This window comes from Cervus elaphus, chromosome 8 (genome assembly GCF_910594005.1).
Source record: "Cervus elaphus chromosome 8, mCerEla1.1, whole genome shotgun sequence".
NCBI classification, from domain to species: domain Eukaryota; kingdom Metazoa; phylum Chordata; class Mammalia; order Artiodactyla; family Cervidae; genus Cervus; species Cervus elaphus.
Window position 1 is genome coordinate 26,890,639 of NC_057822.1, and position 60,948 is coordinate 26,951,586.

At 42.3% G+C, this 60,948-nt stretch overlaps 1 long non-coding RNA gene across 1 annotated transcript; it reads right to left on the reverse strand.

The window, feature by feature from the left end:
* Positions 1-37,501: 37,501 nt before the first annotated feature.
* Positions 37,502-51,818, reverse strand: LOC122698923. Its single transcript, XR_006342456.1, has 3 exons — positions 51,731-51,818; positions 39,071-39,149; positions 37,502-37,636 (listed from the first exon to the last, which is right to left on the reverse strand). It is a non-coding gene; the product is annotated as an uncharacterized LOC122698923 (long non-coding RNA).
* Between the last annotated feature and the right edge of the window lie 9,130 nt (positions 51,819-60,948).

Below are 60,948 nucleotides of genomic sequence, written 5' to 3' on the forward strand. Positions count from 1 at the left end.
TTTTATTAGATGCAGCAGGGAGCATGGCTCAAGAAACACTTGAGTGATTCTCAGTCAGGCATGAACGAGTGTGCAGCTGAAGGTTCTGTGGTGGTGGCAGGGAGGGAGGGAGGCAGTGCTCTCTCCTTTTCACATCTGGGGGAGCACCTGGCTGCACACTCCCAAAGGCCATGCCAAAGAGAGAATCAGTGCTGATTAGGACCCCATCAGATTTAACAAAGTAACATTCATTTATGCTAATGGGCATCAAGGGTTTTTTCATCACCACTAGTGGAGCGGATTGGCTTGAGATAAGCCCAAGTCATAAAACACCCCTAAAATCTCTCTGTCTTGAAATAGGCAAGGGAAGAGAATTTATTGTTATTGTCCCTCGGTCACACAAAAAAAGAGAGAGAGTAGAAGTGAATGAAGGTCACCGTCCCCTTTACAGCTGATCGACTTACCTCTCTCTTTGCTCCTTGCCTCCACAGTAAATTGCAGTTGGAAACAAGAGGAGCATACTAGATGATTTTCTGGTGTGACTTTCATTTTCCCCAAGAGGAGAAGGGACAGTCCATTTAAAACAACTGAGCTATTATATCACAGTGCTTCTTGTTTAAAATTCAAACGTCACTGGGAACGTGCTCCAACAGAACTAAATATAACGGGATGTGAAAGCTACATTATTTCAAAAAAAAGAATCCCAAATACACATGCAGTTCAGTACTTTTCCAAAATTGATATATATAATACTTTAACATATATGCATAAATATTATATAGATGTACATAATATAAAAATAATATATAATATACTACATATATACTATATAGTATATACACTAAATATTATATACTATATATATACATATATATATAATATTATTTATGTATGTATTATACTTGAACTTCACATAAACTCTGGGAGGCATATGGATTAAACAGAGACAGTCTAAGTGACTCACCCCAGAACATATAGCTAGAAATGGCAAAGCCATTAAACTTGATTTTCTGACTTCACAACCAATGCTCTCTTCTTTATGATTCTTTCTGTTTTTAGGTACTAACTCAAGATAAACTCAGAGGTCTCAAAAAAGTATCCCATGACTCATCTAAACGAGGCATGGTACCTCAATGCATGGGTAGCCTTGTTCCTGGGTGTCACTGGACAGCCCACAACAAAATGTCTATGACAAAACCACATACAAACAAACTCCAGGCTGGTATAGATCCCACGGGAGCAGGAAGTTCAGGGTCGGTAGCTCTGGAAACACAGATATTTAAAACAACAGAGGAATTTTCCCTGTGGGAAAGTGCTTAATTAGCATCCAAGGTGGTTAGAAACATGCATGAGTGTGTAGGGCTAGAGACTCAGCCCCAGCCCAGGAGGGACCTTGGGGAGCAATCTGACTGGGGGTGAGGGAAGGTTTGTGTGGGGGGGGCGGCAAGGGGGGAAGCAGCCTTCCTTTTGAGCCGCTCACTCTTCCCAGGTATTCCCACCCTTTATTCTAGGGAAGCCATGTGACTCCAGTGATCTAGTCGCTAAGTCACGCGCAACTCTTTTGCGACCCCATGGACAGTAGCCTGCCAGGCTCCTCTGTTCATGGGATTTCCCAGGTAAGAATACTGGAGTAGGTTTGCCATTTCCTCCTCTGGAGCCTTCTCTAAAGGGAACGTCATGCCAGAGTCATCCCCATGCCATAAGTAGAGCTCTGAGCCCACATCTGTCCTCACAGCTCTGCAGCCTCCCCTCAAAACCTCCTTTGGTTACTTCAGGGAGGCTGTGGGGTGTCGCCATGCTCCCAGACAAGTCTGTGGAGTCTCTTGTTCTCCAGCCCCTCAGCAGGGCTCAGACCTCCCCCAGTGATCCAGGACCCTCAGTGAAGGCCAGCTGGGCTCAGCCACCTCCCCAGGGGCCCAGCTGGAACCCACTGGGGGACTCTCAGTACCAAAGCTATATGGAGACCTGTGAGAAGCTGAGAAAAGGAGTCATGTCCCTGGAGCTGTCTCTCTGTCACCTAGGCGCTCAATTGACCCCGTGTGTGCCCAGGGCCTCACAAAGTCCTCAGGAACCCAACTCTTTCCCCTGAAATTCAGGCTAGGTAGAGAGATAGTCAGTCCTCTTTTCTCATAGAACTCTCTCTCGATGAGAAAATTTCTCCTTCCCCTTCAGCCCAATGCCACTCCCCCACCAACCCCATCCCAGTGATGACTTCTGTCAGTGGACACTCACAAGCATCTCTGAGACACCAATTCTACAGCCAAAAGTGGGTCAAGTGAAGCTACCTCTTCCCTTCACATACACTCTGAGAAGTAAGAGAAAACCAAGATAGGGGGGTCTGGAGGACTCCTGGAGGGCTTTCTGGAAAAGGGACAACTTCCTTTTTTAATTGAAGTACAGTTGATTTACACTGGTGACTCAGACAGTAAAGAATCTGCCTGCAATGCAAGAGACTAGGTCCGACTCCGGGATTGGGAAGGTCTGGAGAAGAGAAAGGCAACCCACTTCAGTATTCCTGCTTGGAGAATTCCATGAGCTGAGAAGCTTGGCAAGCTACAGTCCATAGGGTCGTAAAGAGTTGGACTCAACTGAGAGACTAACACATAGGCATACACACACAAGTGTACAATACTGATTCAGTTTCACATCCCCTTTCATTATAGGTCATTATTAGATATTGAATATAGTTCCCTACTGTGCTACACAGTAGGTCCTTGTCATTTCTGTTTTATGTATTGTGGTGTGCATCTGTTGAGAGGTAGCACTTTCGATTCCTAAAGAAGTAACATTCAGACGAAAAGATAAAATAGAACATCTCAGGCCCCACAATCACTTGATCCCGATCACAGGAGATAAATGACACCCATATCCTAAAGCCATCTCATAGGTGAAAGGGCAGAACCAAACCATCCAACTCAGAAGAAAAACAAAACAAAATAAAACTTAACTATCGGACACTGCCCATGTTGACCAGCTGTCTATCCCCTCGCCCAGGGTATTTTTCTTTTGTAAGTACAGTTCAGTTTCTCCTCATACTTGTTGATTCTATTTTCTGGCCAGTCAAGGCCTCTCCTCTAGGAAAGCACCAAAGAAAACACTAAATCTGATGGAATACATTCTCCTCCCTCTTGTGGATCCACCCCCACCCCACCCCAACATTTTCCTGCTTTTATACCAACTTTGAATGGTAGAGTTGAAGTGGAGCCTCATCTTCAGATGGATGGATTTCTGTCCCCAAATTCCTCCCACGATTGACATGCAGTCAACTGTGTATCAGCAGTCCAGTGGGATCAGAGGTAAGGCAGAATCCTTGCATTTTAACTGCAACCTGCATCTATACTCAAGAGCCTGAGGTTTCAAAACAGGCTCTTTCTCTGGGCCTCAAACCCACATTCTTACATGTTAAAGCTTCCAATGACTTTAATGTGAGTTCCATGCATGTAAGGCCTGCAGGATTGGACCCTGTGGGAGTGTAAAGTGACAACATAATAGAGAAAAATCACTTTAGCAGGCAACAGTGACAGCTAGGCAGGCATTAGAAAAAAGGGAAAAGGCCTTGGTTTAGACAAATCACTGAATGAAATGATCACATGAAAAGCCCTTTTTACAGCTGCCACTAAGAAATCCAGAAAATATAAAACATGTGAAAAAGTAAATAAAGGAATTTCTGAACCTTTTTTTCCCCATTAAAGGTGTGGCAAATGGTTAAAATGCTTGAAAAAGATCTTCAGTGTTCTGAGTCAAGGGTCCAAATGGAAAAATGTGACTATTTGGGTTTTTCACATTACTATACAACCAATAAAACATAAACAATGAAAGGGCTCCAAAAACCCTGGAAAATTCCAAAGCCTATTTCAGAGTCTTTACGATTATACTCAGATCCTCTTTTTTCCATGACTTTTGACATCTCATTACCCTGCATTATACTTTCACAGACTCATTTTCCAGCACATATAAAAATGACTTAATGCATCCTCAAAACCATCTCAATGATCTAACTGATGAGTTCTATCAGCCACTTAAAATAAAACAGATATTTCCTTAATAAAAATCCTTGAGGTAAGGGGGGAATTGAAGGAGGCCCATGTTGGCCAAAAAAAAAAAAGAAATTAAATATAAGAGGCTGCATAATATAGCAGGGTGGGGACAACCAAGTGGGAGTGAAGCAATCCGGTTTCTGGTATTAATTCTGTCACTAATTTGCTGTGTGATTTGGGGCCAGTATTAACCCTCCTTGGGCCTTGGTTGCCAGATCTCTGAAATGAAGGCATTTGAAAGGATGCTCTCAAGACCCCTGCATGCACTGACAGACTATGATGCTGAAAGCTTCCTCAAGGGGAGACCCTTCTAGAACACTTGCTCATGACCTAATGATTTTCAAATTTAGAAACAAAAACAGTTTTAACTCCTCCCCATTTTTTGTCTATATACCCAGTTACAGAATTGAGAAGGGTTCAAATGAGGGCCACATAATATGTTGATATTTCTCCTGGCCTCCATTTAGCCCACTGGCTCAGATGGCCAAGAATCTGCCTGCAGTGCAGGAGACCCAGGTTGGGAAGATCTCCTGAAGAACAGAATGGCGAGAATCTCCAGTATTCTTGCCTGGAGAATTCCATGGACAGAGGAGCCTGGTGGGCTACAGTCCACGAGGTCACAGAGAATCAGACATGACTGGGTGACTAACACACATTCTCCTGGCAGAACCCAATTTTATAAAGTAACTCCCAGGACCATCTCAGATTAAGTCCAGAGATATTTTCAGAGAATTTCCAGGCACCCTGGTAGAGGATGTAGGGAATTCCTTAGTTCATAGGATGGAGGTGCTTGAACCCAAAGACCCTGCGATACCTGATCAGCTTCCAAGAGCCAGACAAGGGCTAGCTGAGAAATACCCCAGTCAGCTTGTGTCTAGAAGCCAGAAATATACACTTCCAGAAAAGAAGTTACAACAAGTTATTAACTTATTAACTTAGACTGTGTTATTAACTTAGACTGTGATAAAACAGATACACAGGAAATAAATTACTCAACAATGGGGGCAGCTTTTAAGTTCTTTTCAGCAGTCCCTGAGTTTGAAGAGATGGAGGAAGAAGAGAAGGAAAAAAGGATGTGGTCAGTACAGACACTTCAGCTCATTTATCTTCCTTTTCTCAAGGACCTAGCTCAGTGATGTTCAACTTGGTCTGCTCATTAGAATCACACAGGGAGCTTTACAAAAACATATATTTGTAAACTATATATATGTGTGTGTGTGTGTGTGTATACAACTATATACAAATATATACATATTTGTAACTATCAAATATTGATAATTTGTGACCCATGGACTATAGCCTGCCAGGCTCCTCTCTCCATGGAATTCTTCAGGCAAGAATACTGGAGTGGGTTGCCATTTCCTCCTCCCGGGGATCTTCCCAACCCAGGTACTGAACCTCGGACTCCTGCATTGCAGGCAGTTTCTGCACTGTCTGAGCCACCAGGGAAGCCCTCTTTTTAATAATCCCTGAGTTTGGACAGATGGAGGAGGAAGAGAAAGAGGAAAGGACGTGATCAGCACAGACACTTCAGTTTTTATCTTCCTTTTCCCAGGGACCTAGCTCAACTTGGGCTGCACACTGGAATTATAGAGGGAGCTTTAAAAATAATAACCGATACCTGGATCTTATCCTTGGAGATTTTAATCTAATTGTTATGGATTGCCACCTGGGAACTGGGAGCCCTAAAATCAACCCTTCTCAAGATATTTCAACAGTGCAGCCAACTTTGAGAATCATTGCTCTAGTCTCTCTAATGCAGTGGTTCTTAAACTTGACCATGGATCAGAGCAACCTGGAGGACTTGGGAGAACATAATTGCTGAATCTCACCCCCAGAGTTTCTAAGTAGCTATGGGGTGAGGCCTTTCCCAGGTGATGCTGATACTGACGGTTTGGGGCCCACACTTCAAGAACTACTGTTCTAATATGTCTTGTTGTTTCATAATAATATGAGCACTTTTCACACAATTCATCTTCTTTTCCACCCTTGATCTTCTCCCAGACCATTCGGCTGTGTCCAAGTCAGGCCTGTGGCTACAAGCAACTTTCAGGATTCAAGATCCAGGTGTGTCTAGGGACCAGAAGAGACTCTTTGGGTTGGGCTCTGTTGAGTGCCTTCCTCATTTTTGGGTGAGCCAAAGGAGAGAGATCTGCCTCTGGAGAATACCATACTCAATGAAGATTGCATAATGCAATAAAAAAGTAAAACAGGAAGTCCTTAGTTGGCAGAGTCAGAAGAGTTAACCCTGGTGGGCCCACTCAGTCTCTGAAAACTAAGTCAAAGACATCTGAGAAATGGTCTAGTTAACCTATATCCCAATCAAGGGTGACTAGAAAGAAAGAAAACAGTAACAACCCATAAACTCACTGGATATTCCTTAAGGAGTTAGTAAAGGAATAGAAGGACAAAGGGAATCAATATTTCCACCTGTCCTTGCCACACCCAGTGTCATTACTGAAGGTCTTCAACCTGAGCCAATGAGCAAGATGGATTCCAGAGTTCCTATATTCAAAAGTAACAGCCTATGAGTTAGGAGAAGGCATGAGAAGAAATCCTGGCACTGGAGGCATGGCTCCCGGGCAGTAGATGAGGAGACCTTGGATACTTGAGGCCTGGGAGTCCTTACTTGTGGACCCTTCACCTATTTGACCATAAAAGAGTTTTATACCTGTCTTGTCTCCACCACCAAAGATTACTAGCCCCATCTTCTACCAAGGCTGATGTTAATCTCTCCACCAATAACTAAAAGTAGCCCAATCATTGGCCCTAGGTCCACTTCCTAATTACTTGAGGTCCAGCTCACCCCATCTGTGTGATTAATCACATTCATGAGGATCCCACCTTATGACCTCATCACCCCCTAAAGGCCCCACCTCCTAATACCATTACCTGCAGGGGTAGCATTTCAATATATGAATTTCAGAAGGGATACAATCATTCAGACCACAGCAGATAATAACCTGCCACACTTCCAGATAATAAGAGTCTGAGTGCTGGGTGACCTCCTTCAGTGTCTCACGTTATCAGAGAACCAGGAGAGGAATACACAGTATAGCTGGGCACAGTCCTATTAGGCACACCTACATGGATTTGATGATGCAGAAATACAAAGTTGGCAGAGAGGATGAGAGCCCAGAGCAGGAGAGGGGCCCAATAATCATTTGCACACCTCAGTGGAAATGTAAGTCATCATGTTACTTCTCCTAAACATTTTTGCCTTTTTGTCAATTACTGAGGTGAATATATCCATCAGAAACTGGGTCCTAAATGTATTTAACAGGTAATGGAGACCTCTCAGAATCCCCAACATCAAGTTGCCCCTACTCTATCTTTGGGTGTATATTTGATGTCAGCATATCATCAAGATTCTGGAGCCAACAGGTTGAGAGGTAGAGCCCCAAGAACCACCCAATTATGGGGGGATATGACATCAGAATCTTACATGGGATGCACCATACACATGTGAACAATTGATGCCTATAAGTCAAGCCCGACTGTACCTATTGTCTTCAAGACCAATGAGAACTGAATTTGAGAGAAGCATCGCTGATCCTGAAATTGTTATTACCTACAAAAGGAAACACAATTCTCCACTTCAAATCAGAAGGAACAGTCACCCTCCTCAGGTGGATCTTGGTATTCTCTGGTGCAGACTTCAGCTCCATCCTCCACACTCTTGACTCTTCTTGGCCTTGGAGAGCCAGCAGCCACTGACTCACTCCAGAGGAGCTCTAAAGCAGCCAGGGACATGGGTCACAAGCAAAATAGTTCAAAGTACATCTTACAGAATCAATATTAAATATAGCCTCATAATCAGGACAAATTTCATCAAATCTCATATTCCATTCCTGCTGACATTTCTGCTGACTCCTATCTGCTCATATCCCATTTATCCCAGCCAACCTCATATTGGTCTCTCCAGTTACACCCTCCCCCAAATCAGCCCAGCCACAACCCGCCAATGAGTATTCCAAAGCACCTTTGGATTATGCCATTTACAAGTTCAAATAACACTTGGTATCCACTATTTCGGAGAAAGCAATAGAAATGCCTTCATTTGGCATTCCAGATCTTAACCTGACTCTCCAGACTTCTTTCCCTTAACAGCCCTACAGAAACCATATGGTTCAACCTTACAAGAGCTAAGAGACACACATATATGACTGACCACTCAGAGACCAGCCCACCCTAAGTCATCACCATGTTCCTCATCCCAGAACCAACCTCAGGTCTTTACCCCCAAAATGAATGTGAGAAATCGTTTCTATAGCCCTTACTTCCTCTCCCAGACTCTTGGCTGTAAACATTCATCTATGTAAATACTTATTGATTACCTTTGCTGTGCCAAGTTCTAGATACAAATGAACAAGAAATAGTTCCTGACCTCAAGGAGCTCAGCATCCAATGGGAGAAATATGTAAACAAATAATTACAAAGTTATATGATATTATGTTATGGAAGAGGAATAGATGTCTTCCAGGGCTGGGAAGAGAATGATCAGGGATGAGAGAACTCCTGATCTAAATCGGGAAAAAGGAGGAGGAACTTTCCAAGTAGACAAGGAGAGGGAAGACATCCAAGCAGAGGAATCAATGAGCAAAGACCTAATACAGAGAGGTGTACCTGGGGAGATCCAGAAGGGAAGCAATGAAAGATGAGCTCAAAGATAAGAAAAAGAGAGGCCACGTGAGCCTTCACCCACTGGTTAGGAGTCCGATCTCTATTCTGCAAGCAGTGGAACCACTGCTGAGTTACAGGGGAGGGCTGCAAGCAAATTTGCATTTTAGAAATCTCATCCTTGCAATATGGATGACGAACATGGGGACAGAAGAAGCAGACCAGGGAGGAAGTTATCAGGGTGATTCAGGTGAGAGACAAGAGACCAAATCAGAACAATGGCTGAGGGAACAGAGGTGGGAGAATGCCTTTGACATTGTTAGGAGTTGGTTAGATATTATAGTGCAGCTAGACAATTTGGACAACTTACCATGTATATAGGGCTTCCAAGGTGGCACAGTGGTAAAGAATTTGCCTCCCAAAGAGGCAGAATGAATGCAAGAGATTGATCCCTGGGTCAGGAAGATCCCTGGAGAAGGAAACACCAACACACTTCAGTATTCTTGCTTAGAAAATCCCAGGGACAGAGGATCCTGGCGGGCTACCTTCCACAGGGTTGCAAAGAGTCAGACATGACAGAGCAGCTGAACATGCACACGCATACATGCATCAAGTATATTACAGGTTAACCAATGTTTTGCAATTAGGGTTAGAGGCCTAACTTTGTAGTAACCCTGTGCCCATGGGAAAGTTCACAGCCTTCTAAACAACTTCCTTACAAATGAACATTTGGAACCAGCCCATTCTCAGAGAAGGTACTGTTTGCACACATCTGGTTCCTGTCCTCTATGTCAACATAACACATATTTCTTCCAACAAACACTTTTGTTTATTGGCATCACGATTAGCACATCTTAATGTTGTGAAACACAACTGGATTTTCAGTTTTGTTTTTTAGCAAATGTAATTTTATTAATTGATTTATTTCTGATTGCTCTAATAAAAAATACTAAATAAAATCCTTCTAATCACCTTTGACAGATTGCAAACTATGAGAAGTGACCATAAGAAGAGACGTCAGCGGTGGGATGTTTCCCTGATGGGAAGCAGAGAGAAGAAGGGAGTCAACCATTTCTCCCCTTAGATTTAAACTTTTTGGACAGGGAGGAAGGAAGGACATCCTAAGATGCAACTCAAAAGGGAAAATGCTTAAAGTATAAGCTCTGTGAGCGTAAAGACCCTGCTTACCTCTGTACCCTCCAGTGCTTGGTATGTTGTAGGTACGCCACAAGTATTTGCTGGGAGGGAGGGAAGGAAGGTGGAAGGCAGGGATGGGAGGGGATGAAGGGAGGGGATGAAGGGAGAGTTCACTGTTATCAAGGACAAGCACGTGGGAACCCAGTGACTCTGTCCCACGGCAGGTGGCCTCTGCCCACTCATCCTCCTGACCAGGGACGAGAATAAGGCACAGGAAGGAGAAAGAGAACTGAAGAAGCTCAAAGTGCATCCAGGAGTCCTTACTCAGTCCTGCCTGAAGGTTTCAGCAGTCACTCAATGGATCACATAGTTCTGCTTCAGAACAAGTAATTTTTGGTAGCATCACTGCTCTCCCCTCTGCCTGTAGTGATCTCCCTCCAGGTCACAACTCAAATCTGACCCCTTAGAGTGACTTTGGCCAACCCCTTATGTACCACTGACCTCCAGACACCATCACTTCTCCTCATTTTAATCTTTTTAAAGTGCTGATCACTGTCCCAAATTATCTTGTTTGTTTATGTCTTTACTTATTTATTGTCTATTGCCACCCAGTAAAATGTAGCAAAGGAGCAAATGTAGCAAGAGAACAAAGGTCTTGTCTGCAGACTTCATCACTACAGCTTCTGGCTAACAGGTCCTGACAAATAATATGTTCTCAGTAAATATTTTGCTGAATGAATATCAAAGCAATGACGATAGAGAGCAATAGGAATAGTTCTAAAAAGTATAATGTTTGGTGAAAAAAAGTACAAGAAACAGAATGGGATCTATAACAAAATTCCATTTATGTTGCTGTTGTTGTGATTAGAAATATAAGCATGCAAGGTATTAACACATTTCGCACAGCATTAAAATCCTTGACTATATTGAGGGAGGCAAAGAATGAACATGTTAGAATAAAAGGAACCTCATTCATATAAGCAAATAAGAAAGAAACCACCATAGACCAATAATAATCATGACCATGAACTGAGATGGGAAAAAAAGGGAAAGTTAGAGGTACCTAATACCGAACCCACACTGGGTTTTTATTTTTCATTGACAGATATAAATATGGGTACAGATTGACATCAAATAGATAATATAAGTAAAAATAAACCATATCACTGTCTAGTAAATTGTACATCGTCTGATATGGATTCAGAGCTTCTCCACTGACCTTTTGGTTGTTATGATGAAGCTCCCCTTCAGAAACTATACAGGAGAGAGATACAAACAGCTTGGACCAGTTGGTGTAAGATTCTGGTGCCCAGGGAGGCCACCCTCCTTCCGGGTGAGCAGAGTCCTTCCTGCATGGTGACACGCACACCCGAGTTCCCACCCTCGGTCCCGAGCCTCAGAAACTTCCTCAAATCCCCTTTCCTCTACTTATCAAACTCTCTGAACCGGCAAGCTTATAGAGTTCCCAAACCCAGCATTTTAGGAGTCTGAAACCAAAATGGCATTTAGGGCTCCCCATGACACACATTAGCAGACAGATGAGAGCTGATAATTCGGCAGGATGGACAAGTCCCCAGAAGCCACTGCTGGTTGTAGACACAAATAACCCCCCACACTCAAAGAATGTTAGCACCTGATGAAACTTTTACCAATCGAGGCAGACCAAGCTCCCCTCCTGGGTCATAGAGTCCTGGAGACCTTCATGTTCATACAGAGTAAATGATGGAGGCGGGTAGAGCTGTGCTGTCCTGACTCCCTTTCCAGGGCTCATTCCAGGGCCTGAGGTCCACACTGTGTCTCCACCCAGTCCAAGTGCTGCTATGTATGAGGAGGACAGCTCATTGGACATGGACCTGAGTTTACCTCAGCTACCCCCCCAAAAACTGAAAGGTATGTGCTATGCCTTTGCAATATATTCATTTATTTCACTCCAAATCCTCTTTTTCTCCCCACCTATCCTCTGAAGCTCTGAGCATGCAATATTCTTACTTGTAGTAGACACTGGCTTATGTCCAATAGATCTCAAAATATATTTTTTGTTTCTATGCTTTTATTCTGACAGCATTGACCACGGGTAAATATATATACACGTATATGTAAACACATATATATTCACATTTCCACATGTATAAACAGTGCAATCAGGACTGCTTTTTACAGTAATCATTGCCCCATGCTCTCAACCATCCTTATTACTTCTGATGCAGAAAAAAGGAAAAACGGAAACTCTGCTCTACAGATAACTTACTGGTGACCCTGGTAAATGACAGGCAAGCAAAACTTCAAGGAACTTGTTACTTAGAGCTTGAATTTCAAGCAAACATCTTCCTGCATTTCTAATGAAAAACGGACCCTTTCTCCTGCTTTTGAAGTGCTCTTTGGGAATTGTTTGAGTGTTCTCTGCAATCTTTTATACCCAGCCTAAGGACTCTGACAACCTCTCTCTTTCCCTTCAAAGGCTGGTTAACTATGTGATGAATACACCTGTCACTTCCAATTCTAACCTGACTTTGTGTTGTGATGGCTGTAGAATTTGGTATCTATGGTAACTTTTCAGTGGCTCAACATCGATTAAAAAATGATTGGCTTATCAGGGTTGCTTGGTTGACTGATGGAAATAATCAGTTGCTCAAAATAATCATGACAGATAAAGTCTCTTAATTAGCTGGTATTCGCAAGATTCAGAAATTTTAGATTTCATGACTTTTTATTATTTGATTTCCATGCAAAAGTAACTGAAATTCAATTCTACTGAAATAGCTACAAGCTAATCTGGACTGTCTCGGTGAAGGAAATTTGATGCAATCCACATATCTTATTTAGAAGCCAAAAGGCACATTTTGTCTGGCCTCGAAAATCCACTCCTTGATTTTTTATGATCCCAAGGTCAGAGACTAATTAACGATTTTTTTTTAAATCAAGTTCAGTACTAAAAAATTTTTTAGAAAATTTGCAAATTAATTATACAGCTTTTTATTCTAATGTCTCTGCAAGGATGTAGAAGCAAGAAAGATGATATTATGGGGGAGAAGCATTAACTGAACCTGACCTTTTCACCAAAATTGAAATGTCTTATTTTTTAATAGACAACTTTAAATTGATGTCTTCCATAGTGTAGCAATGTACCAAAGATTGCATACACATAATTTTAAGTCGCCCACAAGTTTTTTCAATAGTCAGATATTTGTTTAATATGAAATTGCTGTTACTCAACCATTTTGTACCTGAAAAATACAAAGGTTGAAATTTCATATGATTTAAGCTATTACATTATTAAAAAACAAATAAATAACTGTGTTAGTTTCCTCAGGCTACCATAGCAAAATACCACAAATTAGCTGGCTTAAAATAACAAAATGTATTGTCTCACACTTCTGGATGCTAGAAATTTGAAATGGCAACAGTAGGGCCGTGATCCCCCATAGGCCAATGGGAAGCCTTTGTTTATTCCTACCTTCTGGTGTTTGCTGGCAATCTTTAGCATCCCTTGGTTTGCATCTGCCCTTGATATCCCATGGTGTTCTCCTAGTCTCCCCATCTTCACATGGCCACCTCCTTATAAGGGCAAAAGTCATACTGGATTAGTGGCTGACTACCCCAGTATCACCTCATCTTAACTAATGACATCCACAGTGGCATTATTTCTAAATAAGCCTATCTTCTGAGGGGCTGGGGGTTAGGAATTTAATATGTGAATTTTGGAAAGACACAATTCAAGCCATAACAATAACCAACATACTGTGATTTCAAGGATAAGATCACATAGGAGGAGGCTAAAGCAGGCATTTTGTTGAAGCCGAGTTAAAGAAAATTAACAAGGATGGTAGGCGAACACTGCAAAGTTGAAAGCATTGTACAGCACATGAGTGATGTTGGAAGGGTGGTTGATTATAAAACTGGCCACAAATTCTTTCCCTCCCTGTTGCCATGTCCCTCCAGAGTGCCTCCTCGCAGCAATTCCCATCAAGAGGTAGAGTCTATTTCTTTATCCCTTGGATCTGACTTGCATTGGGTTTCTTTGGCCAACTCGCCGTTAGCCAGTATGCCCCAAGCAGAAGCTTGAGAAGTACATGTCCACGGGGGCTCACCCTCTTGCCCAGGCTGCTCTGCTGAAAGACGAGAGACCAGAGGAGGTAGGATAGGACACCAGCTGATAGTCAGCCAGCCCCTAAGCTAACCAGCTGCTGACAGCAGGCACGTGACTTGATCCCCAGACAAGGCTGGCCAATCCCCATGCTTAGATCAGCCAAGCCACCCCACTGAACCCGACTCAAATTGCCAACATAGAGAATTGTGAGCTAGAAAAATAAATGACTGCTGTTTTTAAGCTACCACTTAAATGTCGGTCTTCCCCTGGTGGCTCAGACAGTAGAGAATCTGCCTGCAGCACCGGAGACTTAAGTTTGATCCCTGAGTCAGGAAGGTCCCCTGGAGAAGGGAATGGTTACCCACTCCAATATTCTTGCCTGGAGAATTCCACAGACAGAGGAGCCTGTTACATGGGGTTACATGGGGTCTCAAAGAATCAGACACAACTGAATGACTAACACACTAAATATTTTTGTTAATTTTCTGCTTATCTTGACTGGTGATTACAATAGTTGCCCAAATTTTCTGTTTTCTTTTTCCCCATCAGAGTTGTTCTTCATTGGTTCAGGGCTGAAACAAACACTGAGATAATTTGGAAGAGGGTCAGAGGGCTGGATGGGAAAGGTAACTCACAGGATTCTAGGTTGAAGTTCATCGACTTTCCTCCCCTTCTCTCACTGGCCTGTGCATTCAATCAAAAAGAACCTTAGCAGCAGAGAGCAAGAAGCTATACCTAACAAGAGCACAACAGATGAATCAGGTCCCCATCTATGGCCCCTGTCTTCCTGCAGGACACTTTCTGGTAAGCTGGCTTCAGAGAGTCAAAGAAGAGGTTTCCAGAAACTGTAAGAAGCCATTTTGAGTGACCCAACTGTGAGACTTTATGATCACACTTTGCAGAATCTTCTCTGGATGGAATGTTATTTGAGAACAACTCTGAACAGAATTATGGAAAGAGAATTATGTTCTAAACCATGATTGCAGGGGTTTTTTTCCCCAAGAAATCCACATCTGCCTATACTTCTTCCCATTCTGTTTCCTCATTGCAGTCAGGGTAATCATGCCAAAATACAAAACTGACCCCTGTTTTAAAACCTTCCACTGCTTTTCATTACTCTTGGAGTAACAACCAGATTCCCTAATATGGCCTCTATGGCTATATTAGTCTGCTTGGGATGCCATAAGAAAATACTACCGACTGGGTGGTGTAAACAAAAGAACTTTGTTTCCTACCATTCTGGAGGCTGGATGTCTAAGATCAAGGTGCCAACAAAGTCAGTTTCACATTGGCTTGCAGATAGGTGACTTCTCCATGTGTCCTCACATGGCCTTTCCTCTGTGAAAGCACGTCCCTGGTGCCTCTCTCTTCTTATAAGGGCGCCAGTACTATTGGATTAGGGACCCACCTCTACGGGCTCATTTAATCTTAGTTATCTCCCTAAAGGCCCTATCTCCCAGTACTGTCATACTGGGGGTTAGGGCTTCCAATATAAATTTGGAGGGAACACAATTTAGTCCATAACAATGGCCCAGCTTATCCTGTTCTCTGCTTACCTCTCCAGACCCTCCACAAGCCACTTACCTCTACCCTCCAACCCCTCTGGTTTTCTCCCTTATTGGACTGCACCAGTCTCAGCAATGGTGATTTGATTTTTATCAAGGTAATGTCTTGCCCTCCTCAGGATGTAAGCGCCAGGAAAACAGGGAAGAATTATGTCTAGTTCTGCTCAGTGCTTGGCAGAGAGTAGGCACTGGTAAGTTTGCAGAATGAGTGGAAAATTTAGCAAAGACCCTAAGATTTATGGTAACCACACAGGTCAATATAACTGATCGATATGGAAATAATTCCTAACTATTCATGTGTTCACACAATAAACATTTATTCAGAACCTACTGTGTGTTAGATTCTAAGAACACAAAGAATAAATAAGATAGGCAAGATAAGATAGATGTTAAACCAATCCATGCACAGACAGAGTTTTCTAATTGAACCATATTCCCTGTTCCCATTATATTCAATCTTCAATCTACTTTGGCCCAAGTATGATCAGCCACTGAGATTTTTCCCACTATGTGATACTTACTTAGCATTGCTATTTACATTCATTGCACATACATTATTTGAAAATCGTAATGTTAGAAATAAAAATCATTCTACATCATTAAAAGTTTAAAAGGCGATTGTCATGGCTTCAGAGATGTATCCTGATTAGGGTCCCAGGGAAATGACTCTCAATAAATTCTTTATGGTTTTATGGGTAGCTAAAGAGAGAAATTTCAGGTAAGAATTTTAAGATATATAAATAATTGAAAGATACATACTAATTTTAAAAATCATTCCCCAGGACTAATGTGACTATTAGATGAGTCACACATTTTTTCATAACATTGTAATACACACCAAATTAAAAGGAAGTAGAAGTAAAACACATATATCATATCCATATCAATGCTTCTGAAAGTCCTAAAAACTTAATAAATTTAATAAGGGCAGGATTTAGGGCTTCCCTGCTGGCTCAGACAGTAAAGAATCCACCTGCAATGCAAGAGACCCAGGTTCAGTCCCTGAGTCGGGAAGATCCCCTGGAGAAGGGATTAGGTACCCACTCAGTACCCACTCAGTTTTCTTGCCTGGAGAATTCCATGGACAGAGGAGCCTGGCAGACCACAGTCTATGGGGTCACAAAGAGTCAGACATGACTGAGCAACTGACACTTTTTAGGGGATTTTATTGGCCCCAAAACTTGACTTTGTAAATTCGTTTAAATGTGAAAGTTATAGCAATCAATTGATATTTGCCCAAGATCTGCTCTCTGTTAGGTGCCTGACAAACCTTCCCATCATCACAAGGGCAGACATCATCATTCCCTTTCCCAGAATGGAACACTTCAGAACAGGAAACTTAACACACAATTAATAAGCAGAAAAAGCTGGGGCTTAAACTCCAGTCAGCCTGATCTCAGAGTCCATTCCCTTTGCATTCTCCCATGCTGCCTCAGAGCTGTCAAGAATAGTTCTGGCTGACTCCCTTCGTGGAAAATTTGAGGTATAAATAAGTAAATTAGATAAATTAAAGTAGGTTTTGGTTTCTATTTTGAGACTGGGAATATGATTCCTAAGTGCCTTCTGGAGCTCAAGAGAGAGAAAAGAAAAGTCCTAAGGCCTTTCATCCATCCTCATGAAGCAATCGAATTTCCCTTGTAAGAGCATTTTTAGCTTCAGCGGGAAGTGTTACAAATAGAGTCACACTCAAGACTAGACTTTTCCACCCGGGAGAGCTGGGACTGAGCCCTCTCTGATGTGCTGTTAGGAAGGGTGAGGAAACTGCAGATCTGTCCCCAGCCTACAGTCTCCACTAGACAAGAGCCATCCCTTGTGATCAAGCTATTAACCCCAGGTATAGGACCCTCTCTTGTAGGATAATTGGGTCATTAATATCTTGGCTTATTTGGTTTACTCAAAAGCTGGGAGGCAATCCCTTAGCATCCTTAAAGAAAGTAAGCCAAGACAAGCAAGTTCAGGGACTCCTTCCCAGAGGCAGGAGCGGAAGAGTAACCAGCCTTCTCTCCATTCTTTTTCAAAGTTGTCAGGACCAACCTCAGCTATGATGTGAACCATGAGCCTCACTTAGCTCCCAAGAAGAACTCTGTGTCTTGATGTTCCCATCTGTAAAACGGGGTCAAGATAACAACTATCTCATTGGGTGGCTTTGACATGAAATGATTCAAGCAAGCACTAGACACTGTTTTGAGCACTAATCAGAGTGTTGGAAACCGGCTGGGACCACGAGGATGGTCTATGTGTGTAACCCTTAGACCCTATTCTGACCTCAGTATTTCTATTTGTGAATGCAAAGTAAATTGCTCTACCCTATAAGTGCCTTGCTTTCCTTGATTCATCCACCAATCTTTATTGAGTGCCTACAATGTACCCATTTCTGATCCTCACTGAGGTTAGGCTTTAAAGGAAGAGATAGACTTTATCAACAGTCAGAGGCAATCACCACACAAACATTTAACTATAACCGTTACAAGTGCTTTTGAAGGGAAAGGACTGGACCGGTGTGAGCTTAGGAGGGTCTTTCTGAGGAAGCGATGTTCAAATTGACTTAAAGACAAGCGAGTTGGGTAAAGAGTGCTCCAGGCAGAGGGAGCCCCATGAGTGAAGCAGATTCAAGATAAATCTCAGGACACCTACAGCTTTGCTGCTTCTGAGACCACACAGGTGTTGGCCTCTGCCTTGAACAGAGGCAACTGTGGCCAACTCATGGGGGGCAAACAGTCCTGGGTCACCCCCTAACCCCAGCCACACAACAAGAGGACACATGGATTGTGGGCTTAGCATTAGAGACCCTATCCAATGTCTTCAGGAACATCTGTTCTTGATGGCCTTAATCCAGCCCTGCACAGTCTTAAAAGGAGTACTAGCACCCCAGGACAAATCCTCTCATCTTCCCTTCCTTTTTTCTACTCTGATCTGCTCTTTCCTACCCCTTCTTTGAGTCCTTCTGTTACCTTAGTAGATCAATATGAATAGCAAATTTTAAGATTTGGAAGAAGTTTAAAAGACTAATACTATCAAATGCTGGAAGGGATTCCAGGAAAAGCAACATCATCAATCACACAGGGAGTGTGTAACTTAGCAATGCTTTTTTGGAAAACAATTTGGTGGCACCTGTAAACATTGTAAGTGCACATGCCTTTGAACTACGCAATTCTACTTCCAGGAATCATGCTTTAAAAAACATACTTGCTCGCATGCACAAAAGGAGGATGTTAAAAGTTATGTACAGTTATTCATCAGGAATGACAAGGAAAACTGAAAACAAATGTCCATCGGTTGGGGAGCAATAAATAAATTATGACAGATCCATAAAAGGGCTTCCCTCATAGCTCAGTTGGTGAAAGAATCTGTCCACAGTGCAGGAGACCTGGGTTCAATTCCTGGGTTGGGAAGATCCCCTAGAGAAGGAAATGCCAACCCACTCCAATATTCTTGCCTGGAGAATCCCATGGACAGAGCAACCTGACAGGCTTCAGTCCACAGAGTCACAAGAATCAGACACGATTTAGTGACTAAACCATCACCATATTACAAAATGGGATTAAGCCAGTAAAACAAAGAATTAAACCATAATAATTTACAAGAAGTGCTGTTACATGAAAAGAGTAAGTTGCAGAACACTTAGAATACTGTGTACCCATTGATATTTTTAAAGAAACGTGTATGTGTAGGTGTGTAGGTGTTTAGGCACATAAATACAGAGAAAGGAAACAGAAGGAAGCATCACACCACTGGCAGAGCACATCTCTAGGGAGAGAAGTGGTGATTACGTGGAGGTGAGAGCCAAGTGTTCATGGTCTCCTAGAAGAATCATGGTCAAGTTCATGGTTTCCTTCTATGGGGTCCCTAGAAGAGTCAAATTCATAGAAACAGAAAGTAGATAATGCTTACTTACTAAGGGCTGCAGAGAGGAAGGGAGGGGAGTTTATGTTTAATGGGCACAGAGTTTCTGTCTGGGACAGTGAAGAAGTCCTAGAGACCAATGGTGGTGAGAGTTGCAGAACAGTGAGAATGTACTTAATGTCACAGAACTGTTTACTTAAAAATGGTTAAAATGGTATATTTTATATTATGTATATTTTGCCACAGACTTCCCTGGTAGCTCAGTGGTAAAGAATCCACCTGCAATGCAGGAGACATGGGTTCAATCCCTGGGTTGGGAAGATCCCCTGGGGAAGGAAATGGCAACCGTCTCCAGTATTCTTGCCTGGAGAATCCCACGGACAGAGGAGGAGCCACGGGGTGGCAAAGAGTCAGACACAACTGAAGCGACCAAACAGCAACGTATTTTGCCACAAGTTTTAAAAAAATTGAATAATACGATTGATGCCATCAGGATTCATTTCCAGTGTGGAACATCTGAAGACAAAAGAAGACTCTTGTGGAGGAACAGCAGTTAACGCAGGAAGTCACCAAGGGAGGAATGTATCGACCTCCCACTCACCAGAGTCTGTCACAGGAATTTTAACAAGGTATTTACAGGCTGAGCTTCAGTCTAAGCTCCCAACCTCAAGACCCTTTGAAATGGACTTCTTAAACGACCCAGCCTTGTAACCTCCCAACGCCAAATGGTGTGACTGAGGGACAGACTCATAACTGTCACTGAAGAAAAGAAGCAAAAAGAAAAAAAAAAAGCCAAGGAAAGAAAGGCCACAATGGTTTAGCTCAGTTTTCAAATGCTCCTCCTCAGAACCTAGAGCTAAGTGAGCACTCTAGCCTTTTTTATAGTGTGTGTTCACATTTATGGCGGCTGCTGCTCTTTCTGGGCTGGCTTATTGGAGACAAAGCCCCCAGTGACATGAAGTCATGAGGTGCAAATAAGGCTAGAGTTAAACTACCTTGTGTCCAAACACGTCACATTTGGCATCTGCACATCATTACTGAAGCCCGCGGAACAAAGCAGAAGGACCACGCTGATTACATCCAGCCAGACCACTTTGCGAAGGAACCAAATAAACACAAACAAACCCTCGTCTCGTAACGTTTCACTGCGCTTCTACAGACATCTGTCAGAATAAAAGAGAGGAGATGTTTATGCTAGGACAGGAAGTCCAGGTCAAAGGTGGCAGGAGAAAGGCTCCAGTCCTTAAGAGGCACCCGGGGCAGGAAGGCAAATGTCACTGGTAGAAAGTCCTTCATGGCCACAGGTAACCAAATCTTCTCAGCCTTTGATTTTTACAGGCGGGTGATTTATGAATCACGACAAAACAGAAGGGACATACCTTGAGTTAAATGCCCGTTTAGATGAGGGGATAAAACCCTGGTGTTTACTCTCAGCGCTGTTAATATCTCAAATGAATACTAATCAGAGATGCTTACTGAAAACGAGAACGATGCCATTTTCTGCTGTATCTCATGTCATCTGAGTGACCTTGCTTTGAGAATGGCAAGGCAGGCATGTATTCAGTCTCCAGGAAATTGTGAATGTCTAAATTAGCAGACTGGAACCACCTAAGTGCCCCTTGAAAAATATAGAACTAAGCACGGTGGAAGAAGCAAAGACTAACATTTGGCTGGAAAGGGGGACATAGGCTGAACTCTCTTAAAAGCCTAATATTGCTTTCCCACTACAAAAGAGCAGAGTGAAAACTGCATTTTCCAGTGAAAACACAGGTTGATGCAGACCAGGGGCTGAACTCCCCTCAGAACCAGTCAAAGGCGATGGCAGAATCATAGTGCTTAAAGTTGGATGGGGCCTTAGCGTGTCACCTCCCTGCTTCCCAGTCACCACAAGAACGCCTGCCAGCCCTGCCAGAGCTCTGGAGCTCACTTTCTCCAATCAAGGCCTTCCCACCCCAATAGCCGAGATGAAATTGCTCTGCTTAGAGAGGCTGCTACTGCCCCCAGTCCTGCAGTGAACCAGGACCAAAGTGTCCCCCACCGCCTGCCACCCTGGTCCTGCTACTCCTTTTTAAAACAGCTTTTAGTGTCCCTTCTCAAACTCTCACCCTGGCAGAACATCATCCGGTCCTTGGGTGAAGTGATTTTTCTAAGCACTAGACCCCTGTGCCTCATATCCTGGTCAACACTTCCACCCTTTTTAGCCCAAGAGTTTCTTTGAAGCACAAACTTGAAAAAGCAATTGCCTCCCACATCCCCTTTAATACCACTCTAAGCTGTTAATGATCAATTACCCTTGGGATGTAGGAGAGCAGAGCCCCTACTGCAGACTTTGCAAAGAAAGGCTAAAGCAGAGAAGGAGAGAATAATAAGGTGTTGGGCCAGCAGGGAGAAGCAGTAAGAACAAACACAAACAAAAAAAGAGGGAGCAATGACGAGAACTGTCTGAACCTCCATCACAATTTTACCCAAGGTAAATATGGTACACACACACATGCACATGTACATGCACACACACATCACAACACTCATTAAGTAGCCCAGACAAGCAGCCAAATAGCTCAGTGTACCACCTGGTGTCATCCCTCTGACCATTAACGAAGCCTGCATTTTCTCCATTTTAACAACTTAATCACTTACCCATCATCTCTCCATATGGATTTAGAGACAGTGTTTGAGTAAAGAACTTCAATCTCTTTACAAGCTGCCCAATAAAGATAAGTGGAAGTATCAAAATTCTTTGTGAACTAAGACCTCGGGCTGCAGAGATTCCTCACATATAATACTTTCTGATGGCGATCAGGAGCCAGATGGAATAACCTAATAAAAGTTAAAACCAGGGCTAGGTAGAGCTATAATGCATGTGGTCAAGTGAGCTGTGCTGATATGGAAATTTCTTTTGCAGAACTGAATGGGTTCTCTAGGCATTTTCCAGACTTGAATTTCTCTAGTTTTCTCAAGCTTTCAACTCTCCATCGCCACTCCACTCCCTATCCCCCAAAACTGTTCTATAAACCTATATAAAATCAGGTAATTTTTTCAAGTCTCTTGTATTAAAGTTATTAGGAAAGAATAAAGCCCTCTTTGGATTGCAAACATCAAAACTCAATCATTTATTAACCTTTGTCTATTATAATTAAAATAATAACCATTTTTCTTTGCATGCTGATAAGTCCTGTAAAGATTAGACCATCTCGACCAGTATTCTTACTTTGCACTGAGGCGTACAATGCCCCTTCTCAAGCAAGTAGAGATAAAGAAAGTAAAAAGGGGGAGCATTAAAAGGAGAGGAGAAGTAAGGGTATCATTACTCAGCCATCTCCTTTGCTAGGAAAAATGATGGACATGTCTCAGTTGCCTATCAGCTTTAGAAAGTATGTTTATACAATGACCTTGAATCTCACACACACTGCAGGACAAGCAGGGAAGTAGCCATCATTCCCATTTCACACATAAGAAGAATGAGGGTCAGAGGAGTCAAGGAATTTGTCCCATGTCCTGATGACTCACAGGCCCAAATGCATAGTCCAGCCTGCATTGGGTGCCACCCATCACTCTTTTGAAGAGCTACTAGAAGGTCTGGCTAGCTCTGGCTTTCTTGCAAAATTGGAGACTCTGACCAATTCCCCCAGCTGTGTCCTTCTCCTGCCTTTGATCCCTTACCTACCCAGTGTCAACCTCAACACCATCAATACCTATCAAGAGTATCTGATTATGCTCTCTCAACCCACCTCTTCAGCCAGCCTACAGATGAGCAAGTAACCTGATAAATCAACTCTTGCTAAAGCCTGTCCAGTGGAACCCAAGAAGACCAAGTAATTTGCCAACATCCACAATTAGTTAGTGGTGGCACCAGGACTTGACCCCCAAACAGGTATATTCCAGGTCTTATCATAGGCATGGTGAAGTAAACATTCCCAGAAATCCCTGATGACACCACTTGGGAAGTTCTGTTCCCTGTATACATCACACTAGAGTTGAGAATTATCAGCAATAAGAAGATTCATGAACTTTACAATTGCCAAGCATGGCTGTCAGAAGGAAAGCTTTTAAAAATCCCCCAGATAGAAGCAGTTTTGCTCTTGGAACACCCTGTCCCAGGGCATGGGGACATCCTTCCAATTGCCACCAGGTTCCACAGAGCCCTCCAGGTCCTGTCTTTGCCCAAAACAGATCTCAGAACCTCAGTGTGAAGCCAGTGATTGACCCCTCTCTTCTCATACCTACTACCCTGCCTCTCAGATGATGGATTAAACCTGAAGCCTGTTCATTCCAGCAGGGACCGTTCCAGCATGCCCCTAGACCCTGTTTCTGTCCAAATCCTTCATAATACACGTCTAAGGGAAATCAAGGATTCCCTGGTGGCTCAGCAGTAAAGAATCTGCCTGCAATACAGGAGTTGCAGGAGATGAGGGTTCAATCCCTCGGCTGGGAAGATCCCCTGGAGGAGGGCATGGCACCCCACTCCAGTGTTCTTGCCTGGAGAATCCCATGGACAGAGAAGCCCGGCGGGCTACTACAGTCCATAGGGATGCAAAGAGTCTGACACGACTGAAGAGACAGCACGCACACATGCAAGGGAAAATAAACTTCATCTGATACTTATATCTACACTCTCAACAAAATAGAGAGAATATTCTAGATTACTCCATGAAAGCCTCCAATTTAGATTAACATTTTATGTAATACAGATACATGCCAAGCCCTGGTCCATGTCTGCAACTGACAATGATGACGATGCCAATCACCACTTCCTGGGCTTTGATTCTATGCCACACACTGTGGAAATCCCCTTATTAACATTATCTTCCTTACTCCTCATTACCCAGATGTACATATATTATTATTCCCATATTAGGCGAGAAAACCCAGGGCCTATGGTGATTAAGAAATTTGCCCATGGTTAAATACAGGTCCAGCCAGAATTCAGATCCTGTTTGTCTGATGAAAAGTTCAGGAACTTTTGTTGCAGTATTATTAAGACAGGCCTAGGCAACGAGAAAAGCTCAAAAGCTTAAGACTACTGGCTGGAAAGAAACACAAATATATGAGTGCTTATTTCAAACTCCAAACCTACACAATGATGCTGGATCCTGAACAAACAGACAGTACGCACAAGCTCCTTCTCAAAGCACTACTTTCTGTTCTGGGGCCAACTGTGAATACCATATAACCAGACTTTCTCTGTGTATTTTTGGAACTTTCTCAGGCATAACAGGAATGAAAACACTCATCTGCCAAAGGGGGAAATGGAGATGAAGTGAGGAAGAAACGCTTAGCAAGCAGTGCTGGTGTGGGCAAAAGAGCAAGAGGGAGCTGAGCCCCTCCTCTCGAGTTTAGGGTGGAGTGGGACCCATCCCATCTGACTTGGCCATTGCCCTGGGATCCTTCGCTAACATTTTTGCCAAAACTTTCATCCCTCTCTCTCTTCTTTCTCCTATCCTCTTTTCTCTCTGACCACCATAATTAATGGATTGGAACAAGATATACATAGATTGGTACCAAGAGTAGGGAAAATAAAATGCATAAAATGCACAGTATCAGGTTACACTGCCGCTTATTCCTTTGGTCCTCCAGCGAATGACTCTGCTAATCAAATAAGGGAGTTGGGAGCGGACAGAAAACCCAGTGGCCTAGGAATTAGTAACCCGGGATTCTAATCTTGACCAAGTAGGTGTGTGACCCTGAGTCTCTATTTCTTTGACTATAAAGTAAGAGACCACAGAACCATCTTTCAAGTTTCATCTCATTGTTGAACCTTTAAATTGCTGTAGCTTGGAAATAGTATTACAAAATAATTAGTGTTACAAAATAATAATTATATTACTATTATTAACATTGTTATTGTGTGTATGTGCTCAGTCGCTCAGTTGTGTCCAACTCTTGGCGACCCCATGGACTACAGTCTACCAGGCTTCTCTGTCCATGGAATGTTTCAGGCAAGAAGACTGGAGTGGGTTACCATTTTCTCCTCCAGGGGATCTTCCCAACCCAGAGATCAAACCTGAGTCTCCTGCATCTCCTGCTTTGGCAGGCAGATCCTTTACCACTGTGCCACCTGAGAAGTCCAAAATTATGATTGGACTTTTTACAATTGCAAAATAATTATTGGGCTTCTACCAGTTACAAAATAATTGGTCCACTCTCTGATGTGGTAGCTGTTAGGTGAGACCCAAAGACTCTTCACTACCCTCTTCCATCTAATTACTCATCCAGTTATTGTTTAGTAAATGATCATTGTAAAATCAGCAGAGATAATCTCGACCTTCCAAAGTGGGTATTTTTTTTTTCTTTCAATAGCGCACTTATCAAACAAATCCAATAACTGCCTAACTTCTGCTTCAAGTAGCAGGGACACACCTAAAGATGATACTTGCTAATTTGAGAAGGGTTTCCAAGCAACAAATGTGAATACTCATTTCCCTTCCGTGTGCTTTGGCTTTACATTACTTCCACACTAATGTTGACTTTGTCAGAGTTCTCAGGCAAAGACAAGTGAGAAGACAAGAATAAAGTTTAAACATTAGACGTTTATTTTCTTTTCAATCCATCTTCAAGGTGAACCAGTCTCTTCACAGGGAAGACAAAGTCTTCTGGATTTTAGGAGCTTATCACCACTCCTGGGGCAAAGTTACAATCTGTTAACAAAGAACTATTGTAATCAAAGGAATCTAACAGAAAGGTTTCTATTGCCCCTTGCCTGGGAAAGAAAGTTTTTCTTTCCCTAACTAGTTATTAAAGTACTTAGGTTTAAATCAGAGATATTTCAGTGACATCAGAATATAGACCAACCCTGAGCCTTTGTACAAACTGAAATTACTGCTTGAAAATGTTCTGTTAACTTTCAATTTACTTGTATTTTCCTTTATTTTTTTTTCATACCTTGCTACATTCTCCTAGTGGCATGTCTCAATTCAGTTAGCCAAAGGAGTTTTGGTTTTTTTTAAGGCACATACGAACAATGATAGTCTTTGAACTTCATTGAAGGTAGCTATTTAGAATTTTTGAAATTAGATGGACTGAGCATTTCAGTTCTGTTGAGCGCACGCATCTGATAAGTCTTTGATGTATATCTCTATCGGCTTGTGGTAAGGGCAAAAATTAAAGGCAGGTGGGGAAAAGCAAGCTGAGCGCCTAAGAGGCAAATCTAGAACATGTTATAACATTGTTATTATTGGCTGGGGTCAGGACTCTGCATCCCCCCACCACCACCCCCGCATCAGGAGTTGGGGTTTGTTTGGCTACACAGAGGGAGGCCCCTGATTGGATTCATACTGGGCTGACAGTGGGAGAAAAAAAGACTGCTGGAGCAGCTAGCTACAAGGCAGGGAAAGAGTGGATCCTGGTGGCCAGATAGGAAAGCTGCAAAGAGAAGCGGGCGTGGCTTAGGGCTTCCGAAGGTGGTACTTTCTGGTTTATCCACCCTTAAGAATTTGTGCCTTCAGCAAAAGTCGTCATTTTTAGTATTTAAATTAACATCCCATATTGGGTTTCACCCGTGGCTCAGCAGTAAAGAATCTGCCCGCAATGCAGGAGACACTGCACGTTCGATATCTGGGTCGGAAAGATCCCCTGGAAAAGGAAATAGCCACCCATTCCAGTATTCTTGCCTAGAAAAATCCCATGGACACAGCAGCTGGTGGGTACAGTCCATAAGATCGCAAATAGTCAGAGACGACTTAATGACTACACAAAACAACAACTAGAAGCCAGAATAATTGTTTCCTTATTATTTAGGAGATACTCATAAAATTGGATGCCAAGTCTGGAAGGTGACTTTAGAAATTCCAAATGGGATAAAAATCAGATACCAAAACAGTAACTGCTTGCTCTTTTCTTGCATTTGGGTGCTTTCTCTTTATCCTTTCCTGAAACTGAGGGTTGGAGAAAAGGAAGGAAAAGATCCCAAGAAAGAGAGGAGAGGCAGGCCAAGAGAACCAAACTTCTTCCTCCTTGCCATCACCAACACCCCAAGAGGCATCAGCAGCTGGACTGGCAACCTTGAACTTTCTATTCTCTGGGTATGAAAATCCACTCATTTTACCCTTTGAATGTATCCACATTTCCTTGTCAGCAGATTTTCAGCTCAAACAAAACCTTATAAGCCCTCAAACAGGCTCAGTCCAGGCTCTGAGACTCCAGATACACCTTGGGGAGAAAGGTTTGCATTCTCCACCAAAGGTACCGTACTTTGGCATACCAGAAAATGATAAGGGCCAGGGGCAGGGGGAACGGGGGGAGGAGGGGTGTGTTTCACACATCTCATGCCTGCGCTATTTGTGCACAAACTTATGGTAGGCACCTGAAAAATAAACCAGAAGGTGTATGTCAATACCCTGAGCAAGTGCTCCACCCAGCTTTCCAGGGGCAAATGCCTCTTATTTGCTGAGTCTCTCCTGTAAAGCCATTTCTAGGAAGCATGAGCCAATGTCCCCGGAGCACTGGGGGCTTCCCAGGGGATGGTACGTTGAGAACAGCTCAGGACACAGTCCTGGGAGACTGGGCTTAATGGGGTGCTTGGCTGTGAGCTCCATGATGTCACTAAATATGCTCTATTGCCCAGAAACTGGCCATGGAGTCCTCTCTGTGGTGTGAATGCCAAGCTGAGAGCCCCATGTGGCATCTTGGAGACAGCTCGTGCTCTCTCCAGCTCTGGACTCTGCACTTTGGACTCCATCTTCACGTTACACTTGGGGGTCGCTGCCACTCAGGGAGACACAGAAGCTCACCTGGGTCAAGATGAGAGGTGACACGTTCACATTCCTCACTAGAAGGAGCTGCGCCTTTCTCCTGGTGGTGGTCAGCCCTGGGAATCCAGCTCCTCTTTTGCACCTCCCATATCCTGCCCTTCCTCCCCTTTTCCTTTTCTTTTCTCCCAACTCCTACCATAATGATAACAGCTAACCTTCATTGAATGCTTACCTCGTGCCTGGGACTTTCTATGGGTTAACTCAATTAACCCTGTTGTGATCCCCTCATTTTAATGAGGAGGAAATTGAGACTGGAGGGTTAGCAACTTGCCCAAGATCACAAAGCTAGAAAGTAAGGATTTGAAGGCAGACTTTGAATTGCCTGAACTTATGCCCTGATACTATTACATTATCCTTCCCCTGTTGTTGAGATATTGATCACATCACAGTTGCCCTTGATATTCATTTAAGGAAGGGCTGAGTAAAAAGGAGGGAGGTGGAGAGAAGTGTTAGTTCACACCATGACGCTTAAGGAGATTCCTACATACATGGTTACCTTTCCTTAACACCAGACTTCTGGCTGAGTGGTCTGCAGACGATCAGTGTCAAAATCATCTGGGAAGCTTGTTAAAGATGCTTGCTTCTGGGCACTGACCCACAACTGCTCTGTCAGATTGCTGAGGCTGGGGCCCCAAAACCTGCAATTTCAGTACACTCTCTAAGTGCTTCTTACACTAGTATTAAAGAAACACAAACTTAGAGAACCACAAAACTGCTCTCAAATGATCTGTGAGACAATATCTGTTGGCACTAATTGGGCAAGAGGGGGGTGGTGTTGAGGGAGAATTAGAAGGATATTCTTCATATTGGTCCAATGAAGCATAGATACAGTGGCAAAAACCACATTTGAAATAAGATTCATCATCTGTTCCCTGACAAGATATTTTTAGGAAAAGAAAAGAAACACACCCATCCCCCAAAAAATTGAAAGTGGAGGGAAATTCAGTTGTTAACTATGAGGTTACTTAATTTGCTTTCATTTGTCTTTTGTTTTTGTTTTGTTTGTTTTGATTTGGTTTTCTCTTCTTGAAAGATTTTGATGTTTTAGCCTGCAGCATCCACATTCCTTACAATTGCCCTGCAATTTCCAAGGAGATCTGGAGCTGGTGGTCCCACAGAAATGATGTCAGGGCTCAAGCCAGGGAGCTGTCCACAAGCTCTCAGCACCCATCAGGACACAGGATGGTGCATGACCACTGGAGAATCTCCAGGCATGACCTGTCTCCTGGGAAGAGACTGTGTTTAGAAATTACTATCATGGAGACACAGAGTTTCAGAGCTGGAAAGAACTTCAAAGATTATCCAGTGGAGTCCTCCACAGCTACAGACTAGAGACAGCAGGAGATTGGTCAGTACTAAGAACCCAGGCTTCCTCCTGCCAGGCCAGGTTCTGGAAAGAACCCGCCTGTGTTTCCTGAAGGTCATTGATTTGCATAATCCTTCACAATTGTATCTCCTTTCAGCCTCCCCTTTCTAGCCAGGCTCCTGTTAACATTTCTCTTTCAACCAACTCATGTTTTCACTCAAGGTTATTTAAGAAGCAAACGTTGAGTTGCTACTATAAATGGCAGATCCCAATCCTGCTTGTCTGAACTCAGTGAAACTGAGGGACCAGGGACCAGGACTAAGTGTCCATCCCTTAGATAAGAAGGGGTGTGCTTCTAAATTCTAGCTACAGACCTTCCCGAGACTGTAAGCCTGGAGCCTGCTCTCTCTCTGTCAAAAGGAGAGATTGGCAAGGGTCAGAGGACTGTCACAGCCATGCTCCTGGTCAACTAAGAGGCAACCCGATTCAACCGAGGATTAAAAGGAGAACGGGAAGTGGGACGGGGTGGTAATATGAAATATTATTTGAAATTCACCCTGTCTACCACTGTCTCTGGAGGAGGCCATGGCAACCCACTCCAATATTCTTGCCTGAAGAGTCCCATGGACTGAGGAACCTGACAAGCTGCAGTCCCCGGGGTCACAAAGTATCAGACATGACGGAAGCGACCGAGCACACACGCAATGCATCACTCTCTCCAACCCACCGGTGGGGCCTGTTCTCTGAGGAAGGCCATGCTCCACTGTTCTGCTGCCCCGGGCTGTGTTCTCTTCTCTTGCCACTTCTCCCCCTTGACTGTTTCTGTCTGTGCTAGGCAGAGACACTAGACCCTGTCACAGTGGACTTGGCAATGGTCACCCCTTTCCGGCTAAAAGCATGAATGAAAGGGGCAGTTTGCTCTTTTCCCTTCCTTGCCTGATGGTGGCTGTCAGGCTCCAAAGCAATGAAATGTCCCAGGTGAGAGGTCTTAAATTATTCCTCTGCTAGAACATCTAACATGTCTCTCGCCACCTATAAAACAAAGTACAAATCCCTTGATCCAGCACTTAAGGCCTTCTACTGCCTGGTCCCAACATACTTTTCACAGAATCAAAGTCCTCGAGCGTTAGGAAGGATTTAGAGTCCTTCCATTCAGATGGAGTCTCTAGCCAGCCCTCCAGTAAAACTTCAGACTCAACCAGAGATCATGGTTCTCAGCCTAGCTGCTCATTACATCAACAGGGGAACTCTGAAAACTCCCAAAGCCTGCCCCTAGACCCACTGAATCAGAATCTCTATAGGTGGAACCAAGGCATCACTAGTTTTTAAAACTCAGACTCAGCTAAGAGAATCACTACTCCTGGGCCACAGCTGTATCCATGGAAACATGATCTCCAGGGGTGAGATCCTAGAATCTGTACTTTAAACAGATGCACAGGACCTTTTAATGTGAAACTGAGTTTGAGAATCAGAACTAGTTCAACTTCCATAGTCCAGCGATTAAGAAAGAGAAGCCCCAGGATTCCCCTGGCAGTCCAGTGATTAGGGCTCCACGCTTCCAATGCAAAGGGCATGGGTTTGACCCCTGGTCAGGGAACTAAGATCCCACAAGTTGTGTGGCCAAAAAAAGAGAAAGGAAAAGAAAGAAACAGAAGGCCCAAGTTGCTGCATTACAGAACCAGCACCAAAGACTAGTTAGTGGCAGAACGGGAAGCAGAATTCATGTCCAAGGCTTCTCCCATGATGCTCTACTGCTTCTAAACTTTTCTCACCCAGACTTTCATTTACACTTTCTCCTCCAGCCAACCTGCTGACCCCTAAAGTCATTCTGGCTTGTGTCATGTTGGTGTCGCTGACCCCACCTGGAATAGCTATGCCATTTCTTCCAATTTAACTAAGTCCTGGCTTGGCTTCTTGTTAGAATGTTTCCACTTCCTGCATGACTTTCCCGCATGACTTTCCCGCCTCTTTCTAGTACACACCACCTCTCCTTCCTTTCCACCGTCACAGTTTAGCATTGACTTATTCTGTAATAACACAGAATAGAAACTCCCAGGGGGCAGAGACTATGGCTTATGTTCTTCTCATATCCACCCAGTGCACTGAGTAAGCACTTGACAAAGGTTCTTCCATTCCCAGAGAGCAAAACTCCAGATTCCTTCAAGTATATGCCTTGTTGAAAATCACCTTTTGGGCCCCTTTCAAAAATCTGCTGCAAGTGAAAGGAAAAGGGTGGAGGGGATTATTTTCGGTATTTCTCCCTTTTTTTTTCCTACTTCATTAAAAAAAAAATAGTCTCGAGGTTTATGTCACTTACAATCAAGTGGCAGTGAAGTTGATGCCTGTAATATTCAACCTTTCAAGAGACCAGAATGACACATGCAGACATTGGGCATGTGTTCTTTTGTCTGCTGTCTTTCGGTGAATGCCAATGGCTTTTCAGAATAACAGACAATCCTGGGCTATTGCAGCACCCGCACATCTATTGCTAGAAATCATTCAGTCTTAGAAATAAGCAGAAAAATCCCTGTAATACCTCAGGGAATAAAGGGAAATACAAATATGGCAGTTCTCATCATTTACCTCAATTGATGTCTTCAAATCAAAAAGCACCAAAGCTTCCAAACCCCAGAGTTTAGTTTTAAGATTTGTCATTAAGAAAATTCTCTGGTTTCTTTGTTTTGTTAGAACTTTCTATTGGTTTTATTAGAGCTTTACTAAATTGTATGGATACTTTTTGTACAAATAAGTGGCCAAGGTATAAATTATGTTGTTAGTTGTTCTCACTGAAGATTTCAAGCTGGTAGAACTGTAAATGGTATATCATTTTGGAAAATAGTCTAGCAGTTCTTCAAAAGGTCACCCATAGTTACCACATGACCCAGAAAGTCACCTCATAGGTATATCACATGCCAACACAGAAACTTGTACATAAATATTCACAGAAGCAGTATTCACAATAGCCAAAAAGTGGAAACAACACAAATGTCCACCAATTGATGATTCAATCAATAAAATATGGTATATCCATGCAAAGGAACATTATTCAGTCATGAAAAGGAATGAAGTGCTAACACATGCTACAATGTGGATGACCCCTGAAAACACTCTGCTAAGTGAAAGAAGCCAGTCACAAATGACTGCATGGTATATGATCCCATTTCTATGAAACAGATAAATCTTTAAAGACAGAAAGTAGATTAGAAGTTGCCTAGAGCTGAGGAGGAGAAAGAGGTTGAGGAGAAATAGGAAGTGATTGCTAAAGGGTATTAGGGTTTCTTTGTTGAGGGATGAAAATGTTCTAAAAATCAATTGCAGTGACAGTTTCACATCTGAATAAACTCAAAATCAATGGACTGTACACTTTAAATGGGTGAATTACAAAGTATGTGAATTATATCTCAATAAAACTGATGCCTTTTAAAATGTTTAAAAAGAGAAAATCAAGTGTTCTGATCCCTCTGCATACCTCTTACTAGCTGTGCAGTCTTGAGCAGCTTAACCTCTCTAAGCCTCAGTTTCCTCATCTGTCAAACAGACCTGCATTACTGGAAGGATTAAATAAAATAATCCATATGGAGGATTTAAGCTCTCAATAAATGTTAGGTATATATATTGTCATTTCCTCACTCTTAGAGGAAGAGTGTAAATTTGGGATCCTCCTGCCACAAATGCAACTGAATTTTGTGGAGTGGTAGACATAGCATCAGAAAAGGGATTCAGAAATGAGATAAACTCATCTGGGGAAGATCTGTAGTCCAGCCAACCTCCATTCTCTCCTTGCTTTCAGTCCCCCACCAACAATGTGAAACAGGATTTAAAGGTATTTTTCATCAACAAAGTTAAAGGACAACCTATGGAGTTGGAAAAGATATTTTCAAACTATATATAATATATAGTTTGGATTTCCCTGGTGATTCAGACAGTAAAGAATATGCCTGCAATGTGGGAGATCTGGGTTCGATCCCTGGATTGGGAAGAGCCCCTGGGGGAGAGCATGTTAACCCATTCCGTATTTTTGCCTGGAGAATCCCCAAGGACAGAGGAGCCTTGTGGGCTACAGTCCATGAGGTTGCAAAGAGTCGGACACAACTGAAGGACTTAGCACACAGCACATATATTTGATTAGGGGCTAATATCCTTAATATATGAAAAACATATACAACTCAATAGCAAAACAACAAGCCACCCAGTTTAAAAATGGGCAACGGAACTGAAAAGACGTTTCTCCAAAGAAGATATGTGAAAGGTCATCAAGTACATGAAAACATGCTCAATACCACCAGTTATCAGTGAAATGCAAATTAAAACCATATCATCTCATGACTGTTAGAATGGCTGTCATCAAAAAGACAAGAGATAAGAAATGCTGGCATGGATGTGGAGAAGAGGGAGCCCTTGTAAATTGGTGCAGCCACTAAGGGAAAAAAATGTAAGGAGGGTCCTCAAAAAATTAAAAATAGAACTACCACATACCCAGTAATTCCACTTCTGGAAATACAACCAAAGGAAAGGAAAGCATTAGCTTAAAAATATGCCAGCACTTCCATGTTCATGGCAGCATCGTTTACAATAGCCAAGAGATGGAAGCAACCTAAGTGTCCATAGATGGGTGAATGGATAAATAAATATTATTCAGCCATAAAAAGCAAGGAAATTCCACCATTTGCAAAAATACAGATGGAACTTCAAGGCATTATGTTAAATGAAATAAGCCAGAGAAAGTCAAATACTGTATGATCTCACTTATATGTGGAATCTAAAGTAACAAACAAATTAAAAAAAAAAAACCAAACCCATAGGAAAAGAGACAAGTCTTATGATTAGCAAAGGCAGAGGGAGGCAGGAAGGCTAATTGGAGCAAAGTGATAAAAATGTACAAACTTCCAGTTACAATATAAATAAGTATTAGGGATGTAATATACAACACGATGAATACAGCTAACACTGCTGTATGATATACAAGAAAGTTGTTAAGAGAGCCCTAAGAAAGAGTTCTAAGGGCTTCCCTTGTGGCTCAGCTGGTAAAGAATCTGCCTGCAATGCGGGAGACCTGGGTTCAGTCTCTGAGTTCGGAAGGTCCCCTGGAGAAGGGAGATGCTACCCATTCCAGTATTCTGACCTGGAGAATTCCATGGACTATATAGTCCATGGGATTGCAAAGAATCGGACACGACTGAATGACTCATTTTCACTTTTCAAGAGTTCTAATAACAAGGAAAACATGTTTTCCTTTTTTGTCTTTTCTTTTTACTGAAGAAGTGCAAATCTTTTATTTTATTCACAAGGAGATGGATGTTAGCTGAACCTACTGTGGTCATCATTTGACAATATATGTAAATCAAACCATCAGAGTGTCTGCTTTTAACTTATACAGTGATGTATGTTAATTATTTCTCAATAAAACTGGGAGTGGGGAGACATTTTTCCCCCTCTGCATAATTCCCATTTTAGCTGCTGCAAGTGATGATCCAGAACTTCTGGAGGATCCGAAGAGGTAACCAAGAGAACAGTATATTTAATTAAAGCAATGGGTGGAAGGCAAACGGAAGAACGCTTACCTGCCAGGCACACCTCACACATCTTCACAGACTCAGAAAATTCCATTCTGAAGGGCACTGAAGCTATTACTATCTGGAGCAGCCAGCCAGTGAGAAATTATGCTCTGGGTTTCAGCTCAGCCAGCTTTCATTACTGTTGTGAAATAGCACCATATAATTCAACCCAGCTCAAGTCTTACCTCCTCTCTCAAGACTTTCTTGACTATCCCAGTCCCCAGTGATTACTCCCCACCATTGAATTCCTGTAGGATTAATGTGATAACATATGAAATCACCCAGGACTGAGGCCAGCACATTAGCCACTGCTCAAAAACCATCTCCCAGCCATCTTGTAGTACTTATTATTGGCACTGGTCCTGTGGCTCCCAGCAATCTCCACCGTGTGTTATCATTTATCTTTTTATATAGTCATTTTCCCTCTCCCCAACTCATCTGTAAGCCTAGGAAGGACAGGGACTCAATAGTATATTTCCACTTTTCCCACCCTCATGCATTCCTCTGTAATAAGGTGCTCAGGAAACACTTGTTTATGTGATAATCCCCATCCCATATTTTTTGCAGAATAAATCTGTGAATATGTGGGGGAAAGTAGTACTGTAATAGTATTCCATGTAAAGGTCTGTTTTGCCATTTAGACATCCAATCAAAGCTGTATGAATAGATGGAAAAAATTGATTTTTAAAACAGCAGGAGTGGAACAAACTTGTGCTTAGGAGAGGGCAAAATGTACTTAAGGAAAGTTTAACACTAACTTAGTAGACCCAACCCTCCCCAAACTCCATCAGGTTACCCTTATGAGTCCAAAGCTGAATCTCTATGGGGTCGGCACAGGAAGTATTATAGGACTATGGACTATAGGAGATAGGCTATATGTGCTCAAGTGATTCAATTGGATCCGACTCTTTGTGACCCTATGGACTGTAGCTTGCCAGGTTTCTCTGTCCATGGGATTCTCCAGGCAAGAATACTGGAGTGGGTTGCCATGCCCTCCTCCAGGGGATCTCCCCTACCCAGGGATCACATCTCCTGCATTGCAGGCAGATTCTTTACTGATGAACCATGGGGGAAGCCCAGAGATAGGCTATGGAGTCTGAAAAAAAAGGAGTCTGTCCCTGAGTCCCACCTTGCTCTAGTTAGACATGTTACAGAACAGCTCTGAGCCTCAATTATCTGGACTGGTGCTTGTGGGGTAATAAATCTATTTCTTAGTATCATCATGAAGGGAAAGGGCTCAATAAGTGGCAACTATAATTACTACAGGGCTTTAAATAGGAATTTTTGGAGGTTCTAGGATACCCTGCACCCCCAAATTGTTTCTCAGCCACTGACTAGCTGAGTTATCAGGGATAAGTTAAAACTTTTTCACCTGCAAAATGGGGAATAATCATTTCTTCCATTTAGAGCCTGTGACAAAGATTACCAGCCATTCATCAGATGTTCCATTTCCTCTGCTTCCTGGGTACTCAGCTAGGCTACAATTGCCAGCCAACCTTAACGTCAAGGATGTCCCTGAGACTCAGTCTTGGTCATTGAAATGGGTACAGGAATAATAAGGTGGAATTTCTAAGCCAGAATCATAACCCTCTACCCCTATGCACATACTCTTCTTCATGCTCTGTTTACTGCCTCCCCCCCAGTGTTGGCAGTAAAGGAAAACCTGGAAGCCCCACATTGTAAAAGGCAGAGCTTCCATTAGCCTGGGTCCTGAGTCTCTGCATAAAGCAGAGGTCCTACCCCCTTCACTCACCCTCATTTTTTATACCATCATCCTGGAACCAAACTGGACTATTCTTATAAAGGAAGGATAATCTATTTTAAGTCACTTTCATCTGCATAGCAGTTATTTGCTATGGCAGTTTAATCCCGATACTAACACTTGTCCATGTACATAGGCTTTTGATAAAGACCCTGATGCTGGGAAAGATTGAGGGCAAGAGGAGAAGGGGGTGACAGAGGATGAGATGGTTTGATGGCATCACTGACTCAATGGACATGAGTTTGAGCAAACTCCAGGAGATGGTGAAGGACAGGAAAGCCTAGCGTGCTGCAGTCCATGGAGTCACAAAGGGTTGGACACAGCTTAGTGACCAACCAACACAAAATAATATGTATAAACTCCTAAGTCATAATAACTCAGTAATTGTTCATTTCTTTCTATTCATGGATCTGATACACACCTGTAAGAGTTTTCCAGGAATATTTAAGTGTATAGACCACAGCTAACCTTTAAGTTTATTATCATGTAACATTTTGGGGAAGGTTCTGGTCATTTGCATCTTTAAATCAGTCTGACCTAGAATGTGATGCTTGCTTTGAAATCTAACTTGAAGCTGAGAAAGACAGAGGTCTGAAACAGAGACCTCACTCAGTGGATGGCAGGCCCTTTCCAATGTCCCAAAGCAGGTCAAACTTACCTGGAATTTAGTAGGAGTTCTATAATCACTCATATGCATCTTGCTTTTCTTACTGTGACCAATTTGAGACTATTTCTAAGCTGTTACAATGGAAATATTTGTTCATAGTTCTATGTAAGATTCCATAGAGCTCAACAGCCAGAGAGATAAAAATTTACAATTACAACTCACCCTTTTACTTTAGCAGCTTCTTATCAAAATGTGGAAATAGTTCTTTTAAAATGTAACCCTGATTACAGTCTGCCAGCCAAGCGCCACTCCAAAGCCGAGCTTGTGCTCTGCACGGGCGGGACATAGGTGAAGCAGTCACCCTGGAGGAGGGGAGGTTGAGAGGGCGGGGCTGGAGGATGGAAGGATGGAGTTAAGAGAAATGGGTGAGAGAGAAGCTAGGGACCAGACCAGCATCACAAACACAGAATGTGACCGTAGAAAGAAGGAAAAGATGGTCAGTGATTCTAGGCAGAAAAAATGAAACAGACTTGGAGAAAAGAGCATATTAATCATTGATGTTTAATGGGAAAATAATTTTAAATTATTAACATCTCGGAGGTGGGGACTAGGGCCAAGAGTTGGGTGCATAACCAAGATGGGCCTTCCCGCCACATCTCCTGCTCTGGAAACACTCGGGCCGCTGCGGCCTGTGACGGGCAGCGGTCAGAGGGGCACGTGAGCACCCTGAGTGGCTCTGGCCAGAGTGGTGCCAGTCACGTGAGCAACACCAGACAGCCTAGCAGCCTGGAGTCACTTCAGGCTGATATTCTTTCAAGTCTTTATCTATTTAGCGGAGTAGAGCCAACATTGGAAGATGTTTTATTCTCCAAGTTCCACTGGGGACGCTGTCTGCTTCTCTGGCCCCTTATAATGACCTGTGAATTGGGCCGCTATTTCTACTGTGTCTGGTGATGTCTTAACACCCTGAGCAATCGCCCAGGGGGCCTGCCCCCTCTTTGGGCTCTTCGGAGTGATATTCTCTTTGAGGTAATGCCAGGAAACAAATACAAACCACGTACACCCCCTCATTTTAACTCATCAGTCCTCTCTCCTACCTGGAAATGCTTCTCCTTTCAGGACGAAGAGCCCATCACATCACTTTCTGACTGACTCTTCCGAAGAGGCTTTTGCATCACTTCCTGACTGACTCTTCCGCTCAACCAAGTGTGGACTCGCACCCTACAATTCTCATGACTCACTTGGAGAAAGGAGGAGCGATGATGCTGAGAGAAGGCGAATCTGCATGACTGGGGGAGAACGATTTCCAACCAAAGTGTCTATTCAATTAAAATTCAGTCCCATGAGAACAGTGGAGCATTTCAATACTGAACTGAGGAAATGACAAGAAAACATCTCCCTGATGAGGCAAGCTGTTTCTGGGAGCTTGCTTCAGCTCAACTGTTGTTTTTATTCCATTTCTACTCTTCCGCCTTCCTGCTGAAATTTTCTCTCTCAGATACTATAGAGAGAGAAATACACGTGTGCATACCATACACGTGCATACACACACATGCACTGGAGACAGTATTTGTAGTTTGTAAAACTGAACCTCCAAGAGGCTATTTCAAGATTTCATTTTCCTGGACTGTGCAGACCATCAATTCATATGACAGTGTTTCCAAATTATGCTAAGAGAAGGAAAAAACTACATACATAGTTTAGGTAATATCATCTGATCAGAAAAACTGAAATTGTGCAAAATCATTGTAGAGAAAAGCATTTTTGAGACAGAACACAAAGACCCAAAACATAGAAAGAAACTACTTGAATTTAGAAAACTTACCATGTCCAGGCCTCTTCTGCAATTTGTAATAATTTTAGTCACTCTGTGCAATTCTTCAGTATTGCAAAACTAAATGGGACTGAAAATATACATATAATTAATAAAATTTAATTCTTTACCCTTCCTCTCCCTCAAAAAAATAAATTACCTGACCTTCAAAACATGTCTGTGTCTAACTTTATTAAGGGTCGTATTTGTGTTTTCTTTGGGTGGAAGGCTGATGGTTTAGTCCAAGCTGTCACTTGAAGTCTAAGGGTTAAAAGGTCTCCACTTATTTATGTTGGGCGCTCATATTAACCAGTTAAATGGTTGAACAGCAGTCAATGACTGAGAAAAACAGATATTTGAGAAGTAAAACATTTGGTACTTGAAAATTTACAGAAGTTCTTCGGTGGAACTGATTATTCACTAATTATTGACTAAGCAAACGAAGTTGTATATTTTCCTACCTTTGCAAATAATAAATCATTTGGAGTTCCACACATCACTCTAAATGATTGGTACAAATTGCTCTACAGAACCATCCAAAACAGACTACAAAGGAGTTTTTCTTTTCTAACCACTGGCATTTTAGAGACGTGAAACTCTGACACATGACCCAACTACACACACACACATAAACACATGTAATGGTGAAGCCATATGTAAAATTGGCATTGATGGTGGTAAGTCGTGGTAATTCTACAGATGAGGGAGGAGCTTCCTACAGTTGAATGAGACCAGAATCCACTCTTTAAAAGCAAATTCACCAACTGCCCTCCCAGCATGGTTACCATCCCAGGTCCCTCACAGCTGTCCATCACACCACCTGTCTCTCAAGCAAGATATCAGTCATCACCAGCCCCTCTCTGGCCTTCAGCCCCTATACATGATCTGTGAATAAGCCCCACCATCTCTACTCACAGTCTCTCAATTCACCCCTTCTCTTCCACAGGGAAGAATTTTTTTTGTCTCACAACTGCAAGTTAATGCTGTTGTTAGGACATCTCGCCCGGTAGCACCACCCTAACCCCAGCCTTCCCTGCCTCCAACAGGCTTCTCTTCTGCCCTTGAGGACACTTCTATTTCAACAGGATTTGCTCTGGGGGTAAATGAGAGGGAACATGGCCTTTGCTGACACATTGATTTTTTACTTCTGGCTTCCAGAACTGAGAGAATAAAATTTCTGTTGTTCTAAGCCACTCAGTCTGTGGTAGTTTGTTACAGCAGCCAAAAGAAACTAATACAAGGGCAGAGAATTACCCAGATAATCAAACACTTGCCTAAAGCAAGTAACCGAGGCCACAATTAGCCTGAAAGCCTAAATTATCTCCATCTTTCTCTCGGTTCTCTCCTTTACTATGGATCTCTATAGGGACATGTAATAGCCCCTCTGTAATTAATAACAATGACAATCATTATTTTTATCTCTTCTGTTGTTTTAGTCACTAAGTCATGTCCAACTCTTTGGGACCTATGGACTGTAGCCAGCCAAGATCCTCTACTCATGGGATTTCCCAGGCAAGAATACCAGAGTGGGTTGCCATTTCCTTCTCCAGGGGATCTTCCCAACCCAGGGACCAAGCCTGCATTTCCTGCACTGGCAGGCAAATTCTTTAACACTGGGCCGCCAGGGTAGCCCTTTTATCATTTTATCCACTGTTTATTAGGTGCCAAGCTCTGCTTACTTCCATAGGTTGTTTCATTCTATTTCCTATCAGGCATACCAGTCTCCATCATTACCAACCCTATTTCTGATAACATTCAGTTCAGTTCAGTTGCTCAGTCATGTCCGACTCTTTGCGACCCCATGAACCACAGTACGCCAGGCCGCCCTGTCCATCACCAACTCCCAGAGTCCACCCAAACCCATGTCATGTCCATTGAGTCAGTGATGCCATCCAACCATCTCATTCTCTGTCATCCCCTTCTCCTCCTGCCCTCAATCTTTCCCAACATCAGGGTCTTTTCCAGTGAGTCAGCTCTTTGCATCAGGTGGCCAAAGGATTGGAGTTTCAGCTTCAGCATCAGTCCTTCCAATGAACACCCAGGACTGATCTCCTTTAGGATGGACTGGTTGGATCTCCTTGCAGTCCAAGGGACTCTCAAGAGTCTTCTCCAACACCACAGTTCAAAAGCATCAATTCTTCTGCGCTCAGCTTTCTTTATGGTCCAACTCTCACATCCATACATGAAGACACTAACTCATAACAAAGATCACCTGAAAATACGTTTCAGTTTATTCTTCTAGACATTTATACAATGCTTTCCACTGGCAGCATCCAACCAATACAAACCTACTTTTCTATTTATTTGTCACCTCAGTAAAACTGAGGACTCCAAAAGGGCTCTTAGGCTGCATCTTTCTATTGGAGCTTCTGCTCTTGCCTTTGGGACCCACGGAGGAAACAGGGGCTTCCCCTCCAAGGACAGCCCAGCCTCAGAAGCACATGCTGTTTGGACTCCTGCAATCACCTCCTTTTCTACAACCTCTCTGCAAAAACTATCAGAGGAGGCATCTGATGAAGAAAGCCCTTGCCATCCCCGTTTCCTCTCTGGCCGTGTCTGCAAATGACACTGTTGTGACAGGAAATTTCAAACAGACCCCCTCGACCCTCAGTGCCCCCGAGGTAACTGATCACAGGTCAGCACGTGGCCGCTTCCCGTGGGCAGAGCCAAAGGCCAGGCTTTTTCCTCGGTGGCTTTGGCTGCTACAGCTGCAATCAATTAGGGGCAAATTCTTTTCAAAGAAAGCTTTTGTTTTGTTATTCTTTTTGCTGCTCTTATCGTGCCTGGAGACAGGCAGGAGGGAAATGCAAATTTTGTAAAGTGTCAGGTAAGCAAACAAAATACATATTATGATTAACTGACAAGAAGAGAATGCAGTGGTGCTATCTAGGAATGTCCAGGAGGAAGCTCAAGGTAGGAATCTCTACTCCACCACAAATACTTGCTGAGATCTCCAAAGCCTGACTTCAAAATAGAATTTCTCCCCAACTCTTCCTTCCCAACTTTTACCAAAAGAACTATCAGGCAGATCAAATACGTCTCCAGACTTTGGCAAGTCCTGGGAAAGGGGCAAAAATCACTCCTAGCTGAGAACCACTGATCTGACGGGTACAGTGAACGGCCACGGTGACAATGACATTTGGGGCCCCCATTGAGGTTGAGTGTGAATCACCGTCACTGCTTTTCAGGTGACAGTGAAGTCTGAAGCCATGATACCTTTCTTTTCCCATTTTGGCTTCTCCTTGAGTGAGAGATGCAACTGGATTGAGAACAAGACCAAGCTGTAATGAACCAGGCTTGGTTTATAATAAACGTTTCAGAACTGGTACAACTGAAGGAGTCTCCTACCTTCCAAGAAGTTATGTTGGGAGACGAAAGACTTTTTCCCTTGAAGCCAGAACTAGATTCCAAATATCTTGGCACCTCTCTTTGGAGAATACCTTCAGAGTCCACGTGAAAAGCAGTGACAGTGCTTCATACTCAACCTCAACTGGGGGCCCAAAATGGCACTATCAACTTGGTCATTCACTGTATTCACCAGATCAGCGGTTCTCAGCTAGGAGTGATTTTGTCCCCTCCCCAGGGATATTAGCCAAAGTTTGGAGACATATTTGATTGTACTCGTGGGGTAGGAAGGTATCGAGGGAACATTTCATGCAAAGATAAGCACAGAAAAGGACAGAAAGGGTATGGACCTAACAGAAGCAGAAGAGATTAAGAAGAGCTGGCAAGAACACACGGAAGAACTATACAAAAAAAAAAGATCTTCATGACCCAGATAACCACAATGGTGTGATCACCCACCTAGATAGAGCCAGACATCCTCAAATGGAAAGTCAAGTGGGCTCAGGAAGCATCACTATGAACAAAGCTAGTGGAGCTGATGGAATTCCAGTCAAGCTATTCCAAATCCTAAAAGATGATGCCATGAAAGTGCTGCACTCAATATGTCAGCAAATTTGGAAAATTCAGCAGTGGCCACAGGACTGGAAAAAGTCACTTTTCATTCCATTCCCAAAGAAAAGCAATGCCAAAGGATGTTAAAACTACTGCACTATTGCACTCATCTCACTTGCTAACAAAGTAATGCTCAAAATTTTTCAAGCCAGGCTTCAACAGTATGTGAACCAAGAACTTCTAGATGCTCAAGCTGGATTTAGAAAAGGCAGAGGAACTAGAAATCAAATTGCCAACATCTGTTGGATCATCGAAAAGCAACAGAGTTCCAGAAAAACATCTACTTCTGCTTTATTGACTATGCCAAAGCCTTTGACTGTGTGGATCACAACAAACTGTGGAAAATTCTTAAAGAGATGAGATACCACACCACCTTACCTGCCTCCTGAGAAATCTGCATGCAGGTCAAGAAGCAGCAGTTAGAACCAGACATGGAACAACAGATTTGTTCCAAATTGGGAAAGGAATATGTCAAGGCTGTATATTGTCACCCTGCTGTTTTAACTTATATGCAGAATACATCATGTGAAATGCCAGGCTCGATGAAGCACAAGCTGGAATCAAGATTGCCAGGAAAAATATCAATAACCTCAGATACACAGATGACACAAACCTTATGGCAGAAAGTGAAGAAGAACTAAAAAGCCTCTTGATGAAAGTGAAAGAGAAGAGTGAAAAAGTTGGCTTAAAACTCAACATTCAGAAAACTAAGATCATGGCATCTGGTCCCATCACTTCATGGCAAACAGATGGGAAGACAATGGAAACAGTGAGAGACATTTTTGGGGGCTCCAAAATCACTGCAGATGGTGACTGCAGGCAAGAAATTAAGAGATGCTTGCTCCTTGGAAGAAAAGCTATGATCAACCTAAACAGCATATTAAAAAGCAGAGACATTACTTTGTCAACAAAGGTCCATCTACTCAAAGCTATGGTTTTTCTAGTGGTCCTGTATGGATGTGAGAGTTGGACTATAAAGAAGGCTGAGCACTAAAAATTGATGCTTTTGAACTGTGGCGTTGAAGAAGACTCTTGAGACTCCCTTGGACTGCAAGGAGATCCAACCAGTCTATCCTGAAGGAAATCAGTCCTGAATATTCACTGGAAGGACTGATGCTGAAGCTGAAACTCCAATACTTTGGCTACCTGATTCAAAGAACTAACTCATTGGAAAAGACCCTGATGCTGGGAAAGATCAAGGGCAGGAGGAGAAGGGGATACAGAGGATGAGATGGTAGGATGACATCACTGACTCGATGGACATGAGTTTGAGCAAGCTTCAGGAGTTGGTGGTGAACAGGGAAGCCTGAAGTACTGCAGTCGTGGGGTCACAAAGAGTCAGACACCACTGAGCGACTGAACTGAACTGAACTTAGGGGAGGGAAGATGCTATTGCCATCCTGTGGTTAGGAGCCAGGGATGCTGCTAGACACTGCACAATTCATAGGGTGGCCCCCACAGCAAAAAATTATCCAGCCAAAAATGTCAACAGCACTGCCATTGAGAAGCCCACACCTGACTAAGCCCTGAGTGACTTCAGAATGCCAAAGGACCCCTTGGAAAATTGAGTTATTATTTGGAAGAATATCCTGAGCCTTTTGATGGTAACTTTAACAGTTAACAGCATTTTTAAAATTGAAATATAGTTGATTTATGGGCTTCCCTGGTGGCTCAGATGGTAAAGAATCTGCCTGCAATGACAGAGACCTGGATTCTGTCCCTGGGTCAGAAAGTTCCCCTGGAGAAGGGAATGACAACCCATTCCAATACTCTTGCCTGGAGAATTCCATGGACAGAGGAGCCTGGCAGGGTACAGTCCATGGGGTCACAAATAGCTGGACACAACTGAGAAACTAACATTAACACATAGTTGATTTGCAAAATTATGTTAGTAGCACCAACTTACATTCCCACTACAGTGTAGGAGGGTTCCTATTTCTTCACACCTTCTCCAGCATTTCTTGTTTGTAGACTTCTTAATGGTGGCCATTCTGACTGGTGCGAGGTCATACCTCATTGTACTCTTGGTTTGCATTTCCCTTATATTAGTGATGTTGAGCATGTTTTCATGTGCCTATTGGCCATCTGAATGTCTTCTCTGGAGAAATGTCTATTTAGGTCTTCTGCTCATTTCTCAATTGGACTGTGTTTTTTGTTGGCATAAGCTGTTTGTATATTTTGGAAATTAAGCCCTTGTCAGTCACACCATTTGCAAATATTTCCTCCCATTCCATAGGTTGTCTTTCCACTTTGTTTATGGTTTCCTTTGCTGTGCCAGCATTTTGAAAGAAGCAACATAATACGAAAAAGATTCGGTTTCCTCAAAGGAGAATTTTGAAGAACCATTTTCTCTCTCTGATCACTCTCTTGGTTACCAAAAAAGTCTCACCAACTCAGAGATATCCTCCCAAGATGCTTCAATTATTACCTCCCAGGCTGGAAGTTTGTAGCTTCCCTTCTTTTTCAAGCTGCTAAATCTTTTCTCAAATTGAAATTGTTGCTATGTGGAAACCAGTTAAAAAAAAAATTATACAGCTACTCTGCTTGCAGAAAGGGAAGAAAGGAGGGTTTGAAAACTTCCTTGTGCAGGGCTGGCCTTAACCATGACCTCTTCCCCCTACCCTATCCACCCACCTGAACTCTACACGTGTCATTTTGAAAACCACTGTCCAGTAGCTGAGCTGTGAAAAGTGCAAGACTACACGGACCAGGAGACCTTGCATGTTTGTATGCTCACTTCATGACAACATAATCTGATCCTTTGACCTCAAAATATGTTCCCTTGGAAATGTTTCTGTCATGTCAATTTATCTACTAAGTTCTGAGAACAACAGCATTGATTGTCTTTTCTTAATGACTTCTAACTAATTGGAAACTCACTTACGTGAATAACACAGAAGTATAATATATAAGCAGTGGAAATAACCACAAAGCAGGTGATTTTATTTTTTAAATCTATCATGTCAGCATGCCTTAGGCACTCCTGTGCCCTCCTGACACCCGCCATCAATGTGCTGAAAATAATGCCGTGCTTATAAAGCAAAAATTAGAAACTTTTATTCTAATTTGCCATTTGGAGCCTAGGAAATATGATGGCTTAAGGCCAAGACTGCATTCTACACTCTTAATTGTATGGGATGCTCATATTTCTTCCAAAGAGTCAAAAGCTACATCAGCTGAAATGATGTATCTAAAATGGTAAAAAGTGTTTGGATTAAAATCCCAAAACATCAATAAAGAAATGCATAGAGAAAATCATTCCCAAATAGACCAGAGGCCATCTGGACTGAGCCCCAGCCAGCTTGGAAGTTCTCAGAAATGCTATTTTCCATTACAGACAAAAAGTCCCAACCTCTTGTTATTCATGCTCTTCTGCTGTCCCCTCCCACATTCTACAAGGACTTGGTCTTTTTGACCAGCAGCATACGGCAGAAGTAATGATTTGTCAGTTCCAAGGAAGCTAGCTGCTGTGTTTTGAGCTGCCCAATGGAAAGGCCTGCAAGGAAGGGGACTGAAGAAGCCTCCAGTCAACAGCCAGTGAGGAAGTGAGAACCTCAGCCTCAGAGACTGCAAGAACTGAGGCTTTCCAACAACCATGGGAATGATGTTGGGAATGAAGACCCTCCTTCAGTCAAGTCTTCAGTTAAGGCTACAGCCCAGACAATAGCTTGAGAGCCCATGAGATATCCTGAACCAAAACCACACAACCAAGCCACTTCTGAATGAATAGCCTTCAGAAATAAAAAATATTTATATTTACTATTATTGATGTGAGAAATAAATATTTTTTATTTTCAGTTGCTAAGTTTAGGGTTAATTTGCTATGCAGCAATAGATTGCCTTAACCAAATCCTCAGACCCAAGAGGGGTTCAATCATAAAACATGGGATTCATAAGATATCTGATGCTGAAGCTCCAATTCTTTGGTCCCTGATTCGAAGAGCCAGCTCATCAGAAAAGACCCTAATGATCGGAAAGATTGAAGGCAAAAGGAGAAGGGGGAGACAGAGGACGAAATGGTTGGATGGCATCACCAACTCAATGGACACGAGTTTGAGCAAACTCCAGGAGATGGTAGAGGACAGGAGAGCCTGGTGTGCTGCAGTTCAAGGGTCACAAAAAGTCAGACACAACTTAGCAACTGAACAATAACAAGAAGAAGAAATCTGAAGATTAAATCAAAGGAATTAAAATGATTAGGGAACTCCAACTCTGAGCATAAATCAGAGGGCAGAAGTTTAGCTGAGATTCCAGTATCATCACAGAAAGGGATGAAGAAGGCAGGAAAAGAAAGCAACTGCAAAAACTTCCTAAACTTCTAGAATCAGCTTGTTATTTTTATCATGTATTTCCATGAAGCAATCAACATATGAAACAAAAAGGGTCTGTGGAATTTTCACTGAGACAACATAAAGGACTAAACTGAAAAAATGGACTTCTACATCTTAGCCAAGTTTTGAGGGGTGGAAGAACCCCAAGACCAGGGAGCAGATTGAGGTTCTGAGACCTCACGAATGACTGAGAAGGAGAAAGCACAGACACGGTATGGGTCTGAAATGGAGGCTTAGAGCTTAACTCACTGAATCATTCCTTTAAAAACCATTAAATGAGCATTAACATATTCTAGAGAGTATGTTATGGATGGTAATAACTATAGCATGATACACTGGATGCCGTGGGAACCTTGAAAAAGACATCATAAATCATAATGGAGGGGGAAGATCAGAGAAGACTCTCCAGAACAATTGGGATTTGATATGAGTTTTGATGAACTAGTTAACTACCAGAGCACTAGGAGAAAAGCATCCATGGGAAACGTGACAGGTACTAGGCACAAAAATGCCCAACATTGTGATATCCTCAGAGATCTGCAGAGATTATAGTATGCTTGGAGGGAAGAATATATCCAGAAGGGCTGTATAAGAGGAGGCTAGATAACTGGGGCAAAAATCATGAAGGAATTCATGAGTTAAAGTATTAAGATTTAACCCGGAAACTAAAACATATGGTTAACCATTTAAAACTTTTAAACATGTATACATTCTATTCAGTCAACAAACATTAATAAAGCATCTATTCTAGGCAAGGCATTGTGCTAGGACAGAGCTACAAGATACGTCACTGGACAAAACCAATGTGGTCCCTACTCTTGTGGAATGCATTAATCAGAAGAAAAACAGGTGTTAATCACTTAGTGTTTTAGGTAGATCCCTGCAGCAGTTGTGGGAGATAGATAGGCATGGGAGGGGGAAGGAGGATGAAGAGTTTCCCAGATGCGTTTGCAAAGATATTCTCATAGTCTGTCCTCCCCACTGGTCTCACCCTGCCTCCATTTGTCAAACACACTTATGAAAATTCCATTTGTAGGATAACAGTTGTGTATGCCCCAAGCATGAAGAAGGCAATGGCACCCCACTCCCTCTCTTGCCTGGAGAATCCCATGGACGGAGGAGCCTGGTGGGCTACAGTCCATGGTGTCGCTAGGAGTTGGACACGACTGGGCAACTTTACTTTCTCTTTTCCCTTTCATGCATTGGAGAAGAAAATGGCAACCCACTCCAGTATTCTTGCCTGGAGAATCCCAGGGACGGGGGAGCCTGGTGGGCTGCCGTCTATGGGGTCGCACAGAGTCGGACACGACTGAAGCAACTTAGCAGCAGGTTCAGTAGCAGCAGCATGCCCCAAGCAAGGGTTTTCCAAACTATCCTTTTAAGATCCTTTTGAAGAAAAGGCAAGAAAGACTTACTAAATGTCAGAGTTGAGAAAGACCCAGAAAATCATCTATTCCAACCGATGATGCTATAAACGTGGAAACTGAGGCCAGACAGGGAAAGAAGGGACAGAGCCTCCTTTAAGATCTCAGTGCTGGCTGAGCCTCTCAGGTTCCATTCCAGCGCTTTTTCCACTGCATCTCACTAATGCCATCATCCTTTGACTGCTATGCTTCAGTAGCCTGCCAGATCAGCATGAAAAAAAAAAGCCTGGAGCATGACAGAGATTTTAGCCTCAGTGAAACGGCGATGGCTTCATTCGGCAGCTATCCAGGTCGCTGCTAAGGCTATTTTCCACTACTCAATTAGACAGAGCACTGGGGGAAGATCAGCCTGAGAAATTCTCTGGGGTCCCATCTGTTAATTGAAGCCACTGTCAGATTTTCCATAGCATGACGAATGATCAAAGATTTCTTCTCCCTTTCTTTATCACCCTCTTATTTCAAGGAAACATTAGGCCAAATTATAAGTAAGAAATGGTACAATCTATTTTAAAGTGGAAATAAAACAGTCAAATGGGAACAGATAGGTCTAATCACTTAGATAGTTTCAAAGTTTGATGCCAAGGAGCACCCATTTTTCAAAGGGGAAGAGGATCTCATTTTGGATAATTCTATCAAATTGTGTGAGCTCCATGTTGGCCTCGTCCCTTTCAGCCATGTTTCAATCACCTGCTGTTTAATGGAGGTACAGTCACTGAGGTCCTCTGAGCACTGGATGCATCAGTGACCAGTAAATTAACAGTCTGTGTCTATATTGACATTCGTGTTCTCAACTTAATGCTTAATTTATTTAATGAACAGCTTCTGTCCTCATTAAGAGGGTCAAAAGTGTATTGGATGGGGCAATATGATAAAGATTGAAGGCAGGAAAAGTGATGACAGAGGGTGAGATGGTTGGATGGCATCACCAACTCAATGGACATGAGTTTGAGCAAGCTCCAGGAGTTGGTGATGGACAGGGAAGCCTGGCGTGCTACAGTCCATGGGGTCTCAAAGAGTTGGGCACGACTCAGTGACTTAGCTGAACTGAACTATGATAAATAGGTGGTGGTTTTTTTCCCCCCTATTCCTAGGGTCAGTTGTTTGCATTTCATTCATTTCACATACATTTATTTTTCAGTATGTCAGTGTCTGACTCCAAGACAGGTCTAAGGCTGCCAGCCAGAAGGCTTTCCCTCTACCCCAAAAGAGCTCAAGGTCAGTGCGTAAGTCAAAGAAGTCAGTTCACAGTTACCCAACAATGTGTGTCCTGAGACACTGAGAGCTGAATGAAGACAGCTGAATAAAGTGGGGGCTGTCAGGTTGAGGACAGAAACATCCACCCATGCACATGTCTAAATATCCACTGATGGTTGATAGACATTGGTTAGCCCCAAATAATGAGGCAAAAAAGAAATTCTTTCAACAAGGAAAGAATCAAGAATTGCCCATTCCAAATAAGATGGGCAATGAAAATTCTATTTAACATAGAACTAACAGTCATTTCTGGTGAGATATTCCACCCACTAAAATCAGAACAGGTTGCTTCCTCTTGGGCTTCCTCCTTTGTACTGATGGGAATCTTCTCTTAGCCTCCCACAGCACTGGTTGCTTTCTGCCCTTCACAATAACTATCTGCAGATATGTCCATCTCCCCTACTCCATAGTAAGTTCTTGAGAATTCTGGGTCCCTGGTGTCTAAATCACAGACTGGTTATGCTGATTTCTCAATTACTGATAGTTGAATGGAAATAAAATTCTAAAATGGGGTGGGGGGGGGTGTTTCTTGTTATGGACTCCCCTTCTCCCTCACTGAAGACCACAGATGTAGAGAGAGTTGGTTAACAGTGCAGATCCTGGAGACTGGCCATCTTTGTTTGGATCCTGGCCGACACATAACATGTAATCTTGGGACAAGTTACTAATCCATTCTCTGTACCAGTTTTCTCATCTATAAAATGAGAGCAGAAATAATACTTCCTAGCATTATTGTGAGGTCTAAATGTATTCAGTACATAGAAAAGAATTTAGAAAAACAACTGAGAGTGAGGGAATTCTGCCGAATTTGTCCTTTCCAGGGGTGAAAATGTCCCAGGAAAACTGCTCCCTGTTATAAGTGGATTTACCATTTCCAGAATACTGCCCACTTTGGGGTCTGAGTCCCATGGTAGCTGAGTCTGAGTCTCATGCTTCTAAAGTTTTTCCCTTAACTTTTCTGTACTGAAGGGAAACACTAAGAAAGACTAAGCATTTGGTATATGTCAGTGATTCATATATTTAAAAAATAGGAATTAAAGGAAACACTGGCAGCCTCAATAATATTGTGAGTCTCTCATAAGACTATTCTTTACACTTTTTTAGAACAGAAGTATTGCATGGAGGACACTGGGGAAGTAAAAACCATATATTTTTATCTTTGACATCACATCACCTAATACAGTATCAGACACACAGCAGGTACTCAGTAAATGTTTCATCGATGAACAGCTCATCCTGTTTTGGCTCATATGTTTTATACTGTTCCTTGAAATAAATGAAGCTATGAATTATATTGATACATATACACACATGCATGTGTGTGTATGTATGCATGTATGTGTGTGTAATTCCTTTCCATTTTATGGAAGTCCATATGAAAAGAAAGAAAAAGACTCAAAAGGGACCAAAATTGAGGCTGTGGACAGAGTTGTAGGCCCAAGTCCATCTAAAAATGAAAGTAACTTTCCAGGGATGTTTTTGCCCCTGGGTAGGACAAAGAGTTGCATATTTTATTTTCTACCTTCCTGAAAGGATTTCAGAACCCAAACTTATGAATTGTGTGCCTGACATTTATACTATTTCTAGCCCAACTGACATTGGAAATTCCAAGTAAAATCCATCAGGAAGCAGATGTCCCAATCCCATGTACAATCTCATAACAGCCCCAGGACAGAGATCAAGTGACACCCTTACACCAGACTTACCCTCCCTTATGACCAAAACAGCTTCTGTCTTCTTCACATCTTTGCTTGGAGACACAGAAGATTCCTCTCCCATTCTCTCCTGGAGCCCCTGTTGGTGGGAAAGTGGAAATTACCTGAGATCATTAAACTAGTCCAGATACTGTTCACTTTGGCTCAACTTCCCTTTTTTTCTTCTAGGTGTTACATTCGGTAACCCAGGTACTAAACAAGGCTATTACCTGGCTCCTAGGGGGCGCTAGTGGTAAAAATTCACCTGTCACTGCAGGAGACACAAGAGAAGTAGGTTCAATCTCTAGGTTGGGAAGCTCCCCTAGGATTGGAAATAGCAACCTGCTCCCATATTCTTGTCTGGAAAATTCCATAGAGAGAGGAGCCTGGTGGACTACAGTCCACAGGGCCATGAAGAGTCAGACGCAACTGAGTAAACAGCCACATATGTATGCATATTTGGTCAAGTAGGTTCCCAAGTTATGTTGACTTGGGAGGGAAATTTTTGGAAAGACTTCTAAGTGGTAGAATACCACATGTAGTTTAACCCCTGATGAACACAAAATTTTAATATGCTTAAAGAGCAATCATTCATAATTTCCTCACTCTTGCTAAATTTGTAGAAATAAGAGAGGATTTTAGCAAGAAGCTAAAGAGAAAAGTTTAATTTACGCCCTTTTAGTTGACCAGAAAGGCTACACTTTTGTCTAGATTATGATAGAGAGTACTACCTCTCTTGAAAAAGTAATAAGGAGAAAGGAGTGTTCATAATAGTGGTTCTATGAGAAATAGAAAATAGGAAATAAAGCCTTTTGCAGGTTTAATATCAAGACCATGTTTCAGCTTGGTTGTGCTAAAGAACACATGAAAAATGTATATGAGATTTCTGTTTGTATTTTCTGTGAAATAATTTTTCTTTACTTTGTATTGCATTTTTAAAATAACTAAATCATATTGTATCCAATGTTTTAGCTCAGAAACTCATGCTTATGTCATCAGTGAAAGCCCTGTTACACAAGGCTGATCAGAACATATATAGCTCTACTGCCACCTGATGCCAACATATGGAAATTGCAGGAGCAGATCTTTCAACCCAAAATTCCTCTAAGACTTTAAATTTGCATAACAGAGACAGTTTTGTAATTTCACAAAGAATACAACTTTGACTGGCACCAATGCAAATGAGTAAATGCAATTACTAAAACAATTAATAAAAGCATAAAAGGGACAACATTTTCCAGTCTTGATAAAATTATCAATAAAAAACTGCTATACAAGTTCACCTCATGTTATATGGTTAGTAGTTTGTAAAATTTTGTGCTTTTTTTTTTCTCCTTTGGCAGAACTACTCCAGAAATTTGAACAATTCCATAAATAGTGGTTCAGACAACTGCATACTTGTACAAATGCTCTAAGAAAAGACCCAAAATAAGAATGACTCATACAAAATAAAATGGTGGTGGTGGGGGGGGAGGTGTTTCAAGTCCTTAATTTTTTTAGAGGAACAGGGGGTAGGGGTAATTATCTAGACAGACAAGGGCTGGCATGGCTGCCCCACATTATCAGGTTGTTGATGAGCCTCATGGTTCAGGGGAGTTATCCTGCTTTTATGTCTTTATTCTCCCTTGTAAAACTATGTAAATAAGACACAACCATTCCCATGAAGGGCTTGATCTAGAAGTTGCACACATTACTTCTACTTGCGTCCTATTTTAGTCACAGGGTCACAGCTAGAGGTCGCCTGGGAAAGATAGTTTTTAAGTAGGTGATCATGTATCCAACTAAAATTCTAAGACTGTGTAATTCCATTACAAAGATGAAAGAAAAATTGGCAGGCTCCACAATATTTTGATTCCCTCCTTTAATCTACTCTAGATACTTTTAAATATGCATTGCTTTGAAGAAAGACTAGGATACCTTTCCAAAACAAAAAGAGCTAAGGGGACACAACAACTAAAGGAATATTTGATTTGGGGGGTTATTCTGCTATAAAAGACATTATTAGGACAACTGGCAAAATCTGAGTGAGGTTTGTAGAATTGTGTTAATATTAACTTTCTGATTTTGATAACTGTTCTCTGACTATGTAAAGGAATTTCCTTATTTTTATGAAACACACTGCAACTTCATCTTAAATAGTCAAGAAGTGAGAGAGGCAGAGAAAGATAAAAACAGAAACAGTAAAATGTTAATATTGGGGGAATCTACATGAAAAGTATTTGTACTAGTCTTGCAATTTTGCTCTAGGTCTGAAATTATGCAAAAAAATTAAAAGTTAAAAACAGTATGACTTTAGTTCTGGCTCAAATTAATTCATCAGATTCTTTTAAATGTGGTTTATTTACAGTTTAGCCATTAGGTCAAACTCAAATTTCAGAAAATTTAGTACTCTTAATTTTTCATATTTGGTTTAGTTCAAGCCTACTCCCCCTTACTGCACACACATACACACACACACACACACACATTTTAAAATAAGCAAAGCTAGAATGGAGAAATTATTTGCAGCATTATTACAAATGGTGAGTAGAGGCCACATCCATGCAGTTTCCCATCCTGTGTAACCAGGGATGCAGAGAAACCAGCAGGGAGGCTTCCTGGCCCAGGAGCAGGTGCAAAGACTCTGCCCCAGCTTCTTTCTCCGCCAGAGTTTAGGGAGAACACAGATTCCTGCCCATTTGTGCTCAGGCTCACATCACCATGACTCTACCATTCTGTGAGTTTCCATTTGGAAAATGCCTCAAGTCCTCCCAGATCTTAAATCAAATGCACTGCCAGCCAAGGCTTTCTGCCTTATCCTTGTCAGAGCAGACAAAGCCATGTTGGTGCCCAGCTGTCCCTGAACAAGACTCCAGGCTCCAGTGTTGCAGAAAGCCAATCTCTCCATGGAGACACTCTCCAAATAGCAGCGACTCCAAGACATTATGTTCCACAATCCTCCTAGAGAAATGCTCCTGCCATTGGATCTATCCCAAAGAGTTTACCCTGCAGACTCCTGCTCTTCCTCTAGTGGAGAGAGCTAGCCACCTCCAGGCTGGGGCACGGAACTTGATTCAAGTAGGAATGCATCTCATTCTGGAGTCCCAGCATCAGCAAGGACTGGTCCTTGTCCAGGGTCAGTTGTGCTTCCATTTCTTTTTAAGCAGGGAGCTGCCACATAGCCCCTTTATGCACAGCACAAACCCTCACCACAGTGATTGTAACAGCTCTTATTAGCCCTTTCCAAAGGTGACACTTCAAAGGAAGACCCAGGGGCTATGAGTGGATGGAGACCCAGCCCCACCATGAGCTGCCATCCAGCTGTGTTATGTCCTTCTGCCTCACTGACCTGAAAGCAACAGAGCAAAGGCAACCCTCCTTCGCTAAAGTGACTTATAAACAGCACATTGGGGGCAGCATGCTCTCCCACTGTGTGCCTAGCTATACTCAATGGGAAAAGTAAACTTATTAAACATTTTTCATATTGACAGCTAATAACAATGCCCTGGATTTGCCAAATAATGTTCACAACATCTACTGTCTTTGGATTTGGAAAACAAGTACAGCCAGCCCTCTATCCATGGGTTCCATATCCTGAGATTCAACCAACCTGGGATGAGAAATATTCAGGGAAAAAGAAATTCTAGAAAGTTCCAATAAACAAAGACTTGAAATTACTGGCTAGTATTTACATTGTATTTACAGCTATTTACATAGCATTTACATTGTATTCAGTATTATAAGTAATCTAGAGATTTTAAAGTATATGGGAGGATGTGTATAGTTTATATGCAAATGCTAAACTACATTATTTAAGAGACTTAGCATCTGCAGATATTTGTATCCACTGGGTGCAGGGGGAGATCCTGGAGTCAACCCCCTGCAGATATTGAGGGAAAACTGCATTTCCAAACTCATGCTCCCACAAATTAGGATTTTGCTGGTAAAGACATTCAGATTCTTTAAATGTAGGTTTATAGGGTTATTTGCTTACTAGGTTTTTAATTGGGAAATGTTTCACAAGGATAAATAAAAGAGTATTTCCTCCTCGGTCATCTCCTAAAAGAGCCAGGAAGCTAGACAATTTCAGAAAATAGTCGCATCATCACAGACCTGTAATCTACAAAATGGCAAATTATCTTGGGAGAACAACGGAAATCTTGCATGTCCTCACCCAGAAAGTAGATCATTTCTACTTATTTTAAATCCTATTGCTCTGCTTTAACTGGATTCATGATTCCTCTGATGACTTATAACAGCTACAGCAAAAGCAATGGTATAGATTCTATTTGACCTTCCTCAAGCCAGCACTCAGAAGCCAACACTTCAAGGCAGGTCCCTGTTTTAACTGAACAGACAATTTCAAACTGCTCTGATCCTAAGCTCTTAACACACAGGCAGCTGTGACTATTTCTTCCCCTCTACACTTGCCTCTGGACCTATCAATGGCCCTTTTCCTTGCATGATCACTAACCTGATGAGAAAAAAAAAAAAAACTGCCTTGGCAAAAAGCATGTGTTCCATTTCCTGACCTTGGCAGCTCTAAGCTCTGCAGGCCTCTCAGAGCCACCATTGAGCAAATTTCTTCCTTCCACTGTGAATCTGTTCAAAGGGAGAAACAAAGTTGCAGAAACACTTGCAGGTAAACAGCCTCTGAAATCAATGAGGACAGAGAATTACTCCTGTTCCTAATCCCTTTTTCCTCCCTCACAGCAAGCTGCCAATAGCCCTGACCTGATTCTAACACCTATCATGACTGATTCTCGCTCTGCCCTTGAAAGGGCATGATACTGTATACCCCCAGAACACAGCAGTGAAGGAGGACTGGAAAATGCTACATCACACTTTTCTGCACACTTCCGTTGACACTGGCATATTCCAATTGAGGCAGAGAACCACTCACTGGTGAGGCAGTGGTGTGCACATCTTTCAGCAAAGTGGTTTTCACAGCCTCACAGGAAACTGACACATTGAGTGTGGAATGGCCAGTCTGCACACAGTCATCCTCAGTGGCTGACTTTACACTTGAGCCCACAGTTTGCACCTCAAGTTATTGCCTGCCTAGCAAGCAGTGATGGCATTAGAGGACCCCAGCAATCAATCCTTTCTGGTATCACTATTTACTCAACATTGACTTGGGTAGGCTGGTTATTAGTCCCAAAGACTCTGCTTTGAATCCTAACTGCCACTTACTAGCTGTCTGATCATGAGCAAGATATGTCACCTCTTTGCACATCAATTTTCTCATCTGTAAAAAGGAACTATTTCATAGAGTTGTGAGAAGTCAACATCTCGATACCTATCCCCAGAGTATTTAGAACAGGGCTAGCACTCAATATGTGCTGTTTGTTATTGGAAACTAACTTTAATAACTATTTTTCTGGGCTCAGAAATCACTGCAGATGGTAATTGCAGCCATGAAATTAAAAGACGCTTACTCCTTGGAAGGAAAGTTATGACCAACCTAGACAGCATATTAAAAAGCAGAGACATTACTTTGTCAACAAAGGTCTGTCTAGTCAAGGCTATGGTTTTTCCAGTGGTCATATATGGATGTGAGAGAAAGCTGAGTGCCAAAGAATTGATGCTTTTGAACTGTGGTGTTGGAGAAGACTCTTGAGAGTCCCTTGGACTGCAAGGAGATCCAACCAGTCCATCTTGAAGGAGATCAGTCCTGGGTGTTCATTGGAAGGACTGATGTTGAAGCTAAAACTTTGGCCACTTGATGCGAAGAGCTGACTCATTGGAAAAGACCCTGATGCTGGGAAAGATTGAGGGCAGGAGGAGAAGGGGACAACAGAGGATGAGATGGCTGGATGGCATCACCGACTCAATAGACATGGGTTTGGGTGGATTCTGGGAGTTGGTGATGAACAGGGAGGCCTGGCGTGCTGTGGTTCATGGGATCACAAAGAGTCGGACACGACTGAGTGACTGAACTGAACTGAACTTAATAAATGCTAGTTTTGTCATTATAAGTTTATCTTCATACCTACTAGCCCTTTTTATTAATTCTGACCATGTCCACCAGGACCTGGGAAAACCTAAATGTAGTTTCATTCATTTTGGTTGCTACCCTGCATCCTATCAAATGGAGCCGGAAATAGGCCAATTAAAGACCCGGTGTGGCAGTGGTGGTTTAGTTGCTGAGCCATGTCCAGCTCTTTGTGACCCCATGGACTGCAGCCCGTCAGACTTCTCGGTCCATGGGATTTCCTGGACAAGAATACTGGAGTGGCTTGCCATTTCCTTCTCCAAGGGATCTCCCTGACCTGGGAATCAAAGCTGCATCTCCTGCCTAGCAGGTGGATTCTTTACCATTGAGCCACCAGGGAAGCCCAAAGACCTGGAGAAAGGAGCGATTTTAAACTCAAATTCTGAGCCTCTGATACCAGTCACCTCCCGCCCCCACGCTCCTTGAGCCCTTACAGCCCTAACTGTGGGATTATACCCATCTCCACCTTGGGGTCCTCTTCTTCAACCTCCGTGTCCTAGGTCACTTTCTCTATTCTTATTCTTCCAAATTCTTATGTTTATTTGCACTTTTCTTTTAATACTTCTACTGGCCTTGCATGCTTAGTCGTTCAGTTATGTCTGACTCTTTGCCACCCCACGAGCCTGCCAGGCTCCTCTGTCAATGGGATTCTCCAGGCAAGAATACTAGAGTGGGTTGCCATTTTCTCCTCCAGGGAATCTTCCCAACCCAGGAATCGAATCCACCTCTCCTGTGTCTCCTGCATTGGCAGGCAGATTCTTTACCACTGAGCCATAGGAGAAGCCAGGCCTTAGGATTTCATTAGCAGCCTTGACAGTATCACATGGCTGAGATTCCTGATCCACGAACAGTGCACAAAACAGTTCTTACAGAGTGGTGCTATTCACAGCCTACGTGTTAGTCTGTTTCTTTCTGCTACTGCAGAGATCGCATAGGGTCAGGGCAAAATATACCAAAGGGAAATTCTTAGATGTGATGAATTGATACTTTGGAAAATTATTTACAAGGCAAATTTAAAGCAGCTTTAGAATTTTTTAAATAAATCCTAATCATTTCATCCCCTATTTTTCTATAGCATGGAGCAATGCAAGAGCAATAAGCCAGAAAGAACTGGAAAGACTGGTTTCTAGTAGCCCTGCTAACTCTTACTTGTCATGTGACCTTGAACAAGGGAATTTCAGGGTTCTCATGCAGCTAAAATATAGACAAAGCTGCTTGAATCTTCCTTACTGGATGTTATAAGGAAGCAGTGAAATGATATATTTGTTTTAAAAATTATAAAATGCTTTACCAATATAAAATGATATATGATCATGACATACCTTATAATGAGTCCTGGCAAGCTTAGAATATACAAAATATTTAACAAGGAGTCAAAGACTGGAGTTCTAGTTTCCAAATCTGCTACAGCTCACCCTGTGCACGCTGCATCCTAAGTTACATCAGTTGTGACTCTTTGTGACCCCATGGACGGCAGCCCACCAGGCTCTGCTGTCCATGGGATTTTCTGTAAGTTCAGACAAATACGTTCCCTTCTCTGATCCTCAGTTTTGTCATCTATAAATGACAGTTAAATTAGGTGAATTTTAGGGTCCCTCTCAAGTCAACAGTCAATGAGTCCAAGCAAAACAAGGAGAATAAAATGGATGTAAAATGGATATGTGTCCAAAAAAAATTTTTAGACTAAATTTTAAAATAATATTATAATGTTAATATTAATTAATTAATTAATAATATTAATAAAGAAAATGTAAAAAAATCAGAAGTTACTGTAAAGGGCTGGCCAGGGCAGACATGGTTTATTGATCATGACACTCCCTCCCAGAACTCAGACATGCCCTCATAGCCTGCGTAGCTGGTAACAACAAATCGGTTTTACAATGCACAACGCAAATGTCTTAAGAAGGAGATTTTTAAGACAAATCATTTACAGACAAAGGTTTCTCATTGCAGAAAGACTAATTATAGAATCTTGCCTAGTCTCATGTCTGCATGTGTCTGTGAGCAAGCATGCATACACACCACACACACACATACACACATACACACTTCATCGATATTTAGGCCCACTCTAGGGAACAGCCTTTGTTGCTTTGGTGTGTGGAAGTCAATGCCTCCATAAATATTCACTTACATAGAATTTTAATGCCTTTTTTTAACAGATGAGGAAATTGAGATACAAAGATGGTAAAATGAACTGTGGAAAGTCAATGGCTATTTAGTGATCAAGAAGGCAAGTCTTCTGATCTGGTTATGGCTTTTGTTCTGTTGATACTTTTTTGACCTTGACATTAGAATCTACATAAGGTCCCAATATTTTATCCATTGATGGCCTTCCAAACTGGAGTGGTTTTCTCTCAGTTTTACTTTTCTTAAAAAAATACCTAAGATTTCTCTGTGCAAAGTCTCTTTATGTCAAAATCTTTCTTGTTCCACATTTACTGGTGAGGTTGATAGCTGTTAACTTTTACATGTATAAACACATTCTTTGTCTCCTACATACCAGTCACTTGCTCACAATTCTATGTTTAAATTTCTTTTCAACTGAACTATAGATATAAATTCATCCCTCAGCTTGTTATTTTAATAGTAATTGTAACAATTAACCTATAACTGTTTTCATTGCTAACATAATTATTAAATAATAACTTCTGTGCTCATTAACATAATAAGTCTCATTAATTGCATGCCGCCTCACAATGAAATTAACCTACAGAGATCAGGCAGAAAACATAGGATGTAAGCAGAATCAGAGAATCTCTCCAGAGCTGCCTGGGCAAATTTTCAAAAAATTAGCCTTCAGAAGGTGGGGGCAGAGACTTGGAGGCAGGGGAGTGGCAGTGTCATAATTGTAACAACGTCCGTTAGAGCAGTGAATGTACAGAAAGAGGTTCATGAAGGACATTGGAAAATAAGAAATGTTAGAGAAATAATACAAAGTTTAGAAATGATCATAAAATCAAGGCTTTGATCTTTTGAACAAATACAACAAATGAGAAACTGTCTCCCCTCCTAACCAATTAGATTCCCAGAACCACAAAACATTGCTTTACTGGTAACTTCCTGATGCTGATACTATGAGTCCTCAACTATTTTCCCTCCCACCTTCACCTTCAATCAATATTAACATTATTAACCTCCCTGTTCACCCTGCTACAATCCCCCTTTGCCTATAAAACTTCTCTACCCTCTTAGCCAATCATGTTTCTCTTGGGTTTTTGCTCTTCCTTTCCCTTCCTCTCCATGGTCATGCTTA